Source organism: Salvelinus sp. IW2-2015, linkage group LG9, assembly GCF_002910315.2.
Source record: "Salvelinus sp. IW2-2015 linkage group LG9, ASM291031v2, whole genome shotgun sequence".
Lineage (NCBI taxonomy): Eukaryota > Metazoa > Chordata > Actinopteri > Salmoniformes > Salmonidae > Salvelinus > Salvelinus sp. IW2-2015.
The window spans coordinates 11,476,816-11,548,904 of record NC_036849.1 but is presented as its reverse complement, the minus strand read 5'-3'; the positions used below and the strand labels follow the sequence as shown (position 1 = coordinate 11,548,904).

The following is a 72,089-nucleotide window of genomic DNA, read 5'->3' as shown; positions in this document are numbered from 1 at the left end:
GACTGACTGACTGACTGACTGACTGACTGACTGACTGACTGACTGACTGACTGAGACTGACTGACGACTGACTGACTGACTGACTGACTGACTGACTGACTGACTGACTGACTGACTGACGGACTGACTGACTGACTGACTACTGACTGACTGACTGACTGACTGACTGACTGACTGAACTGAACTGACTGACGATGACTGACTGACTGACTGACTGACTGACTGACTGACTGACTGACTGACTGACTGACTGACTGACTGACTGACTGACTGACTGACTGACTGATGACTGACTGAGCGACTGACTACTGATGACTGACTGACTGACACTGACTGACTGACTGACTGACTGGACTGACTGACTGACTGACTGACTGACTACTGGACTGACTGACTGACTGACTGACTGACTGACTGACTGACTGACCTGACTGACTGACTGGACTGACTGACTGACTGACTGACTGGACTGACTGACTTGACTGACTGACTGACTGACTGACTGACTGACTGGACTGACTGAACTGACTGACTGACTGACTGACTGACTGACTGACTGAACTGACTGTGACTGACTGAACTGACTGACTGACTGGACTGACTGGACTGACATGACTGACTGACTGACACTGAGACTGACGACTGACTGACTGACTGACTGACTGACTGACTGACTGACTGGACTGACTGACTGCTGACTGACTGACTGACTGACTGACTGACTGACTGACTGACTGACTGACTGACTGACTGACTGACTGACTGACTGCTGACTGACTGACCTGACTGACTGACTGACTGACTGACTGACTTGACTGACTGACTGACTGACTGACTGACTCGACTGACTGACTGACTGACTGACTGACTGACTGACTGACTGACTGACTGTGACTGACTGACTGACTACTGACTGGACTGACTGACTGGACTGACTGACTGACCTGACTGACTGACTGGACTGACTGACGGACTTGACTGACTGACTGAACTGACTGACTGACTGACTGACTGACTGGACTGGACTGACTGAACTGACTGACTGGACTGACTGACTGACTGACTGACTGACTGGACTGACGACTGACTGACTGACTGACTGACTGACTGGGATGACTGACTGACTGACTGACTGACTGACTGACTGACTGACTGACTGACTGACTGACTGACTGACTGACTGACTGACTGACTGACTGACTGACTGAGTGAGTGAGTGAGTGAGTGAGGGGACACAGCCAGTTAACTATGGAGTCCATTCTCCAGCTAATTCCTAAATGGACATTGACCTTTCACAGGAATCATATCATTCTATGTCATCATCACGCAAAATAAGAGGACTCATATTATTCTCTCTGATGATTTATGTATGCTGTAATGGCAACCAACCCTTTATGATCAGTTTTCACCCATGTTTTGAATTAGCAAGTTATCTGACAAAATGTATCGCTCTACGATAGTACAATTACACAAAACATGAATATGTTTTTAGTTCCACAGTTTTTTTACGATTTCCGTTTGTCTGGCATGTTGAGAAAACCCTTTCTGTATCATTTCTGTGAGTCGCCTGTCATCAACACAGAGGTATGAGTACATTAATGAGAGGGACAGTATTGATTTCCAATGAAACATTCCATTGCTTTGTTGCATTTCCTTAACCGTGACTACTTTTTCTTCTCAAGGTTGCCGGTGTAACCGGTAAGAAATGGTTAGCTAGTTAGCGATGTGCACTACAACGTTTCATCTATGATGTCACGCGCTCTGAGACCTTGAAGTAGTTGTCTAGGAGGATCACGGCCAGCTCAGTAGTAAGAGGTAGAGCTCATGGCTGAGATGAACTGGTGTTCTGTTTAACAAGGTGGAACGCTTCTTCTCTCCTCTCGCCATGGAGGCTGTATAAACAAACACACCTTCCAAAGGGGAAGACACTGAGCCTTGTTTGATATCTGGAGATCTGCCACAATGACAGTAAGTAGTAAGTCTGTTTGTGCTTTTGAAACAGTCAAGTAGCCAAGCAGGGCAAGATTACGTTTATTACAGCACCGTAAGAATAATAAACATTACAATTACCATTAAACAAGTGCCAAACCTGTAGTTGATTAATGTGATAATGTGATAGATGCATGATCATACTGTTTTTCAAAGGATATTAATTACGGTTTAACCTCTGCTATCGCAGCCAGAGGTCTGAACAAGGCTACAGAGTGTTGCAGCAGTAGCCCCGCCTCTCTGGCTGTGAACTGGGCCCATGTAGAGGAGAGATGCTGCTGGCAGCCTGAATAATTCAAACGCTCCACTGAGCTCCGGCTGACAAGTATAACAACAGGGGTGCAGAACAAGCTGTAAGACGGTAAGAGAAGAGTGAAAATGACTCCACAATAGCAGAGAGGATGATAACATGGATGGATAGAAAGGGTATTTTTTTGTTTCTGAAATTCAGTGATAGCATGAAAAAAGAGAGCTATGAGCAGTGTGTAAATGGTGACAGTCAGGATTGTTCATTTTTGGGTTTAACTACTGGCTCAGTTTCCACAATGTTGTTGATCATACACTACTTCTCATACCACAAAGTTTGTTATACCAACACAATCTACAGTATGAGGCACTGTTTTACCCACTTTTTACTGTTTTACCCGACCCGCTTTCTGTGTACAGTGTCTTCAGAAAGTATCTACTTTTCCCACATTTTATTGTGTTACAAGGTGGGATTCAAATTGATTTACTTGTCATTTTTTGCCAATGATCTACACAAAATACTCTGTAATGTCAAAGTGGAAGAAATGTTCTATCATTTGTAAAATGAAAATGTGAAAAATTAAACACTAGTATATCTTGATTACATAAGCATTCAACCCCAAGTTAATACATGTTAGAATCCCCTTTGGCAGCGATTTCAGCTGTGAGTCTTTCTGGGTAAGTCTCTAAGAGCTTTGCACACCTGGATTGTAAAATATTTGCACATTATTATTATTTTTTTAATATTCAAGCTCTGTCAAATTGGTTGTTGATCATAGCTAGACAGTCATTTTCAAGTCTTGCAATTTTCAAGCCAATTTAAGTAAAAACTGTAACTAGGCCACTCAGAAACATTCAATGTTGTCTTGGTAAGCACCTCCAGTGTATATTTGGCCTTGTGTTTTAGGTTATTGTTATTGTGAATTTGTCTGTTGGAAAGAAGACTGAACCAGGTTTTCCTCTAGGATTTTGCCTGTGCTGAGCTCTATTCCATTTCTTTTCATCAAAAAAATGCTTGCCGATGACAAGCATACCCACAAAATGATGCAGCCACCACCATGCTTGTAAATATGATGGTACTCAGTGATGTGTTGTGTTGGATTTGCCCCAAACGTAACACTTTGTATTCAGGATATAAAGTGAATAGGTCAAATCAAATCAAATTGTATTGGTCACATACACATATTTAGAAGATGTTATTGCGGGTGTAGCAAAATGCTTGTGTTTCTAGCTCCAACGGTGCAGTAATATCTAACAATTCACAACAATACACACACATCTAAAGTAAAAGAATGGAGTTAAGAAATACAGTTGAAGTTGGAAGTTTACATACACTTAGGTTGGAGTCATTAAAACTCGTTTTTCAACCACTCCACAAATTTCTTGTTAACAAACTATACTTTTGGCAAGTCGGTTAGGACATCTGCTTTGTGCATGACACAAGTAATTTTTCCAACAATTGTTTACAGACAGATTATTTCACTTATAATTCACTGTATCACAATTCCAGTGAGTCCAAGTTATGTGACTCGAGTCCACACCTCTGGCTTCTAGCGTCATAGCCAAGAAGACTCAAGGCTGTAATCACTGCCAAAGGTGCTTCAACAAAGTACTGAGTATAGGGTCTGAATAGTTATGTAAATGTGATAATTCCGTTTTCAATTTTGATCAAATTTGTATAACTTTCAAAAAACGTTTTTTCCTTTGTTATTATGGGGTATTGTGTGTAGATTGATGAGGGGAAAAAATGATTTGATCAATTTTAGAATAAGGCTGTAACCTAACAAAATGTGGAAAATGTCAAGGAATCTGAATATTTTCCGAATGCACTACACTGAGTATACCAAACATTAGGAACACCTTCCTAATATTGAGTCGCACACCCCCCCCCCCCCCCCCCCCTTGCCCTCAGAACAGCCTAAATTCGTCTGGCATGAACTGTACAAGGTGTCGAAAGAATTCCACAGGGATGCTGGCCCATGTTGACTCCAATTCTTCCCACAGTTGTGTCAAGTTGGCTATTATAATTCACATAATAATTCAAATGTCCTGTTTCTGCAGGGTTATTTTCCTGCTGTAGTAAACTGGCTCAAATTAAGATCCTACACCTGTACATCCTCTACATTTTTTTCTGAGATAATATTGGAAAATGTATTCCTGATTAGCAATTAGCAATTCAATTATAAACAAAATGCATGCTTGCATTTTGCTTATTGCAAAACAAATTCCACCTTACATACCACCTGAACAATGTCATAAAGTCACGTAAAGAAAATGCTGAAGGTACATAACCCGTAACATATGTTAGATTACCATTAAACACATATGTTACAGATATGTAGTCACGCACAGGTTATTGACTTTTACAATCGTTCTGAGCGACAGGAGAAGTGCACACGTCCTCACAATTTTTTGGGTGGGGGAATCTATTGAGGGTTTCTTTCTGTCGTGGACTTTCTGCCTTGTCTGCCAGATCCAGCCAAATTAGGTATGGGTGCAGACGTGCACATAAATCTCACAAACACTGTGCTAACGCATTTTCAAGTTGCTTACCTTGTGTAGTTTGTCAGAAAAGTCACAGTTCCATACGGTTCTCTTTCTTTACACCCGTCCTCCAAGGATAAAGCTCAAGTTTATGTGCCATTATGTAATACATACATTGGAAATCTTACTCATAGCTCAACCCATCACAGGGATATTAATGGTTAGTCACAACATTAGGGACTTGGTGTAAAGTATCTAAGTGAGTTGTATGATTACAGTGAACTGCTTAGGGGCTTTGGGGCTCATCTTGGCTGATGGATGCCCTCAGGATTAGCGTTGTCTGCTGCTAATTTTAAATGGCTGCATTTAAACTGTCAGTAAGCACTTCATTATTACAAACAGCAAGTGTGAGTGTGAGGTAATGAAATAAGCATCACACTTGACACACCTCTGTCCACATGGCCCATTATCTAGCCATGCATACGTTTGATTTGATTCGTCCCTGATGACTTTAGTTCAGGGGTGAATCGGAATCGGTCATTAGTTCCCCTGTTGGCTGCTGGGAAAGCGTAGTACACTTCCTTGTAAAGGAATCAAGAAGGTTCAAATGTACAGTACCATTTAGGGCTTTTTCTGAAACAGAGAAATGCACGCACGCACGCACGCACACACACACACACACACACACACACACACACACACACACACACACACACACACACACACACAACACACACACACACACACACACCACACACACACACACACACACACACACACACACACACACACACACACACACACACAACCAACAACAAGACACACACACACACACACACACACACACACACACACACAGCTGTGTGCCGCTGCCGAGCCCTCATTAGGATGCTGGAACAGTGACAGAAACGTTGACCAGGAAAAGCCTTATGGAAGTGACAAATTTAAACTGAGTTCTAGGAGTAGACTTTAACTGCATGTTAATAAAGGAAAACATTTAGTCAATATTGCTGCTGTAATTACAGTGGAGTTGATTTAGTCTCTGGAGCATCAGCAGTATAACTACACCACAGAACAAAACAGCATGTTGACTGCTAACTAATTACCTGAACACAGAGATGATGCAATTACCTATAAGAGTCATTAGAGGATATTGAAGAATGTGGTTGAAGAAATGTAACATATTGCTTTTCATACCGTGTAGCAAGAACAGGTGAGACTCGAGTGTAACAAACTTGCATAAACCACAAACTTGCCAGATATAAAAGACTGGGGAGCTAGCATGCATACACCCACAGTCACTTATCTTGTTTCTCAGAGCAGAGAAACAGCTAGTGATCCAATACCCTGTCATTTCGTCAGTTACATAAATCCCACATTCTGTTGGAGTTTTCAAACTGTATTTTTAGACTGGCAGGAACAGATAAGGATGCTTGCCAATTACTGCTCCATTACATAACAGGGGGCAATGTATGGCATAATCCCTATGCTTAAATGAGGTAAAGTATCCATTTAGTGTTCTCCTCTCTCTGCCACACTCTCAGAAACATCACAGAGAGAGAGAGAGAGAGGGTTGCCTTACTAGCACACAAATGTTAGATTTGATTAGGATTACTTAGGGTTCTCCACAAGGTCCTTGGTAAACTGCTGTGTATACTACTACAGTACTGTGCTCATAGCGTTATCTTAGTAAACTATTTTTATAACCTCTCTGCCTTTAGCCAACTGATTGAAAAGAAAAGCAATGCTGTTTGGGTTCCTGGTACTCTTTCAGATAAAATTCCTCACACAAAGTGAAAGAGCAAAACGTTTCTAAACCCACTTCAATTAAATGGTCCATAATACTGTATGTATTTACAGCCTCAAAAGTTTGTTTTTGTCAAATATTTGTGATTCTGCATTACTAATTGGGACAGAAAAAGCAGTTTACACCTTCTGGTACCAGCTTTAGAAAAGAAAGTTAGCTGCACACAATACGGTCAAGATTGACACATATAACGTGGACAACAATATCAAACTCTTCTTTCCTCCTTGTTCTTTGAGAGGCTATATTCTATCTGCATGCTAGCCCCACCTGGTGGTTGTGAATATCAAAGGCATATCTGTCTAACTGGGTGAGTTGTGTGAAATAAATATAGATTTTGAAGTAATGCTTTGTTTTTGCCTCAGAAGAACACTATTGAATGTTGAGGGGTTTAAGCAGCACAGCAATTTCACAAAATGTAGAGTCTTAAAAAAGTCTGTGTGTCTGCAATAAACATCATCCCAGGTCAAGATCAAGACGTATAACATGGACAACAATGTCAAACTCTTCTTTCCTCCTTGTTCTTTGAGAGGCTGTAGTCTGTCTGCATGCTAGCTCCATCTGGTGGTTGTGAATATCGAAGGGCTTTTCAGCAACACAGCCACAGCAGCACAGCCATTTCACAAAAAGTGGAGTATTAAAAAGGTCTGTATGTCTGCAATAAACATCATCCCAACATCAAATACACTTTTTGTGTTCAGTTTCCCTCACAAGGAATACAAAGCCAACTTCCTCTTGGGACCCCTGTAGAGCCCTTAATGTCCCAATGACATGTTTACCAACATTAGAATTACATCAATCGGGCCTCCCGAGTGGCGCAGCTGTCTAAGGCATTGCATCACAGTGCTTGAGGCGTCACTACATTCCCGGGTTTGATCCCAGGCTGTGTCACAGCCAGCCGTGACCGGGAGACCCATGAGGCGTGCACAATTGGCCCAGCGTTGTCCGGGTTAGGGGAGGGTTTGCCGCCCGGGATGTCCTTGTTCCATCGCGCTCTAGCAACTTCTTATGGCGGGCCGGGTGCCTGCTAGTTGTACGGTGTTAACTCCGACACATAATGCGGCTGGCTTCAGGTTTAAGCGAGCAGTGTGTCAAGAAGCAGGGTCGTGTTTCGGAGGATGCATGGCTCTTGACCTTCGCCTCTCCCGAGTCTGTACGGGAGTTGCAGCGATGGGATAGACTGTAACTACCAATTGGGGTTAAAAATGGGTAAAAGTACCACAAAAAAATTGTATCACATCAATCGCCCTCTAATTCACATTAGAAGTTGCATAATTCTAATGTAGGAAACTGGGGGAAAGGCCAGTGATGAATAGGCTGACAGTGTCTCTCTTTCACCAAAGCTGCACTCTTCAACAGTGAAAGGGAGGGGGGGGTTACCATAGCAACCTTATATCATTATGTCAAGGGGATACAATATGTTTCAGGACCTTGCGTTGTTCATCTATTCAGCCGATTATGTGCTAAATGTATTGGAGGACATTCTCTTTCACTGGGACTAAAACATTTTTTCCCAACAAACTGTAACGTACATACTGTCTAAGCCAGGGCCGTCTGTAAAATTAAGTCTATAGAATGTCACAAAGTTTGGCAGTGATGGTGAGACAGTGAAGTGTCCTACTTTTGTGTGGGCCCTGAAGGGATTACAGATACAGTGCCTTCAGAGACTATTCATACCCCTTGACTTATTCCACATTTTGTTATGTTACATTATGAATACAAAATTGATTAAATAGATGCTTTTCCTCGCCCATCTACACACAATACCCCATAATGACAAAGTGAAAACATGTTTTAGAAATTATTGTAACTTTATTGAGGTGTGAATACTTTCTGAAGGCACTGTATGTCTGTTATCTAGGGTAGATCAACAGAACACGGAAAACACAGCAAAATTACACATAAGAATACTGTAATTGATTATCAATGAACAACAGATCACATAGCTAGCAAATCTGATCACAGCAAACAGATCGCTAACAGGCTGTTACCCAGTATCAACAGCATGGCAGTTCTGCAGGCTGTTGCAGTTTCTTGTTTATCCTTCCTGTGTAATGAACTGTGAAGGGATGGCATTCACATATAAACATACCAAGGGAGAGACATATGGAGACTACAGTTCAGGCAGGATGGGATAGAGATAAAGATGTCATGTGTAACATTGAATGGGTTTGTGTACCTGAGGAGCTTATGGTGAGAGAACAGGCCCTGTCAACGTTTTAATGGAATGTCTATCAGTGGGCAGCTGCCTTGTTAAAAATGGCCTCAGCAGTTTTGTTTCCATGTGTGAAACAGAAAGCATAAATAATTTCTAGATCCATCACATTCCATTGTAATAACATCCTTGTTTGAGGCTGATATACCACAAAAATGGAAAGTAAACATTTGTTTCAACATTTGAGGACAATAATTCTAATTTTGGGGGGACTCTTATTCATATGAACTTGGAGGAGGAATGGGATACAGCAACAAACAAACCATAGAAGGGGCCTCCCGAGTGGCGTAGCGGTCTAAGGCGCTTTAAGGCGCAGCGGTCTTTCCATGTTACATTGCACTTTAGCGACTCCTTGTGGCGGGCCGGGCGCAGGCAAGCTGACTTCAGTCACCAGCTGGACAGTGTTTCCTCCGACACTTTGGTGCGGCCTGCTTCCAGGTTAAGCGAGCAATGTGTCAAGAAGCAGTGCGGCTTGGCAGGGTCGTGGTCCGGAGGAAGCATGGCTCTCAATCTTCGCCTCTCCCGAGTCCGTAGAGGAGTTGCAGCGATGGGACAAGACTGTAACAACCAATTGGATATCACAAAATTGGGGAGAAAAAGGGGTAGAAAAAAATTATAATAGAAAACTAAAGGTAGAAGAAAACAAGAGTAGTTATTCAGAGTTGATAAAAAACTGCTTGTCTGCGCCAACCCCTAGACCCCTATAGCTAGTGTCTTCATATAATGGTTTATTTCTAGTATGGCCAGAGTGGAGTAGAGTAGGGAAAACCACAGTTCTGTAGCTGGTCTGTTTGTTCTGTGGACTCCACAGCTGCAGCAGTGCCTCCCCTCTCTCTCTCTCTCTTGTCTGGAAGCTGTTGAGCTGAGATTCAGATGTTCTCAACCCTTCTGGGACACATAAATGTAACAGTGAATAGCAGAGAGGGGTCTGCTCAAGAACACAAACACGGCTAGAACAGAACATTTAGGGATATAGGAGGAATGTAAAAAATCCCAATATGTAAAACATTTCCACTCAACATTCAATGGGCTTTTCATCCATATTGGACAACCATATGAATCCTCTCTGACAATTTTGGGCCAGGTGAAAGGTCTGAAAAGGATACCGTTTTGTCTCTTGTGATAATGCATCTTTAACTTTCTCATGTAAAAAAAAGTGGGGAAAAGGCCAGCACATTTTCTTTGTTTTTATTCCAAGCAGATGAGAAGCCAGCAAAAAGCCTCTAGGCCAGGTGTCTTTGACTTGGTAACTCTCCAGCAAGCTGCGGACCAAACAAAGGCTTATTGGGGAATCTCCGGGAAGCCTGTGTTGTTGGAATGGAATGCCCCTCTATTGTATATGTCAGCACTGGACAGTTAATCACTCACCATAGGATCTCTGAGTCTGTTTTTCACACTACTGCTCTGTGACAGGGTCTCACATCCTTCTTGTCCTGTCCTCACTTGCCTCAATAGAATCTATTAGTGGAACACAGACATGACAATGGCCCGGCCATTGTTGCTGTCTTGACTTGGCCAAGATATTTCAAACTAATTGCTTCATTCTCTTTGTCACTAATCATCCTCATGTTCGTGCTCAGAGTCAGGAAAAGAGTCAGGCCAACTAGTGGGTACAGTTGCATGATCTGTTTGCACAGTAAAATAAGTGGTGTACATTTAACTCGGAAAGTATTAAATGTACACTATTTCCAGTGAACATATACATACCACTGAACTGGTATTAATATAACACTTTTAAAAGTGTTAAAGATTTAACTCTGTGGCAGTGTTTCCCATTCAATTCTTACAGTGTTCAAATTAACTTGATTGTGGTGTTTGCATAGCTCTACTGTAGAGTAATAGGCAACACCTACAGGGTAAAACATAACACTTGATTTAGAGTTAATTGAACAGTGGCTGATGCTGCTACACTTTCTCAGTGTAAACTGTCCTGGTGGCAATTTGAATAATTGTTCTACAGTCTTATGGCTTGGGAGTAGAAGCTGTTAAGGAGCCTTTTGGTCCTAGACTTGGCGCACCGGTACCACTTGTCGTGCTGTAGCAGAGAGAACATTCTATGACTTTGGTGACTGGAGTCTTTGACAATTTTTTGGGACTTCCTCTGACACCGCCTGGTATAGATGTCCTGGATGGCAGGAAGATTGGCCACAGTGATGTACTGGAACGTATGCACTACCCTCTGTAGTGCCTTGTGGTCAGAGGCCAAGCAGCTGCCACACCAGGCGATGATGTAACCAGTCAGGATGCTCTCGATGGTGCAGCTGTATTACTTTTTGAGGATCTGAGGACTGACAAATCTTTTCAGCCTCCTGTCTTGGTGTTTTTGTTCCATGATAGTTTGTTGGTGATATGGACACCAAGGAACTTGAGGCTTGCAATCTGCTCCACTACAGCCCTGTCGATGAGAATGGGGGCGTACTCGTTCCTCCTTTTCCTGTTTATTAAAAGTCCCATGATGGTAGTGACTGCCCATTACTGCTTATCACTTATTAACCATCATTTATTCACATTACTTTACTTTAGTAAAATATTTCAGTTGTTGTGTATATATCTTACATTTGTTTTAGGCCTATTTGATGACTTTATTATTTCATTCCAAGTCATCATCTCATCTCTATAGAGCTGCTGCTTATGCTGTCTGACAACATCACTATTTTAGTAGTTCTTCAAAGTAAATAAGGCATACTTTTATGACTGCCGAATACCAACTATGAATAACTTATTTTCAAGGAGAGGTACCTCACAAAGCACCTTATCTCTATCCCTCTAGATTGGCTTTCTTCTGTCTCTTCTCTCCGGCTATGATTGCACCATAGAGATATAAAGAGGACTCATCTTAATATATGTGCCATTATAGCGTTTGTGACAGCATGGGCAGCGCCATTGAGGCTACAACCCATAGGAATCCGCACCCAGTTGACTACTTTAAAATGGCAGAAGCATGGAGGAAGCCCTTAATGGGGCTACCAATGCTTAAATGGCCTTTTGGCCTCCAGAGGCCTCTATCATTTCTATTATCTGCACCACACAGACCAGACAAGTAGGCACGCAACGGATTATGGTCATTGTAACTAAATTAATTACCAGGCTTTGGGCGCTAATCTATGTTGAATATTGGCCTGTTGGAAACTACAACTCTCTACTACATTGCACAGTTCCAGCTTGATCTGATTTATCTCTAGAGAAACTGTGCATTGCGCTCACAAAAAAAAAAATGTATGAATTGGGATTCAAATAATTTCACTTAGTTGTTTAGCACTAGGCCTCTTATGCGATGCAATGGTCATCACACTGGATTAATGATCTACTAGTCGCACACATCTCAAAAAAAGTATACCAGACATTTTTACTGTGAATTTTTTGGACATAGGGGTCAATCTAAGTTTAAAATGTTGTGAGTGTGTGAGTGTGTGTGTCTACTGTATTTGTGTGTCACGACTGTAAAGACATTTTTCTTTCACATTTGGTAAACAGCACCCTGGTAGGCTTCTGCAGCCTTTGCAGCCTCACTCTACCCATAATATCAAAGTCATTTTTGATAAGGCCAAAAATGTATGAAACGAATATTGAATAAATGTGTTTCAAACTGTTTGCTTGGAATGATTTGTACAGTACCTACTGTACATTTATATCTGACTGCGCATGAGAGCGCATCCGAATCAGTCAGAAAAGACGTGATACCGTAAAGTGTTGTGTACTCGCGCACACAAATGCAGGAGGAGGCTGAAGCGCGGATGGCTTGACTGCGTTTTGCAAGCTACCGGTAGACGTCTAGATTGAATCAAATTATTCCACACTTTTTATTTGTGTTTGTATGATTCCATTGCGCCACAGGCAGAAGGACCGCTTTCCCCCGAGTGCGTAAGTGAACCACATTTTTTGGTGATCTATTGAGTGGAGGCAAGTTAATTTTTCACCTAACTTCTGAGTTCTTGGATTACTTGGTGGGGGGCCAAGGGAACTGGCAATGGGAGCGTGCCTTTGCTGTGCCTCGTACATTTTTACAGCCTGGTGCCAAGGGACAACAACAACATGGGTAGCGGTAGTAGTTGTGGAAAGAAGGTTGCACCTGCGAGTGTCAACGAGATAAACGCATTCAAAAGAGATGACAACACAGTCCATGTTTCGAAAGAGGAAAGTCACTTGTTCAAACCATTGAAGATACCCAAATTGACGAACTTCAATCAGTCACGAAACATAGCGCAACAACTAGACTGCCACAGTGAAGGACACGACTCGGAATTTTCAGTAGAGGATTATGACGTTGATGTGGAACTGGACCAGGTTCTAGAGGAATATGACAATCGGGAATTGCGTTCCAAAAGGAAAACTTTTGCAAAGACGCTTTTAATCGGGTCAGACACGTATGGATTCTGTAATTCCAGACGGGTCCACAATGAAAGCGATTTCAATTCAACCCCTCACTTGCAGAGTTGTGAGTTGTCGGAAGGGACGGGGGCACATTGTCCATATAACGGTTCTGTTGAAGTCATCAACAAGGACAAGCATGTCTTTCACCACTTTTCCAAAGATACACACATTCAGTTCCCAAGCGCCACTCAGGAAAATGTAAGAATATTATTTTAGCTCATTCTCATTAGTGGTGATGGACGAGCATAATCAAATTGACAGCATTTGATTTATTATTTCCTGTTATATAACATGTTAAAACTACTTAACCAATGGCATTCGTAACTGATTACATTTTTTTATTGTAAAGTTTTCTGCAAACCATATACAGTGCTTTCAGAAAGTATTCACACCCCTTGACAAATGTTGTTGTGTTACAAAGTGGGATTAAAATGGATTCAATTGTCATTTTTTGTGTGAATGATCTACAGAAAATTCTCTGTAATGTCAAAGTGGAAGAAATGTTTTTATTTTTAATTAATAGAAAATATAATCTAATATAGTTTGATTAGATAAGTATTCAACCCCCTGAGTCAATACATGTTACAATCATATTTGGCAGCGATTACAGCTGTGAGTCCTTCTGGGTAAATCTCGAAGAACTTTGCACACCTGGATTGAACAATATTGACAAATCTTTCTTTAAAAAATATGTCAAGCTCTGTCAAGTTGGTTGTTGATCATTGCTAGACAGACATGTTTTGTAATTACTTTGCCACTATGGCCTATTTATTGCCTTGCCTCCTTACTTCATTTGCACACACTGTATACAGATTTTCTATTGTGTTATTGACTGTAAGTTTTTTTATCCCATGTGTAACTCTGTGTTGTTGTTTTTGTTGCACTGCTTTGCTTTATCTTGGCCAGGTCGCAGTTGTAAATGAGAACTTGTTCTCAACTAGTCTACCTGGTTAAATAAAGGTGAAATAAACAACAACAAAAATATATATATTTTTTTCAAGTATTGCCATAGATTTCCAAGCCGATTTAAGTCAAAACTGTAGCTAGGCCATTCAGGAACATTCAATGTCGTCTTGGTAAACAACTCCAGTGTATATTTGGCCTTGTGTTTTAGGTTATTGTCCTGCTGAACAGTGAATTTGTCTCCCAGTGTCTGTTGGAAAGCAGACTGAACCAGGTTTTCCTCTGATTTTGCCTGTGCTTAGCTCTATTCCGTTTCTTTTTATCCTAGAAACTTCGTAGTTCTTGCCGATGACAAGCATACTCATAACATGATGCAGGCACCACAATTCTTGAAAATATGAAGAGTGGTACTCAGTGATGTGTTGGATTGGATTTGCCCCAAATATAACACTTTGTATTCAGGACAAAAAGTACACAACTTTGCCAAATGTTGTGCAGTATGACTTTAGTGCCTTATTGCAAACAGGATGCAACATTTGAATAATTTGTATTATGTACAGGCTTCCTTCTTTTCATTCTGTAATTTATGTTAGTATTGTGGATGAGCTACAATGTTGTTGATCCATCCTCAGTTATCTACTATCACAGCCATTAAACTCTGTAACTGTTTTAAAATCGATATTGGCCTCATGGTGAAATCCCTGAGCGGTTTCCTTTCTCTTTAGGAATGGTGCCTGTATCTTTGCGGTGACTGGGTGTATGGATACACCATCCAAAGTGTAAAATTAATAACTGCATCATGCTGAAAGGGATATTCAAAGTCAGATTTTTTTTTTACCCATCTACCAAAAAGGTGTCCTTCTTTGCGAACCATAGGAAAACCTCCTTGATCTTTGTGGTTGAATCTGTGCTTGAAATTCACCAGTCGACGTAGGGACATTACATATGTGTGGGGTACAGAGATGAGGTAGTCATTTAAAAATCATGTTAAACACTATTAATGCACACAGAGTGAGTCAATACAACTTATTATGTGACTTGTTAAAGCTGAAATATGTAACTTTTTGGGCGACCCGACCAAATTCACATAGAAAGTGTGTTATGGATCTGTCATTCTCATTGAAAACAAGTTTATTAAGCGGTAGATCTGTTCTGTGTGTGCTATTTCTATTCTTCCCATTCTTAAGTTTAGTTTTTGCGTCTTTTACTTGCAGTTTTGTACACTAGCTGAAAAGACAATATTTTTGATTATTGAAAATATATTTCACAGCGGTTTAGATGGCACAATATTTCTCTACACTACACATAGCAACCAGGATATGGCAGAGCAATTTCTGCATATTGTACCTTTAAGCACATTTTTACTCCTGAACTTATCTAGCCTTGCTGTAACAAAAGGATTGAATACTTATAGACTCAAGACATTTCAGCTATTCATTTTTTATTCATTTGTAAACATTTCTAAAAACATAATTCCACTTCAACATTATGGGGTATTGTGTGTAGATCAGTGAAACAAAATCTAAATGTTATCCATTCTAATTTGAGGCTGTAACACAACAAAATGTGGAAAAAGTCAAGGGGTGTGAATACTTTCTGAAGGGACTGTATGGTGTTCTCTGACAACTCTATTGTCAAAACTCTCAACAGGACTTCTTGACAAAGGGGACTTGTGTGGAGTCAGTGCCTCGCTCAGAATCAGACTCGTGAGTAACTGCCGATCGGGCAAGATCAAATTCACCTTGAGCATAACAAAATACCAAACCTTTGGGCAGATCAGATTAGTTACATGTCAGCAAAACACTTGCAAACTGCTTTATTGTGGCTAATTTATTAAGATACTTTTAAACATGAGAATATGCTATAAAAAAAAGATGATGATTAAATATTGAATTACACTTAGAAGTTATTGTGAAATAGGCCTAGGCTATATTGCCTCTATGGTGCACATTACACACTGACTGTATCCATTACGCATCACATCTATAAAACTATTGCTTTAATCTAGGCCCATTTCTGAAACTCTCTCTGCGAGTCAATTTCTTGTTATAACAATTTCTGACATATCTCTCTGTTCCTTCCCAGAGTCCCTGACGATAGCCACGGCCCCTCTCTTTCCATGCCCGTCATCCTATATGATGGATCAGAAGTGGACCTGATGGAGACCATAGAGAGAGAGTTTAGTTGACCCCACAGGAGAGACTGGTGGCAACCTGCTCACATTTCCTGCATTCACTTTTGGAGAAAGTGCTCACATTGCTCATTTTAAAGATGTACTATGTTGCTAAAATTCGAATAGTTCGCCTAATATCAGTTTATGTGTCAAAACAAGCAAGTTTAGTGTAAGGAATCATTGCACCATCTAAATCGCTGTGAAATATATTTTCGATAACCAAAAATATAGTATTTTCAGCTGTTTGAAGCTGGTGTACAAAACCGCAAGGAAAAGACGCAAAAACTAAACTAAAGAACGGGAAGCATAGAATTGGAGCACATAGAACAGATCTACCACTCCTTAGACTTGCTTTCGATGACAATGACAGATCTATGACACAAATTTCTATGTGAATTTGGTCGGGTCGCCCCAAAATTTACATATTGCCGTTTTAAAGTCTAAAATGGCAGGATAACTTTTGAACCAAAGAGTTTATTTTTTATTTTTATGAATTGATGATAGGTGCTGTATCAGTCAGTTGAAAAACAATACTGCATTTGCAGCACCATGCAGGGCACCCACCACCCACCACCCACCACCAACTAATCTACTAAACTATGAATTATCTCCATGGTTATGTCTGTCAATGGCTAATAGACAGAACCATCAATTTCACAGTGGAATTCAACATCAAATCGGACCACAAAAATGCTGAAGAAACAATTCTTTCCACAGTCTTATAAATATTTGTCATTGAGCAATGTACTTGTGGTTTTGTATTCTTACTGTTGCATAACGGTAGAGTAAAACAGCTGAAGGACGTTGCACTCATTTCCACAAGGCTTATGGGCATGCTATACTAGGAGAAGGAAAGGCATATTTTTCTCTCCATGCCTACTTTTGAAAGGTATGTGCTAGGTTTGTGTATTTATGTTTCATTTCCTGACCACAGTTCCTGCGGTCTTTCCACCCTTCCTCAGAAGGAATGTACAGCAGCGGTGGTGATTTTAAAATTCAAATATTGACTGGCCAAACTCAATCAACAAAGCTCATATGCATCGAAACCAGTACACTACACTGGCAACACATTGAATGCACTTATAACCAATCCCAGAAATGAGCTTTGAGCCACATATACACAAACTTTATAACATTTGGGTTATGATCAGTGTATGGCTACTTCCCATATCTTTAGCTCTTTGCACAGAAGGCCACTGTAGTCGACTACACTGTTATGGAGTAAACTAGCTAGTCATCGCTCTGCAATATAATAACACTTAGCATGTCTGCCTGCCTGTTACAAAATAACCCGGTTAAAATAATATGCAACATTTATAGCACTATTGCTTCGCTTCATCCTATTGTACAGTTACAGTTCGGGAATGATATATTGTTGTGACAGGAAATAACAGATTTGCATGCAAATCTCTTGGATATTAGTGGCGCTCCGCCCCACCTGCCTCACGTGATGCATCGGCAGCAGGATTTTAGAGGAGCTCAATGTGGCCCCTTTTTTGGCAACTCCCTTTCCACTGAAAGAGAGAAATCCAGTCACAGATCTTCAGTTCTACTACCCCACTGTGGTGAGATACAGGAATTGCATCTGCACACATACCCATTTACACGCAATATATTGAATTGGAACACTGATATATGTGTTGAATTTCGCTATGTCCCTTCCAAAATGAGGTGAATGCACCAATTTGTAAGTCGCTCTGGATAAGAGCGTCTGCTAAATGACTTAAATGTAATGTAAATGTAAAATGTGATATTTCCAAAGTGGCTTAATTTCAGATTATGACATTCACTCCCTCAATGTTTGAGGGAATTAATGAGGTAGAGATTTGCAATGTAGTATTTCATAGTAAATGATGGCCAACAGGCTGTACTAAATTCTGTTTATTACATCTGTCCTCTTGTATTTCAATCTGCTTATATGTTCTAATAATGAAAATTAACATTTTACAGCACAGATTTACATAGTCCATAAATCCCAAGTAGGATGAACTCCCGAGTGGTGCAGCTGTCTAAGGCACTGCATCTCAGTGCTAAAAGCATCACTACAGACCCTGGTTTGATTCCAGGCTGTATCACAATCAGCTGTGATTGGGAGTCCCATAGGGCGGTGCACAATTGGCCCAGCATTGTTAGGGTTTGGCTGGGGTAGGCCGTCATTGTAAATAAGAATTTGATCTTTATTAACTGACTTGCCTAGTTAAATAAAAAAAGTAAAAACATTTCAATGATTTATTATACCTCTCACATGGAAAGCTTTGAATAAATAAATGAACTAGCTATGGCTATTATATTGTGTTGATGTCAATTTAATTTCTTAATATACATGCATGATTTATTAAGAATGCACCAGTATAGTCATTATAGTATTACGTTTGTAATTCTAGAGAGAGAGTCTTAGTTGACCCAGTTGAATGAATCTCAAAGAAACAAAAACTCCTAGATTTATAATTGTGTAATTGCCATGTCACGCTGTAAAGTGTTAGTACATACAAACATAAAGGGTGCATTCTTTTGCCTAGGTGTTGCTGATGCCTGCCAGATCTTAGAATACCCGGGTAGGTATTTAACGTATTAGCAAACCACATCATATGTTATAGCAATCTATTAGTCGATGACACAGTCGTTGACGTGGCACGCAACCATTGGTTGATGCATGCAACATCTGAGCAGGGGAACAGCCTACTCTGGCACATGTTAAGGGACTGTCACGTTCCTGACCTGTTTTATGTTATTTTTGTATGTGTTTAGTTGGTCAGGGCGTGAGTTGGGGTGGGCATTCTATGTTTTGTGTTTCTATGTTTAGGTTGTTGGTAATTAGCCTTATATGGTTCTCAATCAGGGACAGGTGTTTGACGTTTTCCTCTGATTGAGAACCATATAAAGGTAGGCGTTTCACACTGTTTGTTTGTGGGTGATTGTCTTCCGTGTCTGTATCTGTGCACCACACGGGACTGTTTTCGGTTTGTTCGTTTTATGTAGTCTGTTCCTGTTCGTGAGTTCTTTCGTGTCTTTATGTAAGTTCCATGTTCAGGTTTCGTCTACGTCGTTTTCTTATTTTGTAAGTTATTCAAGTGTTCTTCGTGTTTCGTCTTTAATTTAATAAATTCATTATGTCATCATACCTCGCTGCGTATTGGTCCTCCGATCCTTCTCTCCTCTCCTCGTCCGAGGAGGAGGAAGAGCTAGAGCACCGTTACAGGGACCCAGTTCTATTCTGGCTCGGGGTTCGTTATGGAATGCATAGCATGGCATTGAGTTGGAACAGCGTTTGCAAAACCAATGAAATTACTTGGAAGGAGGAGAGGATAGTGAGATACCTGTCTCATATAAGAGTATATTAGATGGGGAAGTGTTACTTTCTATTTGGACTGGTTACAACCCTTACCCTCATCATCAGATATATTATAAGTCTAGAAATAAGGCACAGATAGTTGAGTATACAGTGCATTCGGAAAGTATTCAGATCCCTTGACTATTTCCACATTTTGTTACGTTACAGCCTTATTCCAAAATGTATTTAAAAAAAAAAATCCTTATCAATCTGCACACAATACCACATAATGACAAAACGAAACAGATTTTTAGACGTTTTTGCAAATGTAAAAAAACACACAAAAAATACCTTATTTACATAAAGATATAGACCATTTAATATGAGACTCAAAATTGAGCTCAGGTGCATCCTGTTTCCATTGATCATCCTTGTTTCTGCAAATTAATTGGAGTACACCTGTGGTAAATTCAATTGATTGGACATAATTTAGAAAAGCACACACCTGTCTATATAAGGTCCCACAGTTGACAGTGCGTGTCAGAGAAAAAACCAAGCCATGAGGTCGAAGGAATTGTCCATAGAGCTCCGAGACAGGATTGTGTCGAGGCAGATCTGTAGAAGGGTACCAAAACATTTCTGCACCATTGAACGTCCCTAAGAACACAGTGGCCTCCATCATTCTTAAATGGAAGAAGTTTGGAACCACCAAGACTCTTCCTAGAGCTGGCCGCCCAGCCAAACTGAACAATCGGGGAGAAGGGCCTTGGTCAGGGAGGTGACCAAGAACCCGATGGTCACTGACAGAGTTCCATAGTTCCTCTGTGAAGATGGGAGAACCTTCCAGAAGGACAACCATCTCTGCAGCACATCACCAATGAGGCTATTATGGTAGAGTGGCCAGACGGAAGCCACTCCTCAGTAAAAGGCACATGACAGCCCACTTGGAGTTTGCCAAAAAGCACCTAAAGGACTCTCAGACTATGAGAAACAAGATTCTCTGGTCTGATGAAACCAAGATTGAGCTCTTTGGCCTGAATGCCAAGCGTCACATCTGGAGGAAACCCGGCACCATCCCTATGGTGAAGCATGGTGCTGGTAGCATCATACCTTGAGGATGTTTTTCAGCTGCAGGGACTGGGAGACTAGTCAGGATCGAGGGAATGATGAACGGAGAAAAGTACATAACGATCCTTGATAAAAAACCTGCTCCAGAGTGCTCAGGTCCTCAGACTGGGGCGAAGGTTCACCTTCCAACAGGACAACGACCCTAAGCACACAGCCAAGACAACGCAGATGTGGCTTTGGGACAAGTCTCCGAATGTGCTTGAGTGGCCCAGCCAGAGTCCGGACTTGAACCCGATTGAACATCTCTGGAGAGACCTGAAAATAGCTGTGCAGCGATGCTCCCAATCTAACCTGACAGAGCTTGAGAGGATCTGCAGAGAAGAATCGGAGGAACTTCCCAAATACAGGTGTGCCAAGCTTGTAGCTTCATACCCAAGAAGACTCGAGGCTGTAATCACTGCCAAAGGTGCTTCAACAAAGTACTAAGTAAAGAGTCTGAAGACTTATGTAACTGTGATATCTGTTTTTTATTTTTAATACATTTACAAACATTTCTACAAACCTGATTTTGCTTTGTCATTATGGGGTATTGTGTGGAGATTGAGGAGGGGGGGAAAACTATTTAATCCATTTTAGAATAAAGCTGTAATGTAACAAAATGTTGAAAAAGTCAAGGGGTCTGAATACTTTCCGAAAGCACTGCATATAAATACAAATAGCATTGAGTACATAACACACATTTGCAGTGCTTTTTAAAAGTCTGAAGGGATATTCTATGATTCCTCCATCTCTCCACTTCTTTCCGGTAATGGAGGTAAAGATTCCTCCTCTTCCTCGTCCTCTGGCGGAGGCACAGGGGGTGGGGTAGGGCACTTACTAAGCTTCCTGCTCACCCTGGCGTACATTGGATTCCACCCCCTGTCACTCAAACCATCCTCTACCTCCTCCACCAATGAGAGAGGGCTTGTCAGGTCAAGCTCTTCCCCCGGGTCTGTGCCTGTAGTTTTTATTGGCTCATTGTCAGGCAGTGTGGTTGCGCTCAATTTCTGGACCAGTTCAGCTATGGTCTCATAGTCTGGGCTTGCCAGGTCCGATGGCATTGTGACCATGGGTGAGTCATCGTTAGGCTGTGTGGTTGATTCGTGGACCAGGTCAGCTATGGTTTGATAGCCTGGGGTTGTCAGGTCCACTTCCACAGAGGGTTCATCAGGTGTGAGCTCCCCAAAGATCTCATAGGTGTGCTGGGGTCGGACCCCCAGGGAATGCCCCTGGTCCTCAACCTCCACCTGACCCTCTTCTTCAAGCTGAACGATAAAGTTGGAGCTGAATTCTGCAGCGGTCTCCAGGAGGTCAAGGTCGTTCACGATGGGGATATTGAGGGGGTCAGTGTCATTCACAATGGGGATATCGACAGGTTCAAGGCTGTTCACAATGGGGGCATCCACAGATGCAAGGCTGTCCATGTTGAGGGAATCCACGATGGGGGCATCCAGCACCAGGGTGTGGTGAACATTCATGATGGGGGTGTCCAGGGTGTCCCCTGAATAGACAGGTGGGGGTACGGACTCGAGGATGCTGTCATCTTCCACCATGGATATAGGGGCTGGTATAGAGTGGAGCTCGGGTGTGAAGTTCAGGACCTCCCTCAGGTCACCTACAAGGTGAGAAAATAAGAAAATAATAGAGGAGAGTCACTTAACCTGAAGCTTAGCCAAAGAGAGATTGAGCCCCATTAGTTTCTGCCTGTGGCTATGGAACCCTGACCTGTTCACCGGATGTGCTACCTTCTGCTGTTTTCGACTCTCTCTCTACCGCACCTGCTGTCTCTAACTCTGAATGATCGGCTATGAAAAGCCAACTGACATTTACTCCTGGGGTGCTGACCTGTTGCACCCTCTACAACCCCTGTGATTATTATTATTCGACCCTGCTGGTCATCTATGAACGTTTGAACATCTTGGCCATGTACTGTTATAATCTCCACCCGGCACACCCAGAAGAGGACTGGCCACCCCTCAGAGCCTGGTTCCTCTCTGGGTTTCTTCCTAGGTTCCTGCCTTTTTTCCTAACCACCGTGCTTCTACATCTGCATTGCTTGCTGTTTGGGGGTTTAGGCTGGGCTCCTGTTCAGCACTTTGTGACATCGGCTGATGTAAAAAGGGCTTTATAAATACATTTGATTGATTGGTTGATCGTTTGAGAAGTGCACATAGGTGATTTGAGGTAGCCTACCGATGTCGACGGTGGTGGGAGGGGAAGGAGATATAGTCGTCATGGCCACAGGGGTTCCGTTGGAAATCTGCAAGGCACCTAGAGAATCACCTGCAGGACATGAAAACAAACCTGTAATACTTACCCACTACTCACCAAACTTGTGTGAAAGACACATGGGAGAAATGCGTAGGGGGATACAGAGAGAGTGATGAAGGCAGTACCTTGCTGATCTGGCGCCACCCTGTGGCTCCTCCAGGGTTTGATCCTGATGCCATCCTGCTCAGCAGGAAGCTGCTCTGGGACACTGTCTTCAGGTATGGGACTGAAATCTAACCAGGGAGGAGATGAAAACAGAACACACACTGTAAGACAACCCTTCTAGCAGATCTAGAGGTAGCCTCGCTTACGGCTGAAACTATAAACACAGAGGTGTAACAGTTTGGTTTCCCACCTCTCTCGTTTTTTCTGATGTCACTGATCATGGGGTTCTCCCTGGCGGCCAGGGTGTTCTCCAACTTTACCTGTCAATCAAAAACACTCAGGTAATGACATCACAGTATACTGGGTTCACCATTTTGCTGTCATTGGTCTCAGGACAAAGTACTCTCAAAAGGATTCCATCCACTGCATCCCTCCCTCCCTTCTCTCTTCAACCCTTTGATCCCTTCTACAACTTCCTTGCTTCCTCCCTTCCTCCGTATCTCCCTACCTCCTCTCTTACTGACTTCTGTGTAACCCTGGTCAGGACATAGCTGTCGTCATTGTTGTTGCTTGTTTTGTCTCTCACCACTCTCATCAGCTGTGACTGGGTTCTCTCCACCCGCCCACCACCGTCCTGGAGCTCAAAGGATTGCCTGTGGAACACAGCACAAACTAGAGAATCCGAACAAGTACAACCGATATCTACTGATGCTTACAGAATTTCAAAGAATTTGGTACACTCCCCAATATTCAACAATGCATGAAAAAGTATTTACTTTTAGAATCAAGTGCACAAACAATAAATGTGGTTCACCATTAACTAATGCATATCAGCAACAGTATCTATAAACAGTATATAAAGTGATTATTTGCTGATAACAGACCTGTATTTAAAGGTGTGTTCATGATATATTAGTCTGTGTTTGAACTTTTGCACTCGCACTTTGGCGCTATCAAATCACTATTTGAAGGTGTTGGATTCTGGCTTGAAATATACTTATTCATGTTACCATACCAGAACCTATTGATTACTTTACACATATAAGAAATGTACATGTCAAAACAAATCACATTTTATTGGTCACATACACGTGATCTAATGACTGCCTTGCCTGGTTCACCAACTACTTTGCAGACAGAGTTCAGTGTGTCAAATCGGAGGGCATGTTGTCCGGTCCTCTGGCAGTCTCTATGGGGGTACCACAGGGTTGCAATTCTCGGCCCGACTCTTTTCTCTGTAACATCAATGATGTTGCTCTTGCTGCGGGCGATTCCCTGATCCACCTCTACGCAGACGACACCATTCTATATACTTCCGGCCCTCCTTGGACACTGTGCTATCTAACCTCCAAACGAGCTTCAATGCCATACAACACTCCTTCCGTGGCCTCCACTGCTCTTAAACGCTAGTAAAACCAAATGCATGCTTTCAACCGTTCGCTGCCTGCACCCGCACGCCCGACTAGCATCACCACCTGGACGGTTCCGACAGAATATGTGGACATCTATAAGTACCAGGTGTCTGGCTAGACTGCAAACTCTCCTTCCAGACCATATCAAACATCTCCAATCAAAATCAAATCAAGAATCGGCTTTCTATTCCGCAACAAGCCTCCTTCACTCACGCCGCCAAACGTACCCTAGTAAAACTGACTATCCTACCGATCCTCGACTTCGGCGATGTCATCTACAAAATAGCTTCCAATACTCTACTCAGCAAACTGGATGCAGTTTATCACAGTGCCATTCGTTTTGTTACTAAAGCACCTTATACGACCCACCACTGCGGACCTGTATGCCCTAGTCGGCTGGCCCTCGCTACATGTTCGTCGTCAGACCCACTGGCTCCAGGGTCATCTACAAGGCTATGCTAGGTAAAGTGCCGCCTTATCTCAGTTCACTGGTCACGATGGCTACACCCACCCGCAGCACGCGCTCCAGCAGGTGTATCTCACTGATCATCCCTAAAGCCAAACCTCATGGACGCCTTTCCTTCCAGTTCTCTGCTGCCTGCGACTGGAACGAATTGCAAAAATCTCTGAAGTTGGAGACTTTTATCTCCCTCAACAACTTTAAAAATCTGCTATCCGAGCAGCTAACCGATCGCTGCAGCTGTACATAGTCCATCTGTAAACTACCCACCCAATTTACCTACCTCACCCCCCATACTGCTTTTATTTATTTACTTTTCTGCTCTTTTGCACACCAGTATCTCTTCTTGCACATGATCATCTGATGATTTATCACTCCAGTGTTAATCTGCTAAATTGTAATTATTCGATTTATTGCCTACCTCATGCCTTTTGCACACATTGTATATAGATTCTATTTTTTTTCTACCATGTTATTGACTTGTTTATTGTTTACTCCATGTGTAACTCTGTGTTGTCTGTTCACACTGCTATGCTTATCTTGGCCAGGTCGCAGTTGCAAATGAGAACTTGTTCTCAACTAGCCTACCTGGTTAAATAAAGTGAAATAAAAATAAAATAAAATAGCAGATGTTACGGTGGATAGCGAAATATTTGCGCTTCTTGCTCTGACAGTGCTGTAATATCTAACAAGTAATATCTAACAAATTACACAACATATACCCAATACACACAAATAATTAATTAAGACTATATACATATATGGACGAGCGATGTCAGAGCAGAATGGACTAAGATACAGTAGAATAGTATAGAATACCAGTATATACATATGAGATGAGCAATGCAAGATATGTAAACATTATTAAGTGACTAAGATACCATAGAAGTATAGAAAACAGTATATACATATGAGATGAGTAACGCCAGATATGTAAACATTATTAAAGTGACTACTGTTCTATTCCTTAAAGTGGCCAGTGATTTCTAGTCTATGCCTATAGGCAGCAGCCTCTAATGTGCTAGTATTGGCTGTTTAACAGTCTGATGGCCTTGATATACAGTGGGGCAAAAAAGTATTTAGTCAGCCACCAATTGTGCAAGTTTCCCACTTAAAAAGATGAGAGAGGCCTGTTATTTTCATCATAGGACACTTCAACTATGACAGACAAAATGAGAAAAAAAAATCCAGAAAATCACATTGTAGGATTTTTTATGAATCTATTTGCAAATTATGGTGGAAAATAAGTATTTGGTCAATAACAAAAGTTTCTCAATATTTGTTATATACCCTTTGTTGGCAATGACAGAGGTCAAACGTTTTCTGTAAGTCTTCACAAGGTTTTCACACACTGTTGCTGGTATTTTGGCCATTCCTCCATGCAGATCTCCTCTAGAGCAGTGATGTTTTGGGCTGTGCTGTGGCAACACGGACTTTTTCAACTCCCCCCAAAGATTTTCTATGGGGTTGAGATCTAGAGACTGGCTAGGCCACTCCAGGACCTTGAAATGCTTCTTACGAAGCCACTCCTTCGTTGCCCGGGCGGTGTGTTGGATCATTGTCATGCTGAAAGACCCAGCCACGTTTCATCTTCAATGCCCTTGCTGATGGAAGGAGGTTTTCACTCAAATCTCACGATACATGGCCCCATTCATTCTTCCTTTACACGGATCAGTCGTCCTGGTCCCTTTGCAGAAAAACAGCCCCAAAGCATATGTTTCCACCCCCATGCTTCACAGTAGGTATGGTGTTCTTTGGATGCAACTCAGCATTCTTTGTTCCTCAAACACGACGAGTTGAGTTTTTACCAAAAAGTTCTATTTTGTGTTTCATCTGACCATATGACATTCTCCCAATCTTCTTCTGGATCATCCCAATGCTCTCTAGCAAACTTCAGACGGGCCTGGACATGTACTGGCTAAGCAGGGGGACACGTCTGGCACTGCAGGATTTGAGTCCCTGGCGGCGTAGTGTGTTACTGATGGTAGGCTTGTTACTTTGGTCCCGGCTCTTGCAGGTCATTCACTAGGTCCTCGTGTGGTTCTGGGATTTTTTGTGTGATCATTTTGACCCCACGGGGTGAGATCTTGCGTGGAGCCCCAGATCGAGGAGATTATCAGTGGTCTTGTATGTCTTCCATTCCTAATAATTGCTCCACAAGTTGATTTCTTCAAACCAAGCTGCTTACCTATTGCAGATTCAGCTTCCCAGCCTGGTGCAGGTCTACAATTTTGTTTCTGGTGTCCTTTGACAGCTCTTTGGTCTTGGTCATAGTGGAGTTTGGACTGTGACTGTTTGAGGTTGTGGACAGGTGTCTTTTTATACTGATAACAAGTTCAAACAGGTGCCATTAATACAGGTAACGAGTGGAGGACAGAGGAGCCTCTTAAAGAAGAAGTTACAGGTCTGTGAGAGCTAGAAATCTTGCTTGTTTGTAGGTGACCAAATACTTATTTTCCACCATAATTTGCAAATAAATTCATTAAAAATCCTACAATGTGATTTTCTGGATTTTTTCCCTCATTTTGTCTGTCATAGTTGAAGTGTACCTATGATGAAAATTACAGGCCTCTCTCATCTTTTTAAGTGGGAGAACTTGCACAATTGGTGGCTGACTAAATACTTTTTTGCCCCACTGTAGAAGCTATTTTTCAGTCTCTCGGTCCCAGCTTTGATGCACCTGTATTGACCTCGCCTTCTGGATGATATCGGGGTGAACAGGCAGTGGTGGTTGATGTCCTTGATTATCTTTTTGGCCTTCCTGTGACATCGGGTGGTGTAGGTGTCCTGGAGGGCAGGTAGTTTGTCCCTGGAAATGCGTTGGGCAGAACGCACCACCCTCTGGAGAGCCTTGCGGTTGCGGGTGGTGCAGTTGCCATACCAGGTGGTGATACAGCCCGACAGGATGCTTTCAATTGTGCATCTGTAAAAGTTTGTGAGGGTTTTAGGTGACAAGCCAAATTTCTTTAGCCTCCTGAGGTTGAATAGGCTCTGTTGCGCCTTCACCACACTGTCTGTGTGGGTGGTCCATTCCAGTTTGTCAGTGATGTGTACGCCAAGGAACTTGAAGCTTTCCACCTTTTCCACTGCGGTCCCGTCGATGTAGATAAGAGAGTGCACCCTCTGCTGTTTCCTGAAGTCCACGATCATCTCCTTTGTTTTGTTGATGTTGAGTGAGAGGTTGTTTTCCAGGCACCACAGAGCCCTCACCTCCTCCCTGTAGGCTGTCTTGTCATCGTTGGTAATCAAGCCCACTACTGTTGTGTCGTCTGCAAACTTGATGATTGAGTTGGAGGCGTGCTCGGCCACACAGTCATGGGTGAACAGGGAGTACAGGAGGGGGCTGAGTACGCACCCTTGTGGGGCCCCAGTGTTGAGGATCAGCAGAGTGGAGGTGATGTTTCCTGCCTTCACCACCTGGGGGCGGCCCGTCAGGAAGTCCAGGACCAGGTTGCACAGGGTGGGGTTCAGACCCAGGGCCTCAAGCTTAATGATGAGCTTGGAGGGCACTATGTTGTTGAATGCTGAGCTATAGTCAATAAACAGCATTTTACATAGATATTCCTCTTTTCCTGATGGGATAGGGCAGTGTGCAGAGTGATGGCGATTGCATCGTCTGTGGATCAATTGGGGCGGTAAGCAAACTAAAGTGGGTCTAGGGTGGCAGGTAAGGGAGAGGTGATATGATCCTTGTCTCTGAAAGCACTTCATGATGACAGAGGTGAGTGCTATGGGCGATAGTCATTAAGTTCAGTTACCGTTACCCTCTTCGGTACAGGAACAATGGTGGCCATCTTGAAGCATGTGGGGACAGCAGACTGGGATAGGGAAAAGATTGAATATGCCCGTAAACACACCAGCCAGCTGGTCTGCACATGCTCTGAGAACGCGGCTAGGAATGCCGTCTGGGCCGTAGTCTTGTGAGGGTTAAAACGTTTAAATGTTTTACTCACGTCGGCCACAGAGAAGGAGAGGCCACAGTCCTTGGTAGCGGGCCACGTTGGTGGCATTGTGTTATCCTCAAAGCTTCCAAAGAATTTGTTTAGCCTGTCGGGAAGCAAGACGTCGGTCTCTGGTTAGGGTAGGTTTTAGTAGTCACAGTGGGTACTACATCTCCTATACACTTCCTTATAAACTCAGTCACCGTATCCGTGTATGCGTCTAGATTATTTTCGCAAGCTACCCAGAACATATCCCAGTCCACGTGATCAAAACAATCCTGAAGCGTGGATTCCGATTGGTCAGACCAGCGTTGAATAGTTCTTAGCACGGGTACTTCCTGTTTGAGTTCCTGCCTATAGTAAGGGAGGAGCAAGATGGAGTCGTGGTCAGATTTGCCGAAAGGAGGGCGGGGGAGGGCCTTGTAAGCATTCCGGAAGTTTGAATAGCTATGGTCCAGAGTCTTAGCAGGGCAAGTAGTACAGTCGATATGTTGATAGAACTTCGGCAGCCTAGTCCTCAAATTGCTTTGTTAACTTCTTGGAACTATAGGGGGTGCTGTTCCGCATTAGCATATTTGGGTCTCCAAATTAAACTGCCTCGTGCTAAATTCTTGATCGTACAATATGCATATTATTGTTATTATTGGATAGAAAACACCTTCTAGTTTCTATAGAAGTTGGAATTTTGTCTCTGAGTGGTACAGAACAATATCTACAGCACTTTTCATGACAGGGTTCAGATTTCAGAAATTTTTACCCCTGATCTGGAGTCTGTTTTTAAGGCGACAGTGAATGCTATGAAGAACGACACTGCTACGTCTTCCTGGTGTCTGTACGTCATTCACGTTTTGAATGATCGTGGGACATTCACAGCCATTATAAAAGACCAAAATGTATAGGGACTCCCTTTCTCGTCGCGGCCTGAAGCGTGAAGGACATCGGACTTGCCTCGTTCCATATGTTGTCTAACCAGCAATATTTTCCGGTCATGTTTTAGATCGTTTATAGTTGTTTAAAAACATCATAATGTAGTTAATTTGAACCGTTTTATAGCAATTTATATTCCGTTTAGTGCGATTTCTGAGTAATTTATTTGTCGTGCACTTTTTAGCTTTGGAAACGTTTCGGGGTGTCGGTCGTTGGTGGTGGACATTTCGAAGGACAGAGGAACATCTATCGACCAAAAGACGTTTATAACATAGAAAGGATACATTGCCCAAGAATCTGATGGAAGAACAGCTCAAAGTAAGCAATATTTAATATGATAAATCGTGTTTTGTCGAATATTTTTAAACGCATATTTCGCCATTTTTGTTTGGTATAGCTTCACTTGGCGAACCCTGTATTGAAAAGTAAGGATCATTTAAAAATGTAAATCAGCGGTTGCATTAAGAACTAATTTGTCTTTCGATTCCTGTCAACCCTGTATTTTTTAGTCAAGTATTATGATTAGCTTTTCAATTAAATAGATACTCTGATAGATGACGTCAGACAATTTGGAGGCTTGATTTCCTAGTATTTTTATTGTGTAACCACGGTTTTTGTATGGCTAAATATGCACCTTTTTCGACAAACTGTATATGTATGTTGTAAAATGATGTTACAGGAGTGTCATCGGAAGAATTCTGAGAAGGTTAGTGAAAAATTTTATATATTTTGGCGTGATTACGTTATAGCGCTCTTTGGCTGGAATCGATGCTCTGGTAACGTTTGCACATGTGGTATGCTAACTTATCGATTTATTGTGTTTTCGCTGAAAAACGCTTAGAAATTCTGAAATATGGTCTGAAATCACAAGAACTGGGTCTTTCCATTGCTATGCTTTGTCTATTTTTATGAAATGTTTTATGATGAGTAAATTGGTCATACACGTTGCTCTATCTAGTAATTCTAGTCGATTTGTGATGGTCGGTGCAATTGTAAACTGTGATTTCTACCTGAAATATGCATTTTTTTCTAACAAAACTATCCTATACATGAATATGTTATCAGACTGTCATCTGATGGTTTTTTTTATAGGTTATTGGCTATCAAATCTTAGTTGAGCCGAATTGGTGATAGCACCTGAAGGAGTAAGAAACTGATGGAGTTAGAATAGTGGTGTATTTTGCTAACGTGTTAGCTAATAGATTTACATATTTTGTCTTCCCTGTAAAACATTTTAAAAATCTGAAATGGTGGCTTTATTCACAAGATCTGTATCTTTCATCTGGTGTCTTGGACTTGTGATTTAATGATATTTAGATGCTACTATCTACTTGTGAAGCTATGCTAGCTATGCTAATCAGTGTGTGGGGGGATGGGGGGTGCTCCCGGACCCGGGGTAGAGGCTCGTTAGAGGTTAAAATTCCCAGCTACAATAAATGCAGCCTCAGGATATGTGGTTTCCAGTTTGCATAAAGTCCAGTGAAGTTATTTGACGGCTGTCATGGTATCGGCTTGAGGAGGGATGTAAACGTCCGTGGTAATGACGGAGGAGAATTATCTTGGGAGATAATATGGTCGGCATTTGATTGTGAGGTATTCATGGTTGGGTGCACGAAATGACTTGAGATCCTGTATGTTCCTATAATTACACCATGAGTCGTTAATCATGAAACACACCCCTCCGCCCATCTGCTTCCCAGAGAGATATTTATTACTGTCTGCGTAATGTACTGAGAATCCTGTTGGCTTTACCGTCTCCGACAGAGTATCCCGAGAGAGCCATGTTTCCGTGAAACAAAGTATGTTACAGGCCCCGATGTCTCTCTGGAAAGAAATCCTTGCATTAGCGAGTAATATACTTGGAAGCGGTGGGTGGTGTGCGCGCCTCCTAAATCAAACCAGCAGGCTGTCTTGAGTGCCTCTCCTCCGCAGGCGATGTTTTCGGATCGGCCTCTAGAATAAGTTCAATTGCTCTGGGGAGAGTGAACAAAGTATCTGCTCCAGGGAAGTCGTATTCCTGGTTGTAATGCTGCTAGTACTAATGAGTTACCGCCACTCAAATATCCAATAGTTCTTCCCAGCTGTATGTAATGCCTCAAAACATTTCCAGAGCTAATAATGTAAAAATAAAAAGTACATCAACAACAAAATACTGCAAAGTTTCCTAAGAGCTAGTTGAGATGCTGTCATCTCCGTCGGCGCCATCACGTTTGTATATGTTGGGGTCAATGAAGGGTGAATAGGAACTTTGTGTATGGTAAGTAAGTTACTGAGTGAGACAAAGTTAATATTCTGTTCAACCATGTTATTGCTGAATATTAATATTTCTAAGGAAGGAGGCAAAGAGCAACAGTCTAGTCTCAGTTCCAACAGGAAGGCCTGTTGCGGCGGAACCAGGACAATGAGGGATCTGGAACTCAACTCGAGATAAGGTCAACAGTTTTTTATTATGTTTCTTATTTGTATTTTTACTCCTTTTTCTCCCCAATTTCGTGATATCCAATTGGTAGTTACAGTCTTGTCCAGTGCTTAATTTGAGCCGGATCCTGCCGGAACAGGGCACCTCTCAGATTTGACTTTGTTTGTTCCGGCACCTATTGCCCAGATCTGGTAGCTCTCATGGCATGATTTATTAATTATGTCACTGTTCACACTATAGACATTCTAATAAAAGCGATCAGTATTAAATCAAGTTGCCCCCTCGTTATTTCTCCCACCCCCCAGAAAGACCATCATGTAGAAGCGCGGTGATCCTTCTTTGTAATCATCCTATCATGCCACACTGATTCCAGACCTGCTCTATTATATGTACATAGAGGTTATGGGGAGGGCCAGTGGGGTAAGTACCTGATCTTGACACAGGTCTTGGTAGTTGCCTAGTCTAGTCATGTTCCTACTGAATTTGAGGCGTGGGAAAGCCAAATACATTTTTTATAGGAAAAGGCAATCGAGTTTGACATTTTTCAAGTCCAAAAATCCAGAGAAAATGGTGAATCGAACCCAGAAAAAGCCACATAATCACATAGCCTAGTCTAGTCATCTACCTACTGAATTTGAATGGTGGGAAAGTCAAATAAAACATTTATAAGAAAAGGCAATTGAGTTTGACATTTTTCAAGTAAAAAAATCCTGAGAAAAATGGTGAATCGAACCCAGAATGAGCCGGAGAACTGTCAGTGCTGGAGGAGAGGAGTGAGGGGCAAACTTTTCCTGATGGCAATGCCTTAGCTAGCAGTTCTGCTAATCCTGCCAGTTCAGCATCATCACTGGCACCTCCACTAGCTAGTAGGCCTACTAGCGAGTCAGACTCAGCAGGAGAGGGAGACGGGGAGCTGGGGGGGACAGTGTATCAAACACCGATGAAGTGCTCGGAGAAGGTGCAGTTTTCAGTTCAAGAACAAGCAAACGTATAACCCCTGGCTTGTCATGCAGAAGTCAAAGGTGGGCTGGACAACATGCAAAAAGGTTGGGATCGTCGGTATAGAAATGACTGGAGGACTTAAACTAGCAAAAGAGAACCCTCAGAATTTTTTAAGATAATAAATAAATATGCACTATAGCCAGAGTCAGAACAGTCTTAGAAGAAGGCTAAACGTCACAGGCCCGCTCATGGCTTTGAGCAAGAAGTTGACTCTCAGGAGTTAAATGGACTTGACATGGGGAAAGTCATTGTGGGAAGTTTTGAAAACTAAGGTAGGATTTTTTTTAGTTCCTTTGCCTTCACAGCACAGAACAAGTTTGTAATCTGAATATGTGCTTCATATTACCAGATTGGCAGGAGGCCTAGAGTTGAAGTTGGAAATGTACATACATTTAGGTTGGAGTCATTAAAACTAGTTTTTCAACCACTCCACAAATGTATTGTTAACAAACTATAGTTAGTTCCTTTGCCTTCACAGCACAGAACAAGTTTGTAATCTGAATATGTGCTTCATATTACCAGATTTGCAGGAGGCCTAGAGTTGAAGTTGGAAATGTACATACATTTAGGTTGGAGTCATTAAAACTAGTTTTTCAACCACTCCACAAATGTATTGTTAACAAACTATAGTTTTGGCAAGTCGGTTAGGACATCTACTTTGTGCATTACACAAGTAATTTTTCCAACAATTGTTGACAGACAGATTATTTCACTTATAATTCACTTTATCACAATTCCAGTGGGTCAGAAGTTTACATACACTAAGTTGACTTTGCCTTTAAAACTTCTTGAGGACAGGGGGCAGCATTTTCACTTTCGGGAAAAATAGCATGCCAAAATTCAACTGCTTGCTACTCATCCCCAGAATATAAGATATGCATATTATTAGTAGATTTGGATAGAAAACACTCTGAAGTTTCTAAAACTGTTTGAATCATGTCTGTGAGAATAACAGAACTTATGTAGCAGGCAAAACCCTGAGGACAAACCATTCAGAATTTGTATTTTTTTGATGTCACTGTCTTTTCAATTAGTTTTTTTAGAGACACCAGATTTCTAATGGACTTGCTTGCAGTTCCTACCGCTTCCACTGGATGTCACCAGTCCTTGGAAATCGGTTGAGGTTATTCCTTTGTGTAGTGAAGAAGTAGGGCTATCGTAAATGAGGGTCACATGAAGTAAATATTTTGAGAGAGTCACGTTACGAAAAAGTTGCGTCAGTATGTTTTCTTTTTGTATTGAACACAGATCATCCCGTCTTCAAATTGATCGATTATTAACGTTTAAAAATACCTAACGTTGTATTTCCAAAGTAGTTTGAAATGTTTTGGTAAAGTTTACATGTAACTTTTGATATATTTTGTAGTGACTTGGCGAAAGTTGGAAGCTGTGTTTTTCTGGATGAAACGGTCCAAATAAATTGACATTTTGGATATATATTGACGGAATTAATCGAACAAAAGGACCATTTGTGATGTTTATGGGACATATTGGAGTGCTAACAAAATAATTTCGTCAAAGGTAAGGCATGATTTATATTTTAGTTCTGCGTTTTGTGTCGTGCTTGTAGTGATGAAATATGCTTCTCTCTTTGTTTACTTTTGTGCTATCATCAGATAATAGCATCTTATGCTTTCGCCGAAAAGCTTTTTTGAAATCTGACATGTTGGCTGGATTCACAACGAGTGTAGCTTTAATTTGGTATCTTACATGTGTGATTTAATGAAAGTTTGATTTTTATATCATGTTATTTGAATATGGCGCGCTGTATTTTCCCTGGCTATTGGCCGCCCTGCCCCAGAGAAGTTAAACAGCTTGGAAAATTCCAGAAAATGATGTCATGGCTTTAGAAGCTTCTGATAGGTTAATTGACATCAGTTGAGTCAATTGGAGGTGTACCTGTGGATGTATTTCAAGGCCTACCTTCAACCTCAGTGCTTCTTTGCTTGACATCATGGGAAAATCAAAAGAAATCAGCCAAGACCTCAGAAGAAAATTGTTGACTTCCACAAGTCTGGTTCATCCTTGGGAGCAATTTCCAAATGCCTGAAGGTACCACGTTTATCTGTACAAACAATAGTACGCAAGTATAAACACCATGGGACCATGCAGCCATCATACCGCTCAGGAAGGAGACGCGTTCTGTCTCCTAGAGATGAACGTACTTTGGTGCGAAAAGTGCAAATCAATCCCAGAACAACAGCAAAAGACCTTGTGAAGATGCTGGAGGAAACAGGTACAAATGTATCTATATCCACAGTAAAACGAGTCCTATATCGACATAACCTGAAAGGCCGCTCAACAAGGAAGAAGCCACTGCTCCAAAACCGCCATAAAAAATCCAGACTACGGTTTGCAAATGCACATGGGGACAAAAATCTTACTTTTTGGAGAATTGTCCTCTGGTCTGAGGAATCAAAAATAAAACAGTTTGGCCATAATGATCATCGTTATGTTTGGAGGAAAAAGGGGGAGGCTTGCAAGCCAAAGAACACCATCCCAACCGTGAAGCACTGGGGTGGCAGCATCATGTTGTGGGGGTGCTTTGCTGCAGTAGGGACTGGTGCACTTCACAAAATAGATGGCATCATGAGGTAGGAAAATTATGTGGATATATTGAAGCAACATCTCAAGACATCAGTCAGGAAGTCACAAATTGGTCTTCCAAATGGACAATGACCCCAAGCATACTTCCAAAGTTGTGGCAAAATGGCTTACGGACAACGAAGTCAAGGTATTGGAGTGGTCATCACAAAGCCCTGACCTCAATCCTATAGAAAATTTGTGGGCAGAACTGAAAAAGCGTGTGCACACAAGGAGGCCTACAAACCTGACTCTGTCAGGAGGATTGGGCCAAAATTCACCCAACTTCTTGTGGGAAGCTTGTGGAAGGCTACCCAAAACATTTGACCCAAGATAAACAATTTAAAGGCAATGCTACCAAATACTAATTGAGTGTATGTAAACTTCTGACCCACTGGGAATGTGATGAAAGAAATAAAAGCTGAAATAAATCATTCTCTCTACTATTATTCTGACATTTCACATTCTTAAAATAAAGTGGGGATCCCAACTGACCTAAAACAGGGAATTTTTACAAGGATTAAATGTCAGGAATTGTGAAAAACGGAGTTTAAATGTATTTGGCTAAGGTGTACGCAAACTTACGACTTCAACTGTATATATTCTCATATTTTTGTTCTGCTGTAGCCTACATTGATTTATTTTACTTGAACTCGGACTCGGGAGAGACGAAGGTCAAGAGCCATGCGTCCTCCAAAACACTACCCTGCCAAGCTACACTGCTCACTTAACCCGGAAGCCAGCCACCAATATGTAGGAGGAAACACCATCCAGCTGCCACAAGGAGTCGCTAGAGCATAATGGGACATGGAAATCCAGGCCGGCTAAACCCTCCCCTAACCCGGACGACGCTGGGACAATTGTGCGCTCCTCATGGGTCTCCCGGTCACAGCCGGCTGTGACACAGCCTGGGATTGAACCCAGGGCTGTAGTGACGCCTTATGCCGCTGCACCACTCGGGAAGCCTTTAAGGTCAACAGTTGAAGAGAGAAGACACTGCTGGGAGGGGGCCATAGGGTGCCACCTCAAAGACCATCTGATCAAAGTCCTATCTCATACACAATTCCACGCCCAAGAGGGTCCTAGACTTAGGCAGGGCCAGGACAATACCAGTAAGAGGCACGGACCGAGTTTCTGCCAAACAACAGAAAAGGAGTGTTTATTTTGGACATACAAGGAGGGGACTCCTAGTCGTAAGTACTGTATATGCTTGTGTGACTTGTGTCTGTAGATGAAGCACCCAGTGGGTGAATAAACTTGGTTTAAGCTTTTTCTAGTCATCCGTTGCTCGGAAAAGAAAGATAAACAGAGTGAAGTATCTGAGTGATTCACCGGTGGGGCCGGCCTATACATTATGTACATTATTTGAAGTGTGTCGTTTCGTAATGTAGAGAGAGGGGAAGAGAGAGTCCTATGCCTCATACCACAGGAATTCCCGAAGCCACCAAACCTGAACGTTCTGTCTGACTGGAATGTGTGTGTGTGTGTGTGCGCATGCGTGCATTTGAGACAATCATAACCAAAATATGTATCTACAAGACAAAAGACAATACGACATTCAAAGACAATGTCTCAGGTGTAGAGTATCATGACATTGATCAAGCATACATTGATAATGATCCATAAGTACACTCAAATCAAAATCAAATCAAACTTTATTTGTCACATGCGCCGAATACAGCAAGTGTAGACTTTACATGAAATGCTTACTTACAAGCCCTTAACCAACAGTGCAGTTCAAGAAGGAGAAAATATTTACCAAGTAGACTAAAATAAAAAGTAATAATAAAAAGTAACACAATAAGAATAACAATAACGAGGCTATATACATGTGGCACCGGTACCAAGTCAGTGTGCGGGGGTACAGGCTAGTTAAGGTAATCTGTACATGCAGGTAGGGGCAAAGTGAGTAACAATGCATACCTATGCATAGGTAACAAACAAACAGCGAGTAGCAGCAGTGTACAAAAGGGAGGGGAGTCAATGTAAATTGTCCGTTGACGATTTTATGAATTGTTCAGCAGTCTTATGGCTTGGGGGTAGAAGCTGTTGAGGAGCCTTTTGGTCCTAGACTTGGCGCTCAAGTATCCGCTTGCCGTTCGGTACCAGAAAAAAAGGTCTATAACTTTGGTGACTGGAGTCTCTGACCATTTTATGGGCTTTCCTCTGACACCACCTATTATATAGGTCCTGAATGGCAAGAAGCTTGGCCCCAGTGATGTACTGGGCCGTTCGCACTACCCTCTGCAGCGCCTTACGGTCAGATGCCGAGCAGTTGCCATACCAGGCGGTGATGCAACCGGTCAGGATGCTCTCGATGGTGCAGCTGTAGAACCTTTTGAGGATCTGGGGACCCATTTCTAATCTTTTCAGTCTCCTGAGGGGGAAAAGGTTTTGTCGTGACCTCTTCACGACTGTCTTGGTGTGTTTGAACCATGATAGTTTTTTGGTGATGTGGACACCAAGGAACTTGAAACTCTCGACCCGCTCCACTACAGCCCCGTCGATGTAAATGGGAGCCTGTTCGGCCCGCCTTTTCCTGTAGTCCACGATCAGCTCCTTAGTCTTGCTCACATTGAGGGAGAGGTTGTTGTCCTGGCACCACACTGCCAGGTCTCTGACCTCCTCCCTAGAGGCCGTCTCATCGTTGTCGGTGATCAGGCCTACCACTGTTGTGTTGTCAGCAAACTTAATGATGGTGTTGGAATCGTGTTTGGCCACGCAGTCGTGGGTGAACAGGGAATACAGGAGGGGACTAAGTACACACCCCTGAGGTGCCCCGTGTTAAGGATCAGCATGGCAGACGTGTTGTTGCCTACTCTTTCCACCTGGGGGCGGCCCGTCATGAAGTCCAGTTGCATAGGGAGGTATTTAGTCCCAAAGTCCTTAGCTTAGTGATGAGCTTCGTTGGTACTATGGTGTTGAACGCTGAGCTGTAGTCAATGAACAGCATTCTCACATACGTGTTCCTTTTGTCCAGGTGAAAAAGGGAAGTGTGGAGTGTGATTGAGATTGCGTCATCTGTGAATCTGTTGGGGGCTGTATGCGAATTGGAGTGGGTCTAGGGTGTCCGGGAGGATGCTGTTAATGTGAGCCATGATCAGCCTTTCAAAGCACTTCATGGCTACCGACGTGAGTGCCACGGGGTGGTAATAATTTAGGCAGGTTACCTTTGCTTCCTTGGGCACAGGGACTATGGTGGTCTGCTTGAAACATGTAGGTATTACAGACTCGGTCAGGAAGAGGTTGAAAATGGCAGTGAAGACACTTGACAATTGGTCCGCGCATGCTTTAAGTACACGTCCTGGTAATCCGTCTGGCCCAGCGGCTTTGTGAATGTTGATCTGTTTAAAGGTTTTGTTCACATTGGCTACCGAGAGCGTCACACAGTCATCCAGAACAGCTAGTGCTCTCGTGTATGATTCAGTGTTGCTTGCCCCGAAGCCAGCATAAAAGGCATTTAACTCGTCTGGTAGGCTCGCGTCACTGGGCAGCTCGCGTCTGGGTTTCCCTTTGTAGTCCGTAATAGTTTTCAAGCCCTGCCACATCCGAAGAGCGTCAGAGCAGGTGTAGTAGGATTCAATCTTAATCCTGTATTGACGCTTTGCTTGTTTGATGGTTCGTCTGAGGGCATAGCGGGATTTCTTATAAGCGTCCGGATTAGTCTCACGCTTTTTGAAAACGCCAGCTCTAGCCTTTAGCTCGATGCGGATGTTGCTTGTAATCTATGGCCACTGTTAGTATTCCTACATATACAACAGGTACATTACTTTTCTAGTCATGGTTTAAATGTAAAACCACTCTCTCCTTAGCCCCAGTTGATGGGACAAAGCCTTCTAGAATCTCAGAAAGAGTTGGAATTTTAACCTGAGGCCGTGGTGTACTGTATGGAGGGATGAACTAGTTGTAGCCTGGAGCACTGAGCTCCATGCACATTTCATTCATACATTTACCTACACCTCATTCCTGTAAGCATATATAGGGTCTTGTACAGTACAGGAAAAAAATCCTGCTGCTATAGGAATTGTAAATTATTAAATGGATTATAATTAATTTACATGTTTGTAGGGAAAAACAAGTCTGGAATTTCAAAGTGAAAATTACAAACTTCAGAAGCCTTTTTTAAGCTGAAATACACTACACGTTTTACATTTCATGCATTGCAGTAAAGTTATCCTGCTACAGGGTGATCAAATTAAGATTCCACATCTGTAGGCGTAAAATACTTTCTATAATGGAACAAAATAAGAATGTTATCAAATGAATCTATCACTGACCTTCCACAGATAGTGCAGAGGGCGAGGAGGATGATGGAGAGGAGGAGGAAGAGCAGAGAGAAAACAACGACCTCTGGAGAGAATGATTTCGACACTGACACTGCCCATGACCCCATGACCTCTCCCACCGGCGCCATGGCAACTGCTGCTGTAAGGGGAAACAGTGAGTGAGAGAGGTGGAGAGAAAGAGAGAGAGTTTGTGGGTGCATACATACTTTCGAGTGTGCTTTGGTGAAATAAAAGTGTTGGCTCATCTACTGAAAGGAGTGTTTATTTTGTGTATAGTTGTGATTGATGGTGTCAATTTGTACTTTTATGGTTACGTGATCAAAGAGAAGTTGACAAAACAAAGCATAGCACACATTTGTGTACTGAGAGGATTAATCTACTTACTCATTGAAAGATAATTCAAGAGGGTTCATGTATACACATATTATTACAGTATAGGATTGAACTCTTTGTATATTCCCAGCCCTGCCTGCACCCATGTCTACTTAAGGAAAGGTAGGCTGCTTGCTTATCCACTTGAGGGCGAGGGGATCTGGTTATACCCTTACAGTAGATGGTAAGTTAGCAAAAACTTTGCTCCTATCTTATGCAAAACAGTGAGGGATTTCTATTGCTGGCAGTATTGATCACCGATATTTATTAAAAAATGTGCCTATAAGAATAATGCACACATGCACAGACAGACAGACAGACAGACAGACAGACAGACAGACAGACAGACAGACAGACAGACAGACAGACAGACAGACAGACAGACAGACAGACAGACAGACAGACAGACAGACAGACAGAATTATAGCACAAATAAGATAACTCTGACACTGAAGATAGCTGGGATACAATTTAACAAATAAAGCTGTAATTATGAATGCAGAGAGCAGAGACAGCTATATGATTAACTCCCTGACCCCATCAAATACATCACTTACTGATGATAGGAAAAGTCATTTTCTCTGAGGCTACTCTTACTTAATTACTGTTAATTAATTAATCACTTACTGCACTTAAATACCAAATTATCAACAAGTGTGCGAAACATTCTAAGAAAAGTAAAACATTGAAATAGAAACAGTGAAACGAAAGAAAACCGACATAGATAGACTGACCAGGTGAATCAAGGGGAAAGCTATATGATCCCTTATTGATGTCACTTTTTAAATCCACATCAATCAGTGTAGATGAAGGGGGAGACAGGTTAAAGAAGGATTTTTAAGCCTTGAGACAGTTGAGACATGGATTGTGTATGTGTGTCATTCAGAGGGTGAATAGGCAAGACAAAATATTTAAGTGCTTTTGAACGGGGTATGGTAGTTGGTGCAGGCACACCGGTTTGAGTGTGTCAAGAACCTTAACGCAGCTGGGTTTTTTACACTCAACACTTTCCCGTGTGTATCAAGAATGGCCACCACCCAAAGAATATCATGATATGACATGTTCAGTCAGTATATGGCTTCTACAGATAGCTTGTTACATATTAATATGAAACAGTATTTCAAATTGAAAAAATACTTACCTTGTGATTCACAGGGATAACGTCTTGACTGTTATAATCCAATCAAATGCATAACGCAGGGCCATCTGTCAACATCCTGTAAGTGTCAAATAGCAGAAAGAAAAATACACAGGCTTTTAATTTACATTTAATACATCTGATAACTGATATCATTAACAACGTTTATATTCTATTCTACCATTTCAAGTATGACCTCATGTTAGTTCCATTCTGTGTTCTCTGAAACACTTTCACCTGTGTGGAGAGGTCTCACTGCCACTGCCAATCAATGACCCGTTGATTTGAGCCAATCAAAATGGGCTGGTGTTGATTGAAAAGCATTTTGATACAAGCCTGTGCTCATAAAAATGCATGTGCTAATTCTACTGCTCACTCTGTACTTGATGCGGCCTACACGTTGTTCGAACAATTCAAATTATATTTTGAAATGTAACTTTTTCTTTCCGCGAAACCCATGAGCAAATACTGTAATCCTAATGTACAAACACACACTCACACACACACACACACACACTGTATGCTTGCACAGAGGAACAGGTTGTTTTGACCACACCTGAAAACTCACTCTAAGAACAATGAACAGGTTTCTCCTGCCGCCTAAGACTTAGACTATAGCCTACGGCAAATGGGTTGTTAATAAAAGTGGAAATGGAAGTTTCTACATTCTGCAGTTTATTCATTGACAGCCTTGAACACACAGGACAGAGGGCAAGTACAGAGGGCAAGTACTGAATAGAGCTGCTATGTTCGTGTTATATGGTCAATAATGACTTTCACTGTACAGGTGTTGAAGGCTTTAATACTGAAACACACACTATCTTTCTCCCTCTCTCCTTTGAAAGGCTCTTGTTGTGTTGTTTTTTGTGTGTATTGTGGTCTGGGAATTGGGATCAAGCCCGTTTTTGTTGTTGTACAATACTGTGACAAGGGATTAGTATACAATGATATCAAACTGGCAGCTATTTTAGCAGTGCACAGCAGCCCCCAACTGATGGTTAACCCTTGATCAGTGGTGCTTAGTGTGTTGTGACCCCAGCTGTGTGTGCCACTTAGATGATAGAGGCAAAGAGAGAAAGGAGAAGAGAAAGACCACTTACTAACTTGAAGGAGAGAAAGGAGAAGATAAACACTTAGTAGATGGTAGATATTGTGTATGACAGTGTGAGGAGTTTCAAAATGCAAACAAGCATATACAGTATTCGTGGAGTATATACAGTATTCGTGGAGTATATACAGTATTCGTGCAAAGGCCCACAAGCACACACACACACAGGTGAAAATAAATAAGTACTCACAAAGTAAAGTATTTTGCGGTGTCGGACAGCTGACCTTGTCAAAGACGGTCAACAGACAGCAACACCTTCTCACCCAAATGTACCATGTCAATATGGTACACCACAGCCACCACCTCTCTCCCTCTGTCTCTGTCTCTGTCTCTCTCTCTCTCTGTCTCTGTCTCTGTCTCTCTCTGTTATCTTGTCACAGATCTCTGTTAGCATTAAGCAGCAAGTAACTTTGGAACTTTACTTCCTCATTCTCTCTCTCCCCACCTCTTTCTTTCTCTCTCTTTCTCGCTCAATGTGACACACATCACAGCACAACAGAAACATTCACAGAATATTTGCTAAGATCCCCATTAAGTTCCAGTCACGGTTTTATCTAACATTAGGATGATAACATCCTAAACCATTCAAAGAATGTTTTTGATAACAAAATGTTGTTGTTTTGTCTTCAGAAAATGTTTTCAATTAAATATCTTCAGAATGTTCTCCTTACATTCACTTACATTCACTAAAATGTTTTGCACAGCATTTGGAGCAACTGCCTCAGAACATTCCTCATACTTCCTCAGTAGGTTTTCGGGTAATGTAATAGCACAATGTACTAGGAATGTTTTTAGGTCATACTGCTGCAACAAAATGTCAGAACGATAGAAATAGTTCTGAGAAAACATTACGGGAACGTTCTGCTAATGTTGATTGAAATGTTATTAAAAAGACTGATAACAACAAGCAAGGAATATTCCCACAATGCTCTCATAAAGTTATAGTGTGACGTTATGACATGATTGTTCCAATAACATTCTCTTAACATTATTCAGCAATCATGTCTGGATTCAATTACATTTTTTTCCCGGAGAAAACATTATTGGAACGTTGCGCTAACGTTAATGGAGATGTCATCCGAGACATCTACCCAGGTATAGGATCTTAATTTGACCACACAGCAAATCAAAATTGGTTCTGTGAATGTTCCCAAAACATTCATTATGTAGCTCCGAATGTTCTAATAACACAAAAACGATCCAGTTGTGCTGATGATCATACAATGTTATATAAACATTCAGCTGATGTTGCAAGAACGTTCCCAGAACACATTTTGTCTGTCCTTTAAAGGTTCCCACAATATTGGGGACGTCACAAGAGATATGTTTCCAAAACATAAAAACTGACCAGTTGTGTTGATGACTATACAATGTTGGCATTAAGGTTGAAAAAATATTCCTCTGATGTTGCAAAGATATTAACAGAGCATATTTTTTATGTTATTAGGAAAGTTCACAAAACATCATTAGGTTTGTAAGAACAGTGTGGGGACATTGCAAGAGATACGTTCCCAAAACACAAAATCTGTCCAGTTGTGATGACATTCTTACAATGTTTGAATCAGGGTGCACAAAACATTCCCTCAATGTTCTTAGAATGTTATTCCTATGTTCCCAGAATGATAAAATTACATTTTGAACAGTCCATGGTGTTTTCTTTTTCCGTGTGTTATCTTACTGTTGAGGAAGTTAGTTGTACAACAATCCATGTAGAAACACATATGGCACTTATTTGGAATCACATGACAATTTATTTGACATTTATTGTACAAACATACAGTAGTTTCACTGTATTTGTTGATAGCCACAAGCGGAGATCAAGCCTGGGAGCTTTGGAGTGTTATCCTTGGAATGAAACCACTGGTCCACTGGGATGGAACTAACACACATATTTATCTGTTTACACTTTTACTCTGACTTCTAAGATCTGGTTATCCAAAAGAGAGGATAACTAAATCTAGAAAAATACGTGTATTTCATTATTTCTTACTCTACCAAGTTTGTAGGTAAAATACAAGTCAATACATCCCAAGTTTACAGTATATAAAGAAGATTGGTAGAGTACAAAATAATAGAGAGAACGTATTTTTCTAGATTTAGTTATTCTCTCTTTTGCAAAGACAAAGATCACATCCTGGAGTCAGAGTAAAGGTGTAAACAGCTTTGTGTTGCATCCCATCCCCGTGGCACGGTGGACTAACTCAAGGGATATCACTCCAACGTTTCAAGGCTCTATCCCCGCTTGCGACTATCAACAAAGTAGGTTAAAAGTGGGGCCTCCCGAGTGGTGCAGTGGTCTATGGCAGTGCTAGCTGTGCCGCTAGAGATCCTGGTTCGAGTACAGGCTCTGTTGCAGCCGGCTGCAACCGGGAGACCCATGGGGCGGTGCACAATTGGCCCAGTGTTGTGAGGGTTTGGCTGGCAGGGATGTCCTTGTCCCATTGTGCTGTAGTGACTCCTGTGGCATGGGGTGGTGGGACGGGTACGTGCACACTGACATGGTCACCAGGTGTACGGTGTTTCCTCTGACACATTGGTGTGGCTGGCTTTTGGGTTAAGTGGGCAGTGTGACTTGGTTGGGTCGTGTTTCAGAAGACGCATGGCTCTAGGCCTTCGCCTCTCCCGAGTCTGTACGGGAGTTGCAGCGATGAGACGACTGTAAATTCCAATTGGATACCACTAAATTGGAGAGAAAAAGGGAGAAAATTACAATTAAAAAAGTAGGTTCAAACTATGTTTGTAAATAATTGCCATATGTGTTTCTACATGTGTCACGTTCGTCGTAACATTTAAGTGAGGAGGACCAAGGCGCAGCGTGATAACAATACATTCTTCTTATTTATTGGAAGACGAAAACGAAACGAACACTAACAACTAATCAAAAAACACAAACAGACGAACGTGAAGCTATACAAACAATAAGTGCAGACACAAGCAACTTACACATAGACAATCACCCACAAACTACCTAATGACTATGGCTGCCTAATATGGCTCCCAATCAGAGACAACGATAGACAGCTGTCTCTAATTGAGAACACAATCTAGGCAACCATAGACATACAGACACCTAGACTAAACACTGCCCCATAAACATACAAAAACCCTAGACAATACAAAACAACATACATCCCCCATGTAAAACCTTGGCTAACTAAAATAATAAAGAAAACAAAGATAACTAAGGCCAGCTCTGGCAGCTCCTGGCTGACTCCTGGTCCTGGCTGACTGGCGGCTCTGGCAGCTCGGCTGACTGGCGGCTCTGGCAGCTCCTGGCGACTGGGGCTCTGGCAGGTCCTGACTGGCGTGCGGCACTGGCAGCTCCTGACTGGGGCGGCTCTGGCGGCTCCTGACTGACGGACGGCTCTAGCGGCTCTGACTGACGTATGGCTTCTAGCGGCTCAGGACAGACGGGGGCTTGGATGGCTCAGGACAGAACGTGCGGCTCAGACGGCGCTGGGCAGACGGGCAGTGCAGGCGGCGCTGGGCAGGCGGACAGTCAGATGGCGCTTGCGCAGACGGCAGCGCAGGCGGCGCTGGGCAGACGGGTAGCTCAGACGGCGCTGGGCAGACGGACAGCACAGACGGCGCTGGGCAGACAGCAGACTCTGGCCGGCTGAGGCGCAGTAGGTCTGGTGCGTGGTGCCGGAACTGGTGTATACCGGGCTAAGGACACGCACTCAAGGCTAGTGCGGGGAGCAGCAACAGGGCGCACAGGGCTCTGGAGACAACAGGAGGCTTGGTGCGTGGTGCCGGAACTGGTGGTACCGGGCTGGAGACACGCACCACAGGGCGAGTGCGTGGAGGAGGAACAGGGCTCTGGAGACGGACTGGAAGCCTGGTGCGTGGTGTAGCCACTGCTGTACTGGCGCTGGGCGAGGAGGTGGCGCCGGATATACCGGACCGTGAAGGCGTACTGGCTCCCTTGAGCACCGAGCCTGCCCAATCGTACCTGGTGAATGCTCCCCGTAGCCCGACCAGTGCGGGAGTGGAATAACCCGCACTGGGCTGTGCGGCGACCGGGGACACCATGCGGTAAGGCTGGTGCCATGTACACGCGCCCGAGGAGACGCACTGGACGCAGATGGCGTTGACCGGCTTAATGGCACCTGGCTCAATGCCCACTCTAGCCCGGCGATATGAGGAGCTGGGATGTACCGCACCGGGCTATGCACCGTACAGGAGACACCGTGCGCTCTTCCGCAATAACACGGTGTCTGCCCGTACTCTCGCTCTCCACGGTAAGTGTTGGTGCGCAGGTCTCCTACCTGACTTCGCCACACATCCCCTTTATCCCCCCCGCCCCCCCCCCCCCCCAAGGAATTTTTTGGGGCTGACTCTCAGGCTCCAGCCTCGCTTACTGTGCTGCTCCTCTATACCTACAGCCTCTGGCTTTAAGCTGCCTCACAGCTCTTCACGAGGGCGGCGATATTCTCCAGTTGTGCCCAGGGCTCGCTCCGTGCCCAAATTTTCCAATTCCATGATGTCCTGCGATCGCTGCTGCTGCTTTTTCCACGCTGCATTGGGTCCTAGGTTGGTGGTGATTTCTGTCACGTTCGCGTAACAATTAAAGTGAGGAGGACCAGGCGCAGCGTGATAACAATACATTCTTGTTATTTATATGTGAAGACGAAACGAAACGAAAACACTATAACAAACTAAATCAAAACAACAAACAGCGAACGTGAAGCGATAAGCATAACATGATAAGTGCACGAACACAAGCAGACTTACACATGACAATCACCACAAAACCTATATTGGCTCTAAATATTGATGGCTCCCAACTCAGGAGACAGGGGCACTGATAACACTGCTCCGAGAGTGAGAACGCAAATTTGCTGGGTCAAACCATAGCACCAATACGCCTAAGACCCTTAACCTACTGCCCCATCACTACCACAATACAAAAAAATTTGTAAGACGAGGAGGTACATAAAGACAATATTAGATCCCCGCCATGTCACATCCCTGGCTAACTTAGATAATAAAGACAACAAGCAGATAATCTAGGTCCAAGGAGTCGCTGACAACATGGATTGTTGTACAACTAACTTCCTTGACAGTAAGATGAAAGGAACATAGGAATAACATGCAAAGAATATTGAGGTAATGTTTTGTGCACCCTGATACAAACACTATAAGAATGTCATCACAATTGGACAGATTTTGTGTTTTGGGAACTTATCTCTTGTAATGTGTTCCCACAACCTAATTAAATATTCTGGGATCCTTTAAAGAACTCAGAATGGCTGTTCTGTCAACATTCTTACAACATCAATGGAGTGTGTTGTTCACCCTGATGCAAACATTTTCTGAATGTCAGCACAACTGGACAGTTTTAGTGTTTTGGGAACTTATTTTGGGAACTCCACAATGTTCCCACAACCTAAAGAAATGTCTAGGAACTTTTAAAGAATAATGAGTAATTTTAGGTAACACTTTACATTCAACCCTTACATTAGTGTGTCCTTATTACTGGGTAATTATTACTCTGAATACAGTGCAACAAGCTCTTTAAGTATTATTGCACTGTACTTACAGCAGTGAAAAGTAAGTACTAGTTTAAAAGCAGTAAAAGTCTAGTGTCATTATGTGAATGGTTCAGTCATTATGTGAGCCAAAAAGATAACCAAGGACCTCAGCCACCCAAGCCACGGCCTGTTCACCCTGCTACCATTCAAAAGGCGAGGTCAGTACGAGTGCATCAAAGCTGGGACCGAGAGACTGAAAAACAGCTTCTATCTCAAGGCCATCAGACTGTTAAATAGTTACCACTAGCCGGCTTCCGCCCAGTACCCTGTCCTGAACTTTAGTCACTGTCACTAGTCGTTTACAACCCGGTAACTCAACCCTGCACCTTATAGGCTGCTGCCTATTGTAACGCCCTGGCCATAGAGAAGCTTTTATTCTCTATTTTGGTTAGGCCAGGGTGAGACTAGGGTGGGCATTCTAGTGTCTTTATTTATATGTTTTCTGTTTCTATGTTTTGGCCGGGTATGGTTCTCAATCAGGGACAGCTGTCTATCATTGTCTCTGATTGGGAATCATACTTAGGCAGCCTTTTTTCCTTTGGTGTTTGTGGGTAGTTGTCTGTGTTAGTGGCCTGTATAACCCTAGTCAGCTTCACGTTTGTTTTTGTTGTTTCTTGTTTTGTTGGCGACATTTATAACATTCAAAAATAAAGAAAAATGTACGCTCACGACGCTGCACCTTGGTCCTGTCATTTCCACCCTGACGATGTTCGTGACACCTATGTACATAAACATCTAACACTGGTCACTTTAATAATGGAACGCTGGTAACTTTAATAATGGAACGCTGGTCACTTTAATAATGTTTACATTATGTTTTACCCACTTCATATGTATATACTGTATTATAGTCAAGGCCATCCTATTTAACTATTGCTGTACATATACTATTCTGTCCTACATATTCTACATATATACTATATTTTCTATCCACATACTGTCCATAATGTCTAGACATCCCATCATATATATATATATATATATATATATATATATATATATATATATATATACTCCGAACCTCGAGATTGCTCGTCCTTATTTTTCTATATTTCTTCATTCCATTCATTTACTTGTTTAGATTTGTGTCTATTGTTGTGTATTGTTAGATACTACTGCACTGTTGGAGCTAGGAACATAAGCATTTCACTACACACGCATTAACATCTGCTAAATATGTGTACGCGACTAATACAATTTGATTTGATTGGATTTATTTGGTGAAGACAGGGCTGTGTGTTTGAGGCGGAGTGGGAATGTTGTAGAGGAGTTTTAGCACGACATCACCCCAGGGTGCTGATTGAGACATACTATAGCAACAGGGTCTAACCTAAAAATATCCTTATCTTCACCGACACACAGTCACTCATGCACCCATGCATGAATGTCCTTTGTGTTCGCAGTGGCCATGGCTCACTAAACCTGTATATGTGTTTGTTTTCGTGTAAGGAGGATCACATTGTTGAAAGATGCATGTGTCAGAAAGTTTAGTTTATTGTTTGAAAAATTATGTTTGAAACAGAGTGAACCTAAACAGTGTGAACCTAAACAGTGTGAACCTAAACAGTGTGAACCTAAACAGTGTGAACCTAAACAGCGTGAACCTAACAACTTGACCTAAACAGTGTGAAACCTAAACGCGTGAACCTAAACAGTGTGAACCTAAACAGTGTGAACCTAACGTGAACAAAACGTGAACCTAAACAGCGTGAACCTAAACAGGTGAACCTAAACAGTGCGTAACTATGTGAACCTAAACAGTGACGTGAACCTAAACACAGTGTGCACACCTAAACATCGTGAACCTAAACAGCGTGAAACCTAAACAGTGTGAACCTAAAACAGTGTGAACCTAAACAGCGTGAACCTAAACAGGCGTGAACCTAAACAGTGTGAACTCTAAACAGTGTGACCTAGAAGCGCAAACTGTGAACCTAAACAGTGCGGTGAAGCGCGTGAGAACAGTGTGAAGCGCGAGAACAGTGTGAACCTAGAGCAGAGCGTTGAACGCTAGGGAACAGCGGTGAAACAAGCCACCAATGTATTAGAAACACTGAGTGCTAACACTGGGGAGTGCTGTAAGCCTTTCCACTAGTAGTGCACTATAGGAAACATTGCAGTATGAAGCCGCTCAATATACAGAGACGATACGTCCTAACTCCTCAAACAACCAGTGCATTGACACTTCACCTTAAACCCACTACTATCACTCATGAAGTAAAACGCTTCCAACGTAGCTGATAAAGGCCAGCCAATTAAATGCTTCTCCTGGTTGGTTAGGGAAATATTTGCTAATCTAGTGTTTCGACCTCATCGCACTATAGTTCCTTACCATCTACCGAAGTAAGGAGACTATATGCTTTATTATTCAATACCATACCCAGTGAAAGTTTGACACATCTACTAACTACCATACTCTCTGATGAGGTATCTCCTTTATAATATAGCGTGAGCATATGTTGTTGTGCAACCTTGTTAAGAATAATAGCACACAGAGCTAAGTAACGTAAATCTGAATAAAAATACCAAGCAGTGGGAATTCATACGTCTATGATAACTCTCAGATCAGTGCGTCTTAAACACCAAAACGTCTTAACATATCAAACATGATCTTGAGTTGTGATACAACAAGCTCTAGCAATACCCTGCCTGATGACAAGATTTTGCACACTCTTGGCCCATTCCTTCAACCAAGCCTTCACTGAATGGCTTTTCCCAATTAGTCTCTGTTTGCAACCTTTAAGAAGCCAGATTTATGAATGCGGCGTGATGTAGACTATAGCCCGATGTAGTACACAATGGCACTCTAGACGGAGCACAGTGAACAACCTTCATGACATGGCAGTTCTCCAGTATATGCCGTAGACTGAATCCAGTAAACAACTAGTAAGTTTCGAACCTTAGCGACATCGCAGTTGTATGTAAGTGAACACGCGTGAGGAAACATGCGTTGTTAGTAACACAATAAAAACCTAGTACGTTCGTACCTCAAGTACCTTTAGACACCCCACTTGTTCAGCAACACATAATAGGAACTGCGAAAGTGATTAACGCCTCTACCTCCATCACAAATCAGCAGTCGAAACACAATAATATCATAGCACTACGTTAACTTGCCGTAAAGACAGCGCGAACTGTTGCACAGTCGTGTGTTAGGCTAAAGTCGTTTTGTTCTCCTCATTATCATGAAGACGAGGTCTGCATCGATGGTAGCTAACCTACAATAACACATTATCTCGAAAAAACTTTCTCAAGCGCAATAGGTTGAGGGATTCTCTGTTTTCTCACTGACATAAGATAACTAGTGTTAATTGTATCACTCTTTGTCCAAATCAATCTGAAGCATATCTAACTTGATAATGACACATCCATCATTGTTGTTTGAACTGCATGTAGTTGATATACCCAGAGGTAACCGTGTAGAGAGTGCGCCTCTGAGATATCAATTTTGAAATGCTCCATATATAATTATACAGCCCTTGAATCTGCTTATGAACAAATTACTTGTTGAGTATACTTGTAATAGCTAGGACCACACGCTCTAGAATACACATCTAATTGACATTTTTGCGACGTCCAGCCTTAACCACTGTGGTTCAGTATAGACTCTCCTTTATCCCAATACCCAGTGACCCCGTGCCTTAATTCTAGTATTCTATGTTGCTGGTCCTAGCGGTATCGTGAATTTGCGATTGCTGACTGTGGGTGAGTGCCCACAGTCTTTCTGTGCAAAGCCTTTTGATTTGAACATTAAAAGTTTTTGGTGTGATGTTACTAGGCTATTTGATATACATGTACTATTTACAGTACCCAGTATCAAACGTTTGGACACACCTACTCACTCCAGGTTTCTTTATTTGTTATATTTTCTACAGTTGTAGAATAATAGTGAAGACATCATAAACTATGCAAATAACCAACTGGAATCATGCAGTAACAAAAAATGTTAAACAAAAGCAAAGGTATTTTTAATTTCATTTTCCTCATAAATAGCCACCCCTTTGCCTTGATGACAGCTTTGCACACTCTTTGGCATTTCGGCTCAACCAGCTTCACCTGGAATTGCTTTTCCAAACAGGCTTGAAGGAGGATCCCACATCTGTTTGAGCACTTGTTGGCTGGTTTTCCTTTCACTCGGCAGTTCAACCCATCCAAACCATTCAACTTGCGGTTAGTCAGTTGTTGTGGAAGCCAGTCATCTGACTGCAGCACTCAATCACTATTCTCTTGGGTCAAATAGCCCTTACCCACTACCTGGAGGTGTGTTGGGTCACTTGTCCTGTTTGAAAATAAATGATAGGCCGACTAAGCCAACCAGATGGGATTGGCACATTCGCTGCAGAATGCTATGGTAGCCTATTGGGATGAAGTGCTGCCTTGAATTCTAAATCAAATTTCCTGACAGTAGTCACCCAGCCAGAAGCACCCTCACACCCAAATTCAATACCTCCTCCCCCAATGCTTCACGTGGGAACCCAACACATGCAGAGAACATCCATTCACCTACTCTGCCATCTCACCCAAAGACATCCGGTGGCTTGGGAATCCGAAATGTCAAATTCCAAGACTCCATCCAGAACGAAAGGACCCAGATTATCCACCTTCTAATCATTGCTCGTGTTTCTTTGCCAAAGATTCCTTCTTCTTAATTTGTGTCCCCTTTTAGTAGGTGGTTTCTTTGGGCCATTCTTGTACATGTAAACATCGTGACCTAAACATCGTGGAACCTTAACAGCGTGAAGCGTGTGAACACTAAACAGTGTGAACCTAAACAGCGTGAACCTAAACAGTGTGAACCTAAACAGCGTGAACCTAAACAGCGTGAACATAAACAGCGTGACAATAAACAGTGTGAACCTAAACAGTGTGAACCTAAACATCGTGAACCTAAACAGTGTGAACCTAAACAGTGTGAACCTAAACAGCGTGAACCTAAACATCGTGAACATAAACAGTGTGAACCTAAACATCGTGAACCTAAACAGCGTGAACCTAAACAGNCGTGAACCTAAACAGCGTGAACCTAAACAGTGTGAACCTAAACAGCGTGAACCTAAACAGCATGAACATAAACAGCGTGACAATAAACAGTGTGAACCTAAACAGCGTGAACCTAAACATCGTGAACCTAAACACCGTGAACCTAAACAGCGTGAACCTAAACAGCGTGAAATTGTGAAATGCTTCTCAATAGGAACATAATCACAGCATGAATGTGCTTGGAGTAAAAGTGTTCATGTTTGCTTCACAAACCACAACTCTCCCTGCAGTAGATAGTAATGACAGTAGACACTGCCTCCCTATGGCCAAAGATGCACACTACAAACGAGACAACAACATACATAAATAAGCCTATGATCACCAGTGAATTATGTTCAAAACAAATAAGTGACCATAAAAGCTAGATATCAAGTCATCGTAGGAAGGCCTTATAATGTATAAGAATTCATCTTACAATCCCCAAATCTCTCTCTCCTTCCCCTTTTACCCTCTCTTCCCCTTCTTTCTACCTCACATTAGATCTCTCTTTCTCCCACTCTCTATCCTCTCTCTACCTCCTCCCCCCATCTGTCCTCCTTCCTCAGCCTCCTCTCCACCAATCTCCTCATGACCACAGCTGTCAGCACGCTACAGAACACCAGGACAGGAAATGACACGGCTGCCACCAGTAGGCGGCACTCCCCGTACTCCCTCGTCAGGGACGCCCGCCGGGACAGGAAGTCCTCAAACACAGCTTCCTGTTGGGTCAGCGTGCAGAGGGAGAGGAGGAAGTGGAAGAGCTGGTGCCCGTGGCCGATGATGTCACAGTGCCCAGGAAAGAAACACTCAGGCATGGGACAGGAGAAGAAGAACGCTGCCAGGAGGAACAGCAACACCTGTGTGTGACATCAGAGTGTCAGATTGTGCAGAAACCTCTCCCCAACCTCAATCTTCTCTATCTCTTTCCCTCATTCCCCCTCTCTCTTTCCCTCTCGCTCACCTGTATTGCATGTAGGGTCATAGCAGGGTCGTCTCCCCAGGTCCTGCTGACCAGTCTATGTGCCACAGGACTGCTGTCTAGCAGGTACGCCAGACCAGTTGGCACGACCTGGCACAGCTTACGATGGAGTGGGTACGGGTGGCGGTAACTGAGTTTGGCAAAGCAACAGCAGGCACAGGACAACCAAGCCAGGAGAGCTGCTGCAGGGAGGAACACCTAACAGAGGAGAGGTTTGTTCGTAACTTTGTTCCTTTGTCCACTCATTCATTCACTCATTCACTCATTGACTCCCTCATTCACTCATTCCCCACCTCTCCTACTCGACTGCGTCTCCATGCGGGATCCGAGCTGTAGAAGTAAAGAGCCAGGGCACAGCCATACTGGTACACAGCCACTCCCACATAGTCCAGGAAGAACAGGGCATAGTGGGCCAGCTCGGAGTGGGACTGGAGCAGGTGGGCTGTAGCGCTGCAGCACAAGTAGGTCAGAAGAGACAGGACGTAGTAGACCAGCGGTAGACAGGCCAGGTCCAGGTAAAGACCCAGCCCGTCTGGTCCATTCAGGGTCAGGCCCACGAGACCCTTAGGAAGGGTGATGAGGTTTAAATACAAGGTTTACATCTGCAATAATTGTGTGGCATTATTTTGGACACAAATACGCACATACAAATGCATACATAAAAAATGCATCTAAATCTAACCCTAACACACACTGAATTACACAAAAAGTATTGAAGTACCCCTCCACACATCACAGCAAACACAGAGAACCTCAGCGCAACGCAGACTCCGGCCAGCAAGTGGCTCCACACGTTGATTGTCTCATTGTGTATCTGGAAGAGGCTGAGGAAGTAGAAGCTCCAGGAATGGCCCACGGGCCGGTAGCCAGACAGGATGTAGGGCTCACGGAAGAGAAGGGGGACCTCAGTGTCTCTGACGGTGTGAGGGAGAGAAGACAGAGAGGAGAGGAAGGAGGAGAGGGAACTCATGGGTTTTAGGGGGAGGAAGACAGATATACTGGGCATGGTGGGATTGGGGGCAGAGGGAATGAGGGGGTAAGGAGAATGGGGCACCTGTGAGGAGGTTTGAGGTGAGGTGAAGGGGTCTGTCTGTAGAGGAAAGGACAGCAGGTTGGTAACTGTGTTGTCATACTGAGTTTGGTAGAATTTGTTGAGGTGCATGCTTTGCCCAAAAAATTAGTAACACAATAAGAGGTGTACATGATTTGTACATTTACAGACAGAACTGTTATTGGACAAACATGTTACTAGACTTCTCATGCCTCTGGTGTATCCTCTGCCATATAATGCTCCTCTTTCAAATCAACATCAACAACATCAACATGCTGCTGACTAATCTGGTTACATATGCTCACAGTGACCATCACAAAGACAAACCAGAAACTCAACCTTGTGAATAACAGTTAGCAGAAGACATACTTTTAGATGTCTACTATAAACTAAACCAGAAAGCCCTGATGAAACACGTTAAAAGTGGATGGAGGAGAAACAAACCTAATTAAACAGAACTTTGAATGCCCCCTTTTAACACATATATAACAAGTATAGGCTGCTGTTCCACAGAGGTGAGATAAGGAAAAAGGAACTAACCTGAAACTCTCCCTTTCTGGACTCTCCCACCTCTGACTACTGACTGCAACTTTATGTGTATCAACATTTCACTCCTACCGATCCCAGATATCATTCCCTCATTATAGGGATCTATTTTGCTTGGCCATCTCTCTCTCTCTCACACACACACATGCACATGCACTCACACACATACACACAAGGGTAACAGACTCTTAGTCAGCTTAATAAAACAATGAGTCTCCTTTTCTAAATGAATCGAAGAATTTGTTTCCAATTATGCTTATTTTCCTCCCAAACACAAACTGCAGACCACGAGGATAATCAGTCATGAGACATTCTTTAAATTGTAGTGAGATTTCCCTAGTAACTTCTACTGCTGATTTTTCAATTCTGATGAATGGACTGGACATTCTATTCTACTTCAACAAATTATATATTTCAAAAAGTTTAAGACAATTGGGTTTTTAAAATGTTTTTATTGCTCAAATAGAATGAACATATGTCAATGGGGATCTTTTTCTTCAATTCTACTCAACTATTCACAGTCAATTCTTCTGGCTTAGTGGGATTAACAAATGTTGGACCTCCCTAGTTGCTTTAAATTAAAATACATTACATTTTGATTGAATTAAATGAATAACAAAACAAAGTAAGGCCATAGATGTAGTGTACTGCAGGTTACATCAACTAGTCCTTGCCCAGGCACAGGTGCACCCCACGGCAACAGACAGGAAAGAGGCGCTGTAGCACTTCCTGGTGGCTGAAGTGTAGAGTACCAAGACCTGCTGGTAGATAGGTACAGAGTTCTGCCCGTAGCGCATGTACTGGCTGCTGTTGGTGGGGTTGTCACAGTACATAAAGCTGCACTCGGCCTCCCACATGGTCTGAGGAAGACGGTTCTCCACTGTAGTGGTTCTAGAGATTCAACAGAGAGAGAAGAAAAATAAATCAACAACAAATATTTAAACCTACTAATTACTGTTTGAAGGGATAGTTTTCACAGGCTTTACATAGAGCTTGTATTAAGATTGTAAGACAGTCACATAACTCAGATCGAGGTCAATTTTTTGGAAAATACTTTAGTGTGTATGTTATTGTAAATTTGCAGCAGGTAGCCTAGCGGTTACGAGCACTGGTCCAGTAACTGAAAAGTCACTGGTTCAAATCCCTGAGCCGACTAGGTAAAAAAATCTGCCAATGTGTCCTTGAGCAAGGCATTTAACCCTAATTGCTCCTGTAAGTCACTCTGGATAAGAGTGTCCGCTATATTATGTACATGTAACTCACTTCCAGGTCCAGGGTGACAGAGAGCGTGTGTGAATGTTCCCATTTCCCTCTGATTCCTCTGTGGGAATCTTGTAGAAGTCTGAAGGGATGATCAGTGTTTCGTTACACCTCTCCTTTGTCCCCTTCTTTCCTTTCGCCATGGTCAGGCCCAGCAGCATAGACACACAGCACACAACCTGAGGATGGTAAGAGATGGAAATACAAGTAAATATATTAGAAGTTATCTAACTAATGAATAGTGCTGAAACTTAAGCACAAACAGGCTAAACAAAAACCATTGGACAGAAACGGTTCTATTTTTTTATTTAGATCAATTAAATGAATCAAATTGTCAAAATCGGATGTGACTCTGCACTGTACTAATGAATACATTAGAGATGATGCAACCAAAGAGTTTTTTGTTTATGAGATAAATTAATTAGCACATCACAAGTACATGGCAAAAAAAGTATGGCAAATAAGTATATGTATGGTAATCCTTATTAGGCAGCTAGTAGCCTAGTGGTTAGGAGTGTTGGGCCAATAACCGAAAGGTTGCAATTTTGAATCCTTGAGCCGAGTAGGTGAAACATCTTTGGATGTGCCTTTGAATTAACCTTCATTGCTCTCGATAAGAGTTTCTGTTAAATGTAATCAATTGTTACATACAATTTTCAGTATAACAAAAAACATGAGTAGTAGCTTTATCACACTGTTATACTCACCAGGTACTTCGAAACGTTGCTTTTGAGATCCATCTCTGATCTCTGTTTGTCTATCTGTCACGTCTTTATGTCGAACTTCTGCCTCCGGGTGTGAAGTATTTATCTGAATGCCTTGAGTGGTAAATTTGCATGTAATAATGAAAACGGATGAAAATGAGATAATATCTCTGACCTGACCTGTTTGTAGACCATTTGAAACAAAGGGGGATTCTGCAGATCTGAAATAGTTGGCCTTATCACTAAATCTACTTCCAGGCGCCTTCGGTGTGGAAACACCACGCAAAAAGGTGTTAAAGTTCACCCAAATTACAAAATTACATATTGGTTTCCTTACCCTGTAAGCAGTCAATGGACAGGGTATGACAGAAATTCATATTTAGGTTTAGTTTCCCTGCACTGTTTCGGTATGCTAATTTTTCGCATTTGTTGCACAAATCCGATTCAAGACCTAGCACAAATATCAGCGTTAGTCACTTATATAGTTGAAGTCGGAAGTTTACATACACTTAGGTTGAAGTCATTCAAACTTGTTTCTCAACCACTCCACAAATGTATTGTTAACAAACTATAGTTTTGGCAAGTCGGTTAGGACGTCTACTTTGTGCATGACACAATACATTTTTCCATCAATTGTTTACAGACAGATTATTTCACTGTATCACAATTCCAGATGGTCAGAAGTTTACATACACTAAGTTAACTGTGCATTTAAACAGCTTGGAAAATTCCAGAAAATTATATCATGGCTTTAGAAGCTTCTGACAGGCTAATCATTTGAGTCAATTGGAGGTGTACCTGTGGATGTAGTTCAAGGCCTACCTTCAAGCTCAGTGCCTCTTTGCTTGACATCATGGGAAAATCAAAAGAATTGGAGACCTCCACAAGTCTGGTTCATCCTTGGGAGCAATTTCCAAACACCTGAAGGTACCACGTTTATCTGTACAAACAATAGTACGCAAGTATAAACACCATGGGACCACGCAGCCATCATATCACTCAGGAAGGAGATGTGTTCTGTCTCCTAGAGACGAACGTACTTTGGTGCGAAAAGTGCAAATCAATCCCAGAACAACAGCAAAAGACCATGTGAAGATGCTGGAGGAAACAGGTACAAAAGTATCTATATCCACAGTAAAACGAGTCCTATATCGACATAACCTGAAAGGCTGCTCAACAAGGAAGTAGCCACTGCTCCAAAACCGCCATAAAAAAGCCAGACTACGGTTTGCAACTGCACATGGGGACAAAGATCGTACTTTTTAGAGAAATGTCCTCTGGTCTGATGAAACAAAAATACAACTGTTTGGCCATAATGACCATCGTTATGTTTGGAGGAAAAGGGGGGACGCTTGCAAGCCGAAGAACACCATCCCAACCGTGAAGCACGGGGGTGGCAGCATCATGTTGTGGGGGTGCTTTGCTGCAGGAGGGACTGGTGCACTTCACAAAATAGATGGTATAATGAGGATGGAAAATTATGTGGATATATTGAAGTAACAGCTCAAGACATCAGTCAGGAAGTTAAAGCTTGGTCGCAAATGGGTCTTCCAAATGGACAATGYCCCCAAGCATACTTCCAAAGTTGTGGCAAAATGGCTCAAGGACAACAAAGTCAAGACATTGGAGTGGCCATCACAAAGCCCTGAACTCAATCCTATAGAAAGTTTGTGGGCAGAACTGAAAAAGTGTGTGTGAGCAAGGAGGCCTACAAACCTGAATCAATTACACAAGCTCTGTCAGGAGGAATGAGCCAAAACCCAATTATTGTGGGAAGCTTGTGGAAGGCTACCCGAAACGTTTGACCCAAGATAAACAATTTAAAGGCAATGCTACCAAATACTAATTGAGTGTATGTAAACTTCTGACCCACTGGGAATGTGATGCAAGAAACAAAAGCTGAAATAAATAATTCTCTCTACTATTATTCTGACATGTCACATTCTAAAATAAAGTGGGGATCCTAACTGACCTAAAACAGGGATTTTTTTTTTTCTTGGATTAAATGTCAGGAATGATGGAAACTGAGATTTAATGTATTTTGCTAAGTTGTATGTATAACTTCAACTGTTGATGATTTGAACAAGATGTGGGATAAATGCTAATATCGGTACCAGGACGTGAATAGGATTTGTGCCACAAATGCTAAAATGTTAGCATATGGAAACAGTGCTAGGGGGGGAAAAATAAAGCATGCATTGCTGTCATACACACTACCCTCTGTAGTGCCTTGCAGTTGGAGGCCGAGCAGTTGCCATACCATGCGGTGATACAACCAGTCAGGATGCTCTCGATGGTGCAGCTGAGGACCCATGCCAAATCTTTTCGTCTCCTGAGGGGGAATAGGCGTTGTCGTGCCCTCTTCACGACGGTCTTGGCTTGATTGGAGTATGATAGTTTGTTGGTGATGTGGATACAAACAAACTTGAAGCTCTCAACCTGCTCCACTACAGCCACGTCGATGAGAATGGGATTGTGCTCGGTCCTCCTTTTCCTGTGGTCCACAATCATCTCCGTTGTCTTGATCACATTGAGGGAGAGGTTGTTATCCTGGCACCACACTGCCAGGTCTCTGACCTCTTCCCTATAGTCTCATCATTGTCGAGGATCAGGCCTACCACTGTTGTGTTGTCGGCAAACTTAACGATGGTGTTAGAGTTGTGCTTGGCCATGCAATCATGGGTGAACAGGGAGTACAGTAGGGGACTGAGCACTCACCCCTGAGGGGGCCCCGTGTTGAGGATCAGCGTGGCAGATGCGTACCACCTTGGTCCAGCCCGTCAGGAAGTCCAGGATCCAGTTGCAGAGGGAGGTGTTTAGTCCCAGGGTCCTTAGCTTCGTGATGAGCTTTGAGGGCACTATGGTATTAATCACTGAGCTGTAGTCAATTAATAGCATTCTCACGTAGATGTTCCTTTTGTCCATGTGGGAAACGGCAGTGTGGAGTGCGATAGAGATTGCATCATCTGTGGATCTGTTCGGGCGGTATGCAAATTGGATTGGGTCTAGGGTTTCTGGGATAATGGTGTTGATGTGAGCCATGACCAGCCTTTCAAAGCACTTCATGGCTACAGACGTGAGTGCTGCGGGTCTGTAGCCATTTAGGCAGGTTACCTTGGTGTTCTTGGGCACAGGGACTATGGTGGTCTGCTAGAAACATGTTGGTATTACAGACTCGGTCAGGGAGAGGTTGAAAATGTCAGTGAAGACACTTGCCAGTTGTTCAGCGCATGCTCGGAGAACACGTCCTGGTAATCCGAATGTTGAATGTTGACCTGCTTAAAGGTCTTACCCACATCAGCCACGGAGAGCGTGATCACACAGTTGTCGGGAACAGCTGATGCTCTCACGCATGCTTCAGTGTTGCTTGCCTCGAAGCGAGCAGGGAAGTTATTTAGCTCATCTGGTAGGCTCGTGTCACTGGGAAGCTCACGGCTGTGCTTCGCTTTGTAGTCTGTAATAGTTTGCAAGCCCTGCCACATCCGACGAGTGTAGTACGATTCAATATTAGTCCTGTATTGACGCTTTGCCTGTTTGATGGTTCACGAGGGCATAGAGGATCATTTAGCTCAGTGCGGATGTTGCCTGTAACCCATGGCTTCTGGTTGGGGTATGTATGTACGGTCACTGTGGGGACGACGTCATTGATGCACTTATTGATGAAACCAGTGACTGATGTGGTGTACTCCTCAATGCCATTGGAAGAATTCCGGAACATATTCCAGTCTGTGCTAGCAGTCCTGTAGCTTAGCATACTGCGTCATCTGACCACGTTATTGAGCGAGTCACTGGTACTTCCTGCTTTAGTTTTTGCTTGTAAGCAGGAATCAGGAGGATAGAGTTATGGTCAGATTAGCCAAATGGAGGGCGAGGGAGAGCTTTGTACGTGTCTCTGTGTGTGGAGTAAAGGTGGTCTAGAGTTGTTTTTCCTCTGGTTGCACGTGTAAAATACTGGTAGAAATTATGTAAAACGGATTTAAGTTTCCCTGCATTAAAGTCCCCAGCCACTAGCAGTGCCACCTCTGGATGAGCATTTTCTTGTTTGCTTATGGCCTTATACAGCTCGTTGAGTGCCGTCTTAGTGCCAGCATCGGTTTGTGGTGATAAGTAGGCAGCTATGAAAAATATAGATAAACTCTTTTAGTAAATAGTGTGGTCTACAGCTTATCATGAGATACTCTACCTCAGGTGAGCAAAATCTCAAGACTTCCTGTAACGGCAGTCTAAGTCGTCCTCCTCCTCAGACGAGGAGAGGCGAGAAGGATTGGAGGACCAATGTACAGCGTGGTAAGTTTCCATGATTTAATAACAAGAAAACTAGACAAAATACAAAACAACNGACGAGGAGAGGCGAGAAGGATTGGAGGACCAATGTACAGCGTGGTAAGTTTCCATGATTTAATAACAAGAAAACTAGACAAAATACAAAACAACAAACGTAKTAACCYTCACAGTCCCGTGTGGCACAAACACTGACACAGGAYACAACCACCCACAAAYTCCCAACACAAAACAAGCCACCTYTATATGATTCTCAATCAGGGACAACGATTGACAGCTGCCTCTGATTGAGAACCATATTAGGCTGAACACAGAAACAAACAAACTAGACACACAACATAGAATTCCCACCCAGCTCACGTCCTGACCAACACTAAAACAAGCACAACACATAAGAACTCTGGTCAGGACGTGACACTTCCTTAATATTAGATTTTGTGCACCAGCTGTTACTTACAAATAGACACATACAGCCTCCCAATGTTTTACCGGAGGCATTTGTTCTATCTTGCCGATGCACGGAAAACCCATCCAGCTGTATGTTATCCATGTCGTCGTTCAGCCACGACTCGGTGAAACATAAGATATTACAGTTTTTAATGTCTCGTTATAGGATAGTCATGATCGGAGCTCATCCATTTTATTATCCAATGATTGCACGTAGGCTAATAGGACTGATGGTAAAGGCAGATTACTCACTCGCCGTTGGATCCTTACAAGGCACCCCGACCTACGTTCCCTATATCTCTGTCTGTTCTTCATGCAAATGACAGGGATTTGGGGCTTGTCGGGTGTCTGAAGTAAATACTTCGCGTCCGACTCATTAAAGAAAAAATATTTGTCCAGTACGAGGTGAGTAATTGCTGTCCTGATATCCAGAGGCTCTTTTTGGTCATAAGAGATTGTGGCACAAACATTATGTACAAAATAGGTTATTGGTTAGTAGCCCGTAAAACGTCAGCCATCACCGCCGCCGCCATATCAGAATTTAGCCAGGACACCGGGGTTAACACCCATACTCTTCTAATAAGTGCCATGGGATCTTTAGTGACCACAGAGAGTCAGAACACCCGTTTAACATCCCATCCAAAAGACGGTACCCTACACAGGGCAAAGTCCCCAATCACTTCCCTGGGGCATTGGGATATTTTTTTAGACCAGAGAAAAGAGTGCCTCCTACTGGCCCTCCAGCACCACTTTATAGACCATATACTACTTACAGGGTAACAAAAACAATCCCTCTGTCCCTTTAAGACTGGTTTACTGACATTGTGCATCCTCAACAAAAGTGAAGTCTAGATTGTATAATTTCTTGATTATAAGAGCATATCATTTTGTTTATGTGTGGCTCTGTATGTTCTTCATTGCTGGTCCTGGGGACCTACCTGGTGTACGTGCTTGTGTTCCAGCTCAGCTCAGCTCAGCACAAACACACCTGATTCGACTAGTGATCTCATAATCAATGTCTTACTTAGGTAAATCACGTACATGTATTCGTGCTGGGCTGGAACATAGGCCTTCACACAAAGCAGCTATAATGCCCTACCAAGCAAAAAGGCAGTAGCTGCTCATTTGGTCGAAAATTAGTTCATGTAATTTATGCTACATTAACTACATGCTTAATCATGTGGACAAGTATCCTGCCTCTATTGTGTTGTGTTTTGGAGAAAACTGGGGTCATATTAGTAACTGAACTTACTGCCCTTTAGCTTGGTTTTAACCTGCCCTTGGCTACAGTTACTGCCTTTTACCTTGGTATCATATAATTTTATTCTGATAGTGATGCAATCAAACCTGTATGACACTGACTGACAGCTCTAGGGACACAACAACATGGCACAGCATTCCCAGGGGAAATGATGGTTGAACTTTCTCTGAAACGCTGACACCCAGACAGCTAGATAAGTAGATCTGAGAACATAATTAATTAGCTAGCTAGTGAGCATAGACTAACAATCCTACCAGCTCCCATAAGAGGAGATCTGCAAATTATACTAACTTCAATCTATTAGCCCTATAATGAATTATATTCTGAAATTTCATCTGAAGGTTTCTTTGAATCAGTACACCACACACACGATTTCTAGCCTGTGACAGCCACCAAGCTAGAAGTGACGCACCCCTACCAAAATGTAAAAACCTACCTAGCTAGCATTAGCATGAAGCAATACATTTGAGATACCTGCTCCCATAAGAGGCAATCAGTAATTTAACCTAGCTTCTATCTATTATCCCTATAACGAATATAAACCATATAATTGTATTCTGACATTATATGGGTTATTTGAATCAGTAACGTTACACCACACACACGATCTCTAGCCAGCTGATAGTCAGTAGACGTGCATCCCATACTGAATTGTCAAAGCCATACACCCTTGTTTTCCAGTTGAGCATACACACAGCATTGCTACCTCATTAATAATATATCTAGTCACATGTCCAGGGTTTCTGGTTTTCTTTTATATTCCAGTATTGAGTGACTGTCCTGGTCAGGAAACAAAAATTGTATCCAAAATTGTATCCATCACCTTTGTTGGTGGCGTATGTTATTAGCACAACAAGCTTTGGCATGCCAAACGTGTGCTCAATGTGTCTGCTTCGGTGCCATCATTACTTGAATGCGGGAAGAAACTGTTTTGCCAAAATGACTTCCACCAATCCCTGTGGCCTAGATGATTATAGTATCTATGGGGATCAAAGTTGCCATGTGAGGGTGCATTAGGACTACTTTTCACATGTATTATTATAACAAAACATGGGCTACTTGTAAAACACAGTATGTAATGTGACTGACCAGAACCTACATCTCCATATAAATGCAACTGGTATCTTAGTGGAAGACACACAGAGGATGCCGTTTCAACTCTGTTACAGCAGAGCAGTTACTGCCTTTTTGCTTGGTAGGGCAGTATAGCACAACCCATTACACCCCTTTGTTGATCACTGTTGTAACCTGTTGCATGCATTTACCCTCTTACCTCAGCGATCAACCGCATAGGCTAAACAGATAATAGAGAATCAGCAGTTGTGTGATACTCCTACCTCCTCCTACCCAGTTGTAGTCTAGTCATTCCGTAACCTCTAGACTACACAACTACACAACAGTTTTACTATCTATCTCTCTATCGAGAACGATACTCTGTTCTAGATAGATGCCTCCAATGATAGGGCATCCTCATGTGCTCTCTACTACCCAACCACTGCACAGATGAGTGAAAGGCTGACTGCATCCAGCCACTGTCCCATTTTAAAACAGGTCACATCTACCACATTAACAAGCCCTCTCAACCTGGGAAAAGTTCACATGCACACAGTCAGATGCTGTTCCATGGAGAGAGAGAGAGAGAGAGAGAGAGAGAGAGAGAGAGAGAGAGAGAGAGAGAGAGAGAGAGAGAGAGAGAGAGAGAGAGATGGTTTAGTGGAGGCTATACACAGGTATTCTCCCACCCACTTATTTTTCAGTGGGCACTTCTTAATCCCCATGATGCGTATCAAAGTAGTGTAGTGGAGGTATATGTGTATCAATTAAATAAGGAGGATGAAACAGATCAGAATGCTTAGCTTAACATTTTGATAAAGCATTATTTCACATTTTAGGCCCAGCAATGTGCACACGGTGCTAGGCCTATGCGTGAATTTTCAAAAATGCAATTAGCAGGTGTTAGGTTCTAATTCTCAGAGTAAAAAACTCTACGGACACTATGAAAGCTAAACAAAGTTTAATTCTTCCCAGAGGATCAATAAAGCTGCATTAGACAAAACATGTTTCCACCAACACAAGTATATATACTCCAATTTAGATGCACTCTTCCTCCTCTCCAACTCTTACATCTGTTATGGTTCGACAGGAAGACGAAGTGATGGGGTAATAAACAGTTCCTCCTCCCTTAAGGTGATCTGACCTGACCTCAACCCCCTTGATGCCTAATCCAAAGCTCTCCACCTGTATCACCTATAGCACTCCCTTAACAGCCTCCCCTCTATCCAGCACATTCCAAAGCCATCTGGCTCCTACAGATAACCATTTAACTTCTGATGTAAAAAACAGTCTCCTCAGACACTATAGTATTACTCCTGATGTATCATGTCTCTAGTATAACAATGTTCCAAGTTTAACCCAGACTCTAACACAGGAAAACACAGCTCTAAAATGCGCTCCGCACATGCAAGTGGACAGAGATGGGAATATCGGTTAGAAATGTAGAAAGAGGAGAGATAAAGATGCAACAACTACCATAGGTTGCTCATATGATTAGGATAATGCCTTTCGCTGCAAGACAATTAAATACATTTGAAAGAATAGAACAGGAGAACGCAAATGAGGATGTCTTCATACAATAATTGCCTCCACGTTTCTATGGTGGGATTTGGCTATAGACTACTTTGAGCAAGATAACACATGCTTCATAATATGAAGTAAAATGTCCAGGTTTTAAACAATTTAAGGACATAAAAAAATATAGAAATGCTAATGATAGGCGTAACCTTCTGGTAAAACCATCCCAATTAAATGTTAACTGGCTACAAAGTAACCTATGCCTACATGGCAAAATGATATAGTCTACCTGGCATTTGCATCAATCCAAGTGGCCATTTGTTTTTCAAACTTAATCTCATGTGCTACAGAAACGCTAACCAAACAACAGAGCTACTGTAGGTGCCTGAAAACGTGAATTAAAGGGTAACTACACAAAGAAATCTAAATTTCTTAGATTTTTCCCAGCCGTCAAAACTGGTCTCCTGATGTGGTTTAAACATTGGATTTAGAACATCTAATTGTGTTGTGTTTCTATATAAAAAAGTGTGACTTTGAGAATAAAAACCTTCTGACTCAGTTGATAACCTCATTTATCTGTTTCAATAGTATTACTCTACTTGCACAGTACAGCATGGGTTGGCCTGACTGTGAAAAACCAATATGGGATTCATCATTTTAGATCATTTAGAGTGTATGCCACTGTTTCTCATATAATATTTCACCCAGGGCGCCTTTCCTTTGCCCGGGCAGGCCGTTTAGGAAATTTTGGGACAAATTTGAGTATACCCACTTCTCCAGGCCCACTACACCATTGACTACAACATTTTAAAACAGACAAAGCAGCATATTACTGTTCATTATCCTTGGATTTTTGGAGCTGACGGGTATTGTACTGTACAGTACATTACTTTCCTTTTATGGACCTACCAACTTCCTGTGTCTTTCCTGCTGGCCCCACCTCTTACTGTTATGTCACAATCTGTGTGATGTGGTTCCTAGCTTCCTCTGATGTGGTCTGGTAGGACTGTGTCGAAGTTTCGTTCTTAGTCTGCTGCTGTGACTCAAGAGAGACTTACTTGTGGGAAGTGTATCAGCACTTCTGTGACCCCATTTTATCTAGAGAGAGGAGGTGTGTATGTAGACAAATGCAATGCTTCTGATATAACTGCCACCCATGATACAACAAAATACAACATAGAAAAATAATATGATATACACTACCGTTCAAAATTTTGGGGTCACTTAGAAATGTCCTTGTTTTTGAAAGAAAAGCAAATTTTTGGTTCATTAAAATAACATGAAATTGATCGGAAATACAGTGTAGACATTGTTAATATTGTAAATTACTATTGTAGCTAGAAACGGCAGATTTTTAATGGAATATCTACATAGGCATACGGAGGCCCATTATCAGCAACCATCACTCCTGTGTTCCAATGGCACGTTGTGTTAGCTAATCCAATTTGATCATTTTAAAAGGCTAATTGATCATTAGAAAACCCTTTTGCAATTATGTTAGCACAGCTGAAAACTGTTGTTCTGATTAAAGAAGCAATAAAATGGGCCTTCTTTAGACTAGTTGATTATCTGGAGCATCAACGTAACAGTGGGTTCGATTACAGGCTCAAAATGGCCATAAACAAAGACTTTCTTCTGAAACTCGTCAGTCTATTCTTGTTCTGAGAAATGAAGGCTATTCCATGCGAGAAATTGCCAAGAAACTGAAGATCTCGTACAACGCTGTATACTACTCCCTTAGTACCTGCAAAACACCAGTCTCAACGTCAACAATGAAGAGGCGACTCCGGGATGCTGGCCTTCTAGGCAGAGTTGCAAAGAAAAGCCCTATCTCAGACTGGCTAATAAAAATAAAAGATTATGATGTGCAAAAGAACACAGACACTGGACAGAGGAACTCTGCCTAGAAGGCCAGCATCCCAGAGTCGCCTCTCCACTGTTGACATTGAGACTGGTGTTTTGCCGGTACTAGTTCATGAAGTTGCCAGTTGAGGACTTGTGAGGCGTCTGTTTCTCAAACTAGATACTCTAATGTACTTGTCCTCTTGCTCAGTTGTGCACCGGGGCCTCCCACTCCTCTTTCTATTCTGGTTAGAGACAGTTTGCGCTGTTCTGTGAAGGGAGTAGTACACAGCGTTGTACGAGATCTTCAGTTTCTTGGCAATTTCTCACATGGAATAGCCTTCATTTCTCAGAACAAGAATAGACTGACAAGTTTCAGAAGAAAGTGCTTTGTTTCTGGCCATTTTGAGCCTGTAATCGAACCCACTGTTATGCAGAGCAGCACAAGGGAACCCAAGAGCAGACTCAGACAAGGAAACAGGGATGAATGAACCAAGGTATTTATTGTAACACAGGGAGAGATGAAGTGCAGATCCGGGGAAGCTCGAATGAGTTGTAGGAAACCAGATGTGGAGGCTGAGGTTGGAGTGAGCTGGGTTGGGACAGGGTAAACAGGTCCGGAGGGGAATCCAAGGGAGTGGTGGTGAGCTGAATCCAGAACAGGGTAGCAGGGTGGTGAGATGTGGAACAGGAGACAGGAACCAGAGTCAGAGCGGCAAAACTGCAGTGAGAGGATAAACAGCGTCAGGCAAGGAAACAGGCACAGCAGGATACAGGATCTTAAATAACAAATAGCTAGAAGCATGACTGACTGAACGGAGATTACAATCTGGCAGAGTGGAAGTGGCAGGACTGAGTATTTGTAGAGTTCTTGATTATGTAACGGGTTGCAGCTGGTGGGGATCTGCTCTGACTCCAGCACACCTGTCTCCAACCACACAATCACACACACAGAGAGGGAGAGGGAGAGGGAGAGAGAGGGAGAGAGAGAGTGTACTGGGGGAATGGCTGCATGTCAAGGAGACACAGGATGTCCACTAGGGCAGGAGCAGATGTGACACCCACAAACGCTGATGCTCCAGATACTCAACTAGTCTAAAAAAGTCCAGTTTTATTGCTTCTTTAATCAGAACAACAGTTTTCAGCTATGCTAACATAATTGCAAAAGGGTTTTCTAATGATCAATTAGCCTTTTAAAATGATAAACTTGGATTAGCTAACACAACGTGCCATTGGAACACAGGAGTGATGGTTGCTGATAATGGGCCTCTGTACGCCTATGTAGATATTCCATAAAAAATCAGCCATTTCCAGCTACAATAGTCATTTACAACATTAACAATGTCTACACTGTATTTCTGATCAATTTGATGTTATTTTAATGAACAGAAAATGTGCTTTTCTTTCAAAAACAAGGACATTTCTAAGTGACCCCAAACTTTTGAACGGTAGTGTATATAAAGTGACTAACCAAAAGTCAGGAAAGTGCAAATATATTTGTGCCCTGTTCCAAGCTCTTGATTGACCAGTGTCCGCCACAGATACACACGTGTAGCCTTTTCCTGCAGTCAAATGACCTAGTAGCCTCATGGGTGGAATGTTCTTAATATTTAAAACTAAATATTACACATAAATAAACACATATAAACTGTGTTTATATGTCAAACAGTTTAGTTAAATTTCAGTCTTCTGTGATCTATATAAAGTGTAAAATTGGGACGCAAACTCAAAATTATGGTATAGGTGTCTTCTTTTTTTAAGCTCATAACCATGTGTGTGAAGTGTATACTTTCGTTTCAAAGTAGATTTGTTTATGACTACCAATAAACACTCTTTGTGATCCTGACTTAGCCCAGTGCAGTAAAAGGTTAATCGATCAAATGTTTTTGGGTCTCCCCCATGGTTCCTGGATATTACTTCGCCCACGCTGGTTGGCTGTTAGCGGAAGAGGAGGAAGCAACTTCAGAGATTCCTGGATGTTTAGAAACCCCCATGTAGGTTAACCCTGGCCCGGACATCCACATTTCGACTGACAGTGGTGTCCTAGATTGTGATGACAGAACAAAGGGGGAAAACTAAGTCCTAGAAGACCTGAGCCACATCAAAGCCTGTCAAGCCTTAATGAAAGACCTGAACTCGCTCCGAGATCCCTCGCTTTCCATTGCTTCAGCTCTGAGATAGCGTAGTATAGCTTTTTATGTATCACGAACTGGATATCAAATTGTTTTGCAACTAAGAGAATATGACCCTTTGTTTCAGAAAGGGCTGTAAATGACCCACCGAAAGATTTTTCTTGTCTCTTAAAATGAATCAAACCAATGTGTCTGGCCTGAACTCAGTTCTTTGCTGTGACCCTAGTGGAACTAGTCATGTCCAGGCTCTCTATTTGGGACGTACTGTGTTAGGGTTCAACCTTGTACGGTGAAATTAATCATTCAAGACACATCTACCGATGTAGGATCTAAATTTGAGCCAATTCTTTTTCAGCAGGAAAATAATCCTGCAGCAACAGGAAATGTGAATTATAATGTGGATCATAATTAATGGACATATTTTGTAGGGGTTTTCGTTAGGGTAAATCAATTCTGACATTTTAAAATGGGAATTACAAACTTTAGATCAAACTAGGATCCTACACCTGTAGTAGATATGATACACCATGAATAGTTGGGAATCTACCCTTGCTGCCATTGTGTAAATGCCAATAATACAAAATGTAACCGCATTGTCTCGATATCATGTTCATCATCTCATCATGTTCATCATCTCAAGACGAAGGAAAAAAACAAAGCCATGACAAGGCAAGAAATGTGAGGATGGAAACTCACAGTGCTGCCTATCTGAACCCATGGTTACATAATGATCGGCATGACAATCCAGGCCAGTTGCTGATTCTATTGGGTTCTGATTGTTGAAGCGTGGGAGTATCAAGTGTGAGGAAGTGTGCAGTGTCTATATACATATAGTTGTATTATTACTATGATACGATTTTAACTTTGTGTGTGCTATTTTCCCAGGACAGTGAAAATCTCACAAAGATTTTGATATCAAATTGGGATGAAAAAAAAAAAAAAAAAAAAAACATTAACCACACACATCATAATTTTAATCACATTGTTTAAGCACACAGTTTGCCACACACATCATTTTAAGCACATTACCAAATTAATTGAGTTGATCTAATATAATATAATCAACAACAAAAAAGTCAGTAGACTCCCATGGCCATGACAATCACACGGCTTGACAATGGCTGTTTAAACGGACATACTGTTGCTGTGACATAGACATACATCTTCATAACTATCAGAACTATTGACACGATCTGGCCCATAACCATACAGCTTCCTATGGCTGGCTGGCTGGCTAATGTCAGTATCAAATGATTTGGCAAACACATTGTTGAGCCCTACATAACACTAATGATAATAATGATAATACTTGTCATTAACAGTCTTTTGAAAATGACTTTGTCATGGAACAAAGTTATCTGGCCTATTACGGACACCAAAACCGACTTGAAATTCCCAACATATGACAATAAGATTTCACTAACACTTTACTTGACACTCAGTATTCTAACACATTATGACACAGTCATAACCATGTCATAATATGTCATAACAGCTGACATAACTTGTCATAAACTATCATAATAATTGCATTATTTTATGTCTGGTTATGACACCTATATAAGGGTGTCAAAACCCACATTTATTCAAATAATATGTTTCCCTACCAAGAAGTTCCCTTTTGTTTGCAAGTTTGTTTCTTAAATCCTTTCTTGTTGTTGTAATGAATTATTTACAGTCATGTTTTCTTTCATCATATTTTAAATAACTTGTAGGAAATACACTTTATGACACTGTCATGAAGCATTATGACCATCCTGTGTCACTTTAATTGGACTAAGTATTATGACCATCATATAATCATATAAGCCAGATAGGTCTATCATGTACATGCCCTTATGTCAATCATCAGTCAAAAAGAGGGTGTCTTGTCCT

The 72,089-nt window shown here is 42.3% G+C and overlaps 4 protein-coding genes across 5 annotated transcripts; 1 reads left to right on the top strand and 3 right to left on the bottom strand.

The window, feature by feature from the left end:
- The first annotated feature begins 12,465 nt into the window (after positions 1-12,465).
- On the top strand, positions 12,466-18,473 carry LOC111968572 (uncharacterized). Its single transcript, XM_023994237.3, has 3 exons — positions 12,466-13,307; positions 15,663-15,718; positions 16,098-18,473. The coding sequence occupies exons 1-3, from the start codon at positions 12,771-12,773 to the stop codon at positions 16,198-16,200; spliced, it is 696 nt and encodes a 231-aa protein (XP_023850005.1). The 5' UTR covers positions 12,466-12,770; the 3' UTR covers positions 16,201-18,473.
- Positions 18,052-40,097, bottom strand: LOC111968571 (uncharacterized). 2 transcript variants are annotated; one of them, XM_023994234.2, is made up of 6 exons: positions 39,961-40,097; positions 23,448-23,592; positions 23,190-23,259; positions 22,960-23,067; positions 22,757-22,846; positions 18,052-22,178 (listed from the first exon to the last, which is right to left on the bottom strand). In XM_023994234.2, exons 1-6 carry the CDS (start codon positions 40,095-40,097, stop codon positions 21,298-21,300), a joined length of 1,431 nt encoding a protein of 476 aa, XP_023850002.1. In that variant the 3' UTR covers positions 18,052-21,297. The 2 variants fall into 2 exon arrangements, with proteins under 2 accessions (XP_023850002.1, XP_023850003.1); XM_023994235.2 differs by having other exon boundaries at positions 23,526-23,592.
- A 12,782-nt stretch (positions 40,098-52,879) lies between these two features.
- LOC111968992 (membrane progestin receptor beta) lies at positions 52,880-55,192 on the bottom strand. Its single transcript, XM_070445051.1, has 4 exons — positions 54,841-55,192; positions 54,413-54,682; positions 54,102-54,317; positions 52,880-53,997 (listed from the first exon to the last, which is right to left on the bottom strand). The coding sequence occupies exons 1-4, from the start codon at positions 55,123-55,125 to the stop codon at positions 53,662-53,664; spliced, it is 1,107 nt and encodes a 368-aa protein (XP_070301152.1). The 5' UTR covers positions 55,126-55,192; the 3' UTR covers positions 52,880-53,661.
- Positions 55,193-56,168: 976 nt separating this feature from the next.
- On the bottom strand, positions 56,169-57,734 carry LOC111968362 (interleukin-17A-like). The gene is made up of 3 exons (XM_023993852.2): positions 57,684-57,734; positions 56,980-57,155; positions 56,169-56,607 (listed from the first exon to the last, which is right to left on the bottom strand). Exons 1-3 carry the CDS (start codon positions 57,714-57,716, stop codon positions 56,376-56,378), a joined length of 441 nt encoding a protein of 146 aa, XP_023849620.1. The 5' UTR covers positions 57,717-57,734; the 3' UTR covers positions 56,169-56,375.
- Between the last annotated feature and the right edge of the window lie 14,355 nt (positions 57,735-72,089).

What these genes read in the sequence shown, in the direction of transcription:
- LOC111968572 (XM_023994237.3), top strand. Translation starts at nt 12,771, where the DNA reads ATGGGTAGCGGTAGTAGTTGTGGAAAGAAGGTTGCACCTGCGAGTGTC. An exon ending in CAAGCGCCACTCAGGAAAAT is followed by an intron (nt 13,308 to 15,662) that starts GTAAGAATATTA and finishes AACTCTCAACAG; the next exon opens with GACTTCTTGACAAAGGGGAC. An exon ending in CCTCGCTCAGAATCAGACTC is followed by an intron (nt 15,719 to 16,097) that starts GTGAGTAACTGC and finishes GTTCCTTCCCAG; the next exon opens with AGTCCCTGACGATAGCCACG.
- LOC111968571 (XM_023994234.2), bottom strand. Translation starts at nt 40,097, where the DNA reads ATGGCGCCGGTGGGAGAGGTCATGGGGTCATGGGCAGTGTCAGTGTCG. An exon ending in CTCTGCACTATCTGTGGAAG is followed by an intron (nt 23,593 to 39,960) that starts GTCAGTGATAGA and finishes TGTGTTCCACAG; the next exon opens with GCAATCCTTTGAGCTCCAGG. An exon ending in TCCCACCACCGTCGACATCG is followed by an intron (nt 22,179 to 22,756) that starts GTAGGCTACCTC and finishes CTCACCTTGTAG; the next exon opens with GTGACCTGAGGGAGGTCCTG.
- LOC111968992 (XM_070445051.1), bottom strand. Translation starts at nt 55,125, where the DNA reads ATGCCCAGTATATCTGTCTTCCTCCCCCTAAAACCCATGAGTTCCCTC. An exon ending in GACGCAGTCGAGTAGGAGAG is followed by an intron (nt 54,318 to 54,412) that starts GTGGGGAATGAG and finishes CTCCTCTGTTAG; the next exon opens with GTGTTCCTCCCTGCAGCAGC. An exon ending in TGACCCTACATGCAATACAG is followed by an intron (nt 53,998 to 54,101) that starts GTGAGCGAGAGG and finishes TGTCACACACAG; the next exon opens with GTGTTGCTGTTCCTCCTGGC.
- LOC111968362 (XM_023993852.2), bottom strand. Translation starts at nt 57,716, where the DNA reads ATGGATCTCAAAAGCAACGTTTCGAAGTACCTG. An exon ending in GCAACGTTTCGAAGTACCTG is followed by an intron (nt 57,156 to 57,683) that starts GTGAGTATAACA and finishes TACCATCCTCAG; the next exon opens with GTTGTGTGCTGTGTGTCTAT. An exon ending in CTGTCACCCTGGACCTGGAA is followed by an intron (nt 56,608 to 56,979) that starts GTGAGTTACATG and finishes TTGAATCTCTAG; the next exon opens with AACCACTACAGTGGAGAACC.